Consider the following 72,089-nt stretch of genomic DNA (forward strand, 5'->3'; position numbering starts at 1 on the left):
CAGGAACATCGAAAAAATATTCGGTTTTTTAGATTGAAACAGTAGGAGGGTACTTACCATGCGACCGTCCTCCTTAGGAGTCCACTTTGAGCAACGATCGCACCAACTCCACCTCGTCTGTGCTCTGTGAACTGGTTTGTTAAGAATAAAATCAAGCATAGCATTTTTTTTAATGGATTATTTATTTATTTTTAAACTGCTTCAAAGAACCTTTCACAATTAATTTATAAATTGAACCAGGCTAAAGTTCACTGGGCTGCCCTGTGGAATAGTAAAGAGCTTGAACTATGTAAATGTTCAAAAAGTAGATACAATATCACCATGTACATAAATTAAATTTTGAAAAGTTTCACCAAAAGAGGTAATTGTCAAAACACCACTATTACAAACATAAAAATAAAAGCAAAAACTTTATTTAAGGTTCTCCTTTCTTTAGCATCTTTCTAGATGTCAAATACCCTATCCCATGCCACCATCGATGAATCAAGCCTTGTTAGAGACACCCGCATCAAGGCATCCAATGCAACTAATGATAGCTTTGTTCTTCGGACATCCTTTATTATGTTTTGTCTTGAGAATCCTCTCTCACAAGCAACTGTACTTGCAGGAATAGTAAGTATCGCCTGCCATAATTTTGACATGTGAGAAAAATTTGTATGCAACCCTGTAACATAAAAAATCCTCCATGCATCTTTCATGGATGATCCCTCGCAATTAACAGGAAGAGTGTCAACAAATGGATGCAACTCTTTCAAACAAGCATCAAAATCAAATGTAGTTTTGTTTTCTTCACTTTGATAATAAGGATGTTGCAAGTGTTGAAAAATCTTTTCGAGCCAATGCTTTGAATTTCGTTCTCTGCCATGAACATCCTCTAAATAATGGCGAGGGCTAAACAATCTTGCTAAGTTGAAAAATGCAAGATCAGGGAATCTTGCGTTCAAATTCTCTACGAGAGCTTGAACATAATCTTTTGCAAGTTGTTTGCAACTTTCTATTGAACCCTCAATACACGGTTTCCATGATTGTTTTTGTATATCAACACAATCAACATATGCATGTGGAATTGCTACAAATCGTAATTCATGCTTGTGAACAAGCCCCTCCTTATCACAAATTTCTAGAAAGCCAAATTTAGAAGCATCTATAAATTTAGATAAATAACATGTGCCATCTGCAAATGTGTCCCTTCTTAAAAACCACCTTTCAAAGTGTTTACCGTGACATCTATGGCTGGCCCTAAAGAGCTGACATCAATGTACTCTTCTTGGAATTGCTTGTTCAACTTGTTTAATTCACACATTATATTTGCAAGCATATGTAAACAAAATTGTACTGAAAAGATTCTTGCCTTATCATACCATGAGTCTTTTCTTTCATTTTTCCACAATGTTAATATGGGAGGCATAAGTGCAACAAGTCTTTCAATGACTTGTCCCCTTGAAAGCCATCTAACTCCATGGATTTGAGCTTGAAGAGTTTCAAGTTGCGTAAGTTCCTGTAGAGCAATAAGTTGACTATTTCTTTTCGTAGAATTTTGCAGCCAATAATATACCTTATTTGCTAATTTCTCAACAAATAATAATTCAGGTATTTTTTTTTAAACATCTGATGCAACTAAGGCTTCACGATGAGCAATGCAATGAACACCTACAAGATTAGGTACATCTTTCTTCAAGAAAGTGATAAAACCATTTTCATTACCAACCATTGAAGAAGCGCCATCTGTGGAAAATCCTATCAATCTTTCTGTTGAAAAGCCCCTTGATGCCATTAAATGTTTGATTGCATCATAAGTTGTTTTCCCTCTTCCATCGCAAACATTTATGAGCTTTAAAAACTGTGAAATTGGAGGACCCAATCCTTTTGAGTTTAAAAACATGGCATAAACCACAAGTTGTTTTTCTAAACTACGGTCTGTACTTTCATCTAACATCAATGAAAAAAAAGGGCTATCTAGCATTTTGGAAGTTTGTAGCTCTTCAAGGTACTGAGATATAGCAAAAAGGAATTCTTTTGCAGCGATGTGATTTGTATACGATGTGTACTCTTTGTTCTTTGGCATATTTGCCATGTGTAAAGACACTGTAAGCAAACAAAGAGATTCATATTTTGAAAGTGGTAGATCCTCTTGCACCATCCAATATACTAATTTCATAGTAGTGATGACTCTTTCTTTGTTCATATAATCAATGCATGCAATGTGTTCTGTAATAGACTTCGCCTTCTTCTCATTTCCACATATCCACTTTGCCTGTGAGAGTTTATGAATGCTTGAATTAGCATGAACAATTATAGAATCATGCTGCAATGTAGAGCAACCAGTCCCAATTCCCCATGGCCCCATTGCCTTATGCATTTCACAATATATGCATTTCATAACTGTTTTTCCTTCATGCTTTGCCTCTCTCAACCACTTATACTTAGTTTTCCACTGATCACGAAACTCTCTTTTTACTTTCATTTTTCTTTTCTTTTGGGTGTTAGGTTCTCCGTGGTGAAATTCTTCATCACTTTTTTCATTATGCTCCAAGATATCATATTCTTCATTATGCCCCAAGACATCTAAATCTTCATTTAGATCAAAATCATGATCTTCTTTATCAGACAATGAAGCTTGAGATGTATTAGACCATCCAAAAAAAAAATTGATAGAAAGTTGATTCCCTTTTTTTGAAGACATTTTTGATATATAATACCTATATAATAAAAATAAAGTATTTAGTATATATGAATTTCATTTCATCAACTAAAACCATATTAAAAAAATAATCTTGCACTGGTATGCTGCTAAAAATCCCAAACGCTAAAAATAAATCTAAATAAATCATTTAATAAAATTATAAAAATACCTCTTTAACAAATTCAATTAACTAATCCAACAAATGAAATTTTACAACAAAAATCCAAAACTAAACAATATAACAGAGTTGTTATCAAAAATGATATAACAAACTTTTACATGAATTGATATAAAAAACTTTTACATATACAATTTATTACAGTGAGAATGCTGGTGCGAGTTTATGTTGTTAAAAAAAGCTAACAACCATATTTAGAAAAGCCGTAAAATGAGGAAACACATATTAACATAAAAAAACCATAAAATAAGGAAACACAGATACGAGAAAAAAACCACAAAAGCCATCAGAACTTATTTTTATATTCATAAAACGTGACAAGCGACCTTCATAAAGTTGATTTTGAAAAAAAAAAACCGAAACACTCTAAATATTTTTATTTACCCAAAAATAACTAGTAAAAGTAACACAATATCATTCATTCATATCATCGTACTGAACAGAGAGGCAGGCTACCTTATATGGATGCCAATTTCGCTAATTAAATGATATAAATTTAGAAAAAAACGCGTTTAATATAGACCGTTGCTTTAACGGACGGTTACGATTAACGTGGAGTTCGCACAGAAATCGGATATGATCTGTTGTGACATAAATACAAGCTCTTGTAACTTTCTGGTTTTGATATGGATACATCACCGAAACGTTAAAGTTCATCCAAGGTACCATGTAATTGATTCTAAATCCACTTTACTTGGCAATGAAAAGGGGACTGCGGTAACAATGAATAAATCAAGAGGTGAAATATGGCAGGCCAGGCACGTCACTTTTGCTAACGTCAGTGTTACTCATATTTAAAAAAAAAATATGGGAGTTGTCAATGGATGTATTATAAGTTGTCAATGTATTATACGTTGTATGTATTATAAGAGTTTTGGAGTTTTCGGCGTTTAAACAATTTTTGGTCTAAGCTTTATCTTATTTTTTAATATATTTTTTTAACCTCAAAATGGGATATAAAATTCTTAAAATTATTGTTATTTGAATAAATTTTTTATAAATTTTAAACAAATTTTACCGAATTATAAACAAATTCTACATATGTAAAAACTCTATGGTAAGATATAACATGGTATTCATCAACTTAAAAGTATGAATAGATAACAGAAATTCAAAATCCTTTCATGTAATCCCATATGTCATACTACTACTATTATTATTATTATATAAAATTGTAATTTAATTTCATAAATTAATTTAATCAATATATAAATAAATAAAATAAAAGTGTGAATAGATAACAAAAACTCAAATTTTTTTGACATAATCCCATATGCCATAGTAATGGTACTATATATATATATATATATATATATATATATATATATATTGTAATTTACTTTCATAGATTAATTTTATTAATTTAAAAATAAATAAAATAAATTGTGAATAAAATATAAGTCATGAGGTTTTAGAAAATGAATTTTATTAGGGTTTTGGTCTATGTGTTTAGGATTTACAGACTCACCGAAGCACAGGTATCTTTGTGTTTAGGGAGGGAGTTTTCTATGTTAAAATCTATGCAAATGAAGAGTAAAAGGGGCTTATTTTTCCATATGGAGCCCAAACTTTGCCCAAAGGATTTCGGACAAGCATTATGCCCTAAGTTTTTAGAGGGCCTAATCCAGAATTCTTTGGGGCAATTCTTAAAGGTGGATGAGGAAAGACTCACAAAAATAATTTTTACTTTTTCCAGGATGTGTAGAGGTGGATCTGTGGATGAGGAAAGACTCACAAAAATAATTTTTTTTCTGACATTTACAAATCTTGTATCCTTAGGCAAAGAAATAACCCAAAAGAAAAGGAAAAAAGACATACCCAAAAGCCAAAGGGTGGACAATTATTAGATCCCCATGACGCCAAACTAGACAAGGAAGAAAATCCATATAACACTACAAATATTATTCAACAAAATTACCAAGAAGTCATAGAGAAAATTTTGTATCCTTGGGCAAAGAAAGAACCCAAAAGAAAAAGAAAAAAGACATACCCAAGAAAAAGAAGGGTAGAAAAGTTTAATTTGCCCAAGGAATAAAATGGTGTTCAATAACAACACAGGAATTATCAACTTACATCACCCAATATTAATATGGGGTTGTAAGACTTAACAAAAGACATTCAAAATCAAACGAGTCCAAAACCGCGACAGACATGATCTTGATCGAATATGGGAGCAACATATCGAGTCAATAATCTTCACGGGAATCAGCCCAGAAAATAGGCCCATCACGGATTTTGCCATCATTGTGATTTTAACTAATTCAGAGATGGAGGAAGGCAGCATCGCTAAAACCATTGCAATTCAAAAATGAAAGAAATATATTAGCAAAACAAAAGTAATGTTTTTTCAAATAACAACTTGAATAATGCAAGTTCTTTCTAAAAAATTCTACACATCGTTTAGAACGACAAATGGCATCATCTCCGTAACAAGTTGAAGAATCTTGTTAGCATGCAACTTCCCTATGGCAGACAAAGAAAACCAGTAGATGCATATCAAATTCTTCTTTGGGATTTTGAAAACATGGTACGCATCAATGCTTACCTTCTGATTTGACAAAAGCACAAAATGTAATCCTGGAATGTTTTACTGAATTCCAAGACAAAACACTGGTAAACTAGATATCATAACGAAAATCAATGGTACAGAACCATAACAGCAAAGCAAAACCAATATTAAGGAGTACCTACACTTGTGATGCAGATTATAGATGTTGTTTCTTCTTATCCATCTCTCCTCTATCCCAGTTTTTACATGTAAATATTCATCGTCAGAAGACATGCATACCCCCATTCCATTTTCAAATGAAGATATCCATATTCGGGAGGATACGGGAGGATATGCATAGCAGAACCCAACACAAAATCTTTCAGAAAAATAAAGAGAGTTCCCTACAGCTCCCACTGTTAAGAGCACAGGGACGCTGGAACTCGTAATCAGAAAAAGCAAAACAAAAGAATTCAAAATACCTGATTCACGATGCACAATCTACAGATCAGCGGGGTGCTGGCCGACATCGACGTTCGAAAGACCTATCTACCATAACCCAATTCTCCCACCAATTTACACACAGACAAGCAGTGAAGATGACTCTGAGTCACAACTTACAGGCTACAGCACATCACAGATTCACAACTTACAAGTGATGGGGATTCGGTGGTAAATTGACGATAAAACTTTAAACGATGGATTATTTCCCCGCGGGCCGCGACAGGACTCATTAATGGAATCTTGTACGTATTAAAGTTTACAGGTGGTAAGTTGGTAACTGGTAAGCGGTAAACCCGAAGGGCCCAATGTGAATTGAATGCGAATTGAATGCAAAATCCGCACCGCAGATCTGATACGGTGATAGCCATCAAATCACTCTCACATGGTACACCATATTAAAAATGCCATAGGTTAAATATATATATATAATCTATAAAAAAAAAAAATTAAACTTTTAATTTTTAAAATATGACGGTTTTGAAAATGAATGGCAAGTTGCGCATGACGTGGAGGTTTTAAATTAAAACGTATTTTACGAGGAAAAATGCGAAATACGAGCATACGGGCGTCAAATTTAACCCCTGGGCCCAATGTGAATTGAATGTAAAATCTGCACCGCAGATCTGATACTGTGATAGCCATCCGATCACTGTCAGACGGTACACCATATTAAAAATGCCATAGATTAAATATATATATATATATATATATATATAATTTATAAAAAAGAAAATTAAAACTTTTAATTTTTAAACATGCCGGTCAATATGACGGTTTTGAAAATGAATGGCAAGTTGCGTGTTTTAAATTAAAACGTATTTTACGGGGAAAAATGTGAAATACGGGCATACGGGCGTCAAATTTAACCCCTGCTTGGACTTTTCTGTTGAGTGACTGAAACGTTTCAGATTTCGGAATGTCTGTGGCTTTATTTAACCAGACTCCACAACATGAACGTAGCTTTTGCTTTAAGAGGAGTAAATACCCTTCTGTTTAACTCGCTAATGTTGATGAGCACGTGCGAAATATACACCTATATTTTGCAAGGCAGCGTATTCTACTCACCTTTCCTTTATCACCACCCCTGCCTGCCAATTATTTATTGGCAAGATGTATTTGGTGCATTGATTGATTCAGGAGTATGAGAGCTTTAAGAAACTTGAGTTGCAGCGGAAATTTTGGTGATTTACAGGAAAAAATCAGTTTGCCCGCTATGTCACCAAGTGCATCTGTAGCTTTCGGGTTTGTACGCATTCAGAACGACTCTGAATCAAGCGGACCATGCGTAAATTGCAGTACTAGTTTGCAATTCGGCCCTGGAAAACAACAAGCCAAGCTAAGATGTATGCTTTCTTTTCGAAACGCCTTGAATTTGTCTCACAACTTTATTTTCAGATCGACTGGTGCAATATGCAGTGTTTCCTTAAATTTGTCTTCTATTCTTGTTTTAGCAGACTATTTTGGCTGATTTCCAATTTATTTTGATGGATGTAACAGTGCAAGATCTGTCACGGATAAAACCGCAGATGATGCAAAAGGTGCTTTCGTCAATCAAGTTTTCAGATGACAAGCAAGGCGATTTGGCTCATGTCAATCATCGGGCCAAGGGATTTAGTGGACGCTCTGAGGCATCCAGTCACGCAGAATTGATGGAATTATTTCCCGTATGCATCGGTTTCAGTTCAAACAGTAGAGTTGCAGAAAGAAACATTATTATGCCCTTTGCAATCAGCCAAACTGATCCGGTTCCGAGCTATTTTCATCTCCAGACATTTGTAATTTGGTATATTTACTAATTCTTGATAGTTGAGCGACCTTAAATGTATGATAAGGTTAACTTTGTGTTTTGCACACTATTTGAAGCAGATCAGTGCCAGCAAAAACCCCCAACCAGCAGTCCACAGGTCAATTTGTTATTTTTTATGACGGAATGGTGAATTTTTACAATTTGCCGGCTGAGAAGGTATCATATTGATCTCAGCAACAAATTTAATACTTTCACAACAAATTTCGTATATATTTTTGACGAAACGTTTGCATCTTTAGTCCTCTTCGCATTCTTTAATTTATTGGCAGGCTTAGTTTGTCATTTTCGTGGCAGGCAGAAGCCATTATTAGGCTTGCCGGCTCTATAAGTTTGAGGAAGACAAGAAGACCTCAGATTAATATCAGCAAAATCCAACAGATATTGAAACCGCTGCATCGAACCCTGACAATGAAGATCAGCCTGAAAGACTTCCCGTAGGTTGACAATGAAGATAAGCCTGAAAGACTTCCCGTAGGTAAAACGTGGATCGTAAAATATTTTATATTGACAAATGTGGTTCATAACTTCATACTATTCTACAAAATGTAATAAGTATAAAAAGGTTTTCAAGATTGAAAATTGTGTTTTTACATTGTTTTCAACTTTTTTCGCGCGCACCGTTGGAAATTGTCCCGAAATTATCTGTGCAACACTTTGTCCCGAAATTATCTGTGCAACACTTCCTCCAAAAGCGAAAGGAGAGGTAAATAAACTCAATATCATTTTTAAAAATGATGTATATTCCGAATATTGAATAGCAAATCCAGCATTTAAATCAATTACGATAATTATATTTAGTGTAAATTTAGATGACTGAGTAGGCAAATCATGAGTACTAAAAAGATAAAAAGAAATTGGTACAGAATTAAGAGAGTGTCTCCTTACACCACGATGAAACCAGCGACATTGCCTTGGAAAGCCAGGAAAGATTCAGACAACCAGATCATCCTCTCTTTGGCTTGCTCATCACAATGATTTTCAGATGTCGGTTGATGGTATGGAACATTAATTGCTTCACGCGGCATTTTCTAATCTTTTAACCAAATCGTTTTCATCCACATTAAATTGAGCGAACGAGTACCACCGTGAGCGGAAGCAAGCACAGCCTCCATTCTAACATCGTTCGGGTTGTTTGCTTGGAGCTGGTGAGCAATTTCTTTATTCTTTCATTTATTGTAAAGAGATTATTCATAATTTTATCAAAAAAAAAAAAAAATGATCTCTTGAGGGATCTTATATGTGACGTGAAGAGTAGAAAGTTGGTAATGTACATCGTGTACGTTGGCAATATGTTTACAAGCCCACGAGTATTTAGTTATCTAAGTAATATAGATTGATTTCGTGATTTTCAATAAGGTAAAGTTGTCATCTAGTACAACCGCACTCACATTTTTATTTGGTTTATAATTATGCAACATTAACATATAAGCCCACCTACTTTTTCAATTCGTTTATAATTATGTAATCCAAGTATTCCCTTAAGTATTTATTTTCCAATAAAATAGAGTTATCGTGGACAAAGCTCCATGCTACGTTTATGAGCTTCCTATATAAATAAAATAATATGAAATTCCATATCATAAGTTGCAACATAATAACATTGTTATGCATAGAAATAGATTTCACGTACCTGGCTCTTATAAATTATAAATTCCATGGGAATCTAACGAAATTCGTTATGTAATATAGATTGATGTGGTGATTTCTTTAATAAGGTAAAGTTGTCATGAACTACAACTCTACGCGCATTTTAATTTTGTTTATCATGCAACATTAATTTTTAAGTTCACTTCCCTTTTCATTTATGTAAAATTTAAGAAATCTAAGTATATATTTTATATTTTGGGTTATAATTATGTACCATTAACGTATAAGTCTGATTATTTTTTCAATTCTTTTATAATTATGAAATATTAACGAAATGCAAGTATACATTTTTAAATAAAATAAAGTTATTATAAACAAATCTATAGATCTATTTTTTAAAATATATAACATAGTTAAAAATTATTTTTACTACGATTTATTATTAGGGAAACTAGACCAGTAACCTAGTTGTAGCCTACAAATCCAAGAGACTACAAATCTAAGAAATTACGTACATATTGTAATAGATAAGAGTATGACCAAAGTCATTAGAACATAAAGTATAACAAAAAAACAATTGAGTAACTAGGTTGTTGTAACCCTGCTGAAAGTATATAAGTGCTAAAAGAGAGTTCATTAAAAAATGATGGAACTGTTGTAAGACACAGAGAAACCAATGCCAATCATACTGTAGTAGACACACCAATGGGTGTTATAAGGTCTTTAGGTGGGGCAACCCGATGGGGGGGTTAGAAGTATCTGGAGGAGCCTAGGTGGAGAGGTCTAAAAGAACCATGGAGTTGCATGGGGAGATTGATGGGGAGGAGAAGATGGTTGACTTCGGTCTAGAAAGCTGAAGCTTGTTTTATGAGCATGCTAAGTTGGGTAAATTCTTAGCAGGTTTATTATTAGAGAGAAAAACATGAAGGAGGATGACAGAGCTATTGGAAGCTAGAAGAATGGCTTTGTTGTGAAGGAAATTCTCCAGGCACAAATGTTTGGGTAGCTTGTCAATAGAAGTGTTCGATAAAATTTTCTTGATGGTGGAGATGACTAACGTAGAGTCTCCTTCCACCATGAGCCTATTGAAGCCCTGTTGGTTGGAAATTTACAATCCCACTTCCTATGCATAGAATTCAACTACATTATTGGTGGGGTGGCCTAAAATGCCAACAACCACAAATAATAGATTGTCGTTGTCATCCCTAAGGATGCCTCCATAATTTGTTTGTCCTGGCTTGACTTTGGATTCACTGTCGAATTTGTATTTGATAAATCCAAGAAGAAAGGGGGACCAAGTAAGGGGGGAATTTGGGGATGAGGAGAGAGAGGTGTTGGATGGGTGGATGTTGGTTGAAAAATAAAAGGGTAGAATAGAATGGTGCTTTAGATGGAGAGAACTACTAGTTGTTGGCAGTCCACGAGGAGAGGAGGGTGGTCTCTATTACACTGAATGATACTTTATACCAAACAGAATCAGAAGAGGATGGACTTTACTTGAAAATTTGGCTATTTCTTTCTTTCCAAATCAACCAAAATGTGAATCAAGGGAAGAGAGACCATGCTTTATTAAGGATTTCGATTTTGAAAGGGAAGGGCTTCCAAGCTGAGATTGTTTCCAAGAGTGAGTTGTGTCTATCTTCCTACTTCCTTAAGTAGGAATATAATTTTGTCCAAACTTGATCCACAAATGAACAATCAATGAACAAATGCTCAACACTTTCGAGACTAGCTCTACGCATATAGAAAATAGAGGATCCTTCGTAGTCCCTTTTGATGATTTTATCCCAAGTCAAGGCTCTCTTCCAAGCCAATAGCCATAGGAAGTGAGAAATCTTGGGCCACATGTTAGCATTGGGGGTGTAGATGGTATTAGTGGCCAAGGAGTACGCTTCCATCATAGTGAATATGCTTGTTGATTGATAACCCCAACATAGTGTGTCAATGCCATCTGCAATTAGGATAAGGCATTGCTCAAGATGGCATTGTAGTGTTTGCCATAACCATAAGGGGATTCCTGAAGGCCAATCATATATTGTTTTCTAAGCACACCATGAAGATCTTCTATGTTGAGGCCAACAATACTAATTTACTTGCATGTAACCATTTCCTATCAAGAATATTTTTAGATCATTGAGATGCTCTTGCTGGTCCAATTTAGGCATTTGTTTTCATGAGTCCTGCCACAAGTGCGTGCATATTTCCCAAAAGCTATGGGTCTGTATGAGAGATTTGTTATTTTCAGCAAGAGTCCATATAGAAGATCCTGACATTGAATGATCCAACTTTAGTTTTTGGATTGGAAAGTGGTGAGGTATGCATTTTTCATGCTATAAAATTTTCTACAGATATTGGCCCCTTTGAATCCAACACCACCACAATTTGGCACCCATAACATCCTTACTAAAAGTTTTAGAGTCTCAAACATAAGGCTTCCCCAAGATTTGGGAAGGAAGAGTTTGTCCCGGGCCACAAGGGCCCACTTGCGCTATCTACTCATACACCAACCCCATCACCCCCTCCAAAAGAAAGATTTGTAGATATTTTGAATGGTCCTAAGTGCTCCTTTTGGGGCCACCAAGATTGAGATTCTATAAATGGGTAAAGCTTGGCGAACAAACTTGAGGAGCATGAGATTCCCAATGATTTTTAAATCTCAGAAGGTCCAATTATTGAGCTTATTGGATATTTTATCCAGAAGATATTACCAATGAATTGTTTTAAGTATTTCTTAGTGAGAGGGGCACTAAGGTAGATGATGGGAAGGGAAGATCATTGGAAGATGAGCATTTTGTCCAGATGGGATTGGATTCCTAAATGGATATTGAAGAAGAAAATTTGCAATTTTGAGGGGTTAATGGAAGTTCTAGATGCCCATAAAATCTCATCCAAACTCTGCTTGAGAGATTTAGATTCTTTGAATGAAGGTTGACCCATTTACATTGTGTCTTCAATAAATTGTTGGTGAGTGGGGGATTCATGGAATTACTGAGGCGAATACAGGATAATAAGCCTTTCCTTATACTAGCTTGAAGCACTCTACCAAGACCTTCAACTACAAGGACAAATAGGAAGGGAAATAGGGGGTATCCTTTCCTAATGCCCTTGAAGAGTTGAAGGTTTTGGTGGGAGAATCATTGAGGAGAATTGAGGAGAATGGGGAAGAAAGGTGAGGAGAAGAGAAAACAAATCCAATCAGTTTAGTCTTGAGAGAAGTTGAAAGCTTTGAGGGTGTGATAAAGGTACAACTAACTTAGTTTATCAAATGCTTTGGAGAAGTCGAGATTAATAACCATGCTCACTTTCTCAAGTATTTTCAAGGAGTGGATGAGCTTATGCACAACAATGATGCCATCTAGGATTTGGCACCCTTCTACATAACCTTATTGCTCCTTGAAATGAGTGAGGGTAGAAGGGATTTTAGATGGTTGGCTATTATTATTAAAATAGTTTAATAAAGGACATTACAAAGGGATACAAGCCATAAGCTACATAGTTATGTGACTTGCGGATAAGAGTGAGGAAGGTTGCATTGAGAGTAGGAAGGGCAAATCTCATCTTTCTGAATTCTTTGGCAGCTCTAACATTTATGGGCCTAGGAATGGCCAATAGACTTGAAAGAAGTTTGTAGTAAAGCCATTAGGCTTGGGGACTTTACTTTTAGGAATACTCATGACCACCTCTTCCAAATCTTTAAGGGTGATTTCTATCATGACAACGACATTATGATCATGGGAAACTAGACAATGGATGTGGGAACTATTTTTCTAATGGAAGTTAGCCTATTGGTCGAGGATTCTTTCAAGAGATTACTGTAGAAATTCTTGAGCTCCCCTTCTATGTCCTTGCGTACGTGAATGTTTTTCTAGAGTTTTCTAGAAGGGAAGATATTTGGTTGTGGTTGTGATGCTAGAGCATAAATATGTGGAAGAATCTAGTAATTTTCTCTCCCTCTTATAACAAATTGATTTATGATTTATGTTTCTAGAGTTGTTCTTCATGTTTCCTTCTTTCTTATTATTGCACCAAGATAGATCCTTTCTGTTGAGCAAAGGCTTCAGATCGACACTCTAGGATAATTTGTTACTGTATATATCACATTTGGACTTTTAATTAGTTTTTTTCTTGGAGAATATTTGTAGACTCTTCCTCGGGGCCATCTTTTGATTTGAGCCTTGAGGGATTTTAGTGTAAATTTCTAGAATAAAGGCATTGGGGAATGGATTTGGAGTTCCATTTCCTTCCACCATTCCTTGGATTTATCCACAGAGGAAGGATCCTACAGCCATAAGCCTTCAAATCTAAATGGCTTGTTATTGGGGCCTATTTGATGTCATGCTCAAGGAAAATGGGTCATTAAACTGACCCCATGCTTGGTAAAATAGAAGCTCCCAAGAAAATATCTTTAGCAAGAAAAGATTTAGAGATTAAAAAGAGATTAGACAAACAAGAAATTTGATGTTTACCTCCTATGTTGTTGTTCCAGGTGTGGATTCGATTGTGGATAGGGATTTTCACCATGTTCATCGAGTTAATAATGCTGTGGAAGAGGTGTGAGTTAGTGTCAAGATGGAAAATGCCACCCTTCTTTTCCTTAAGTGATTTTATCAGATCGAAATCACCTCTCACCAGGAAAATGTCATTATGGAAGAGTTTACTTAGATGCAGAAAATAAAATAATCTACATGTATTCGACTCTTTGATTAATTCGAGGAGTATCAGAGCTTTGAGAAAAGGTAGGCTACAACGGAAATTTTGGTGATTTATAGGAACAATTCAATTTGCCCACTATGTCTCCAAGTGCATCTGTAGCTTTCGAGTTTGTACGCGTTTAGAAACACTCTGAATCAAACGGACCAGGCGTAAATTACAGTACTAGTTTGGAATTCGGACCTGGAAAACAACAATCCAAGCCGAGATGCATGCTTTCTTTTCCAAACGCCTTGAATTTGTCTCGCAACTTTATTTTCGAATCGACTGGTGCAATATGCAGTGTTTCCTTAAATTTGTCTTCTGTTGTTGTTTTAGCAAAATGTTTTCGCTGATTTTGTATGTATTTTGATGAATGCAATAGTGCAAGATCTGTCACGGATAAAACCACAGATGATGCAAAGGTGCTTTCGTCAATCGAACTTTCAGAGGAGAAGCAAAGTGATTTGGCTCATGTCAATCACGAGGCCATGGGCTTTACTGGACTCTCTAAGGCATCCAGTCACGCGAAAATGATGGAATTATTTCTCATAAGCAATGGTTTTGGTTCAAACACCAGAGCTACAAAGAGAAATATTACCAGGCCTTTTGCGCTCATCCAAGTTGATTGGTTTCGAGGTATTTTCATGTCCAGACATTTGTAATTTGATATCTTTTCTAATTCTTGATAGCTGAGCGAGCTTAAATGTATGATAAGACTAACTTTGTGATAGTTGAGCGAGCTTAAATCTATTTGGGATTGCTTCTGAGAACATGTCTCGTGGGATTAAATATCTTGGTTTCCACATCAAGCCTTTTAATTAGAGGGTCCTAGACTGGCAGTGGCTTATTGACAGATTTTATAGGAAAATATAGGGCTAGGAATTCCGTTGCCTTTCAATGGGCGGTCAATTCATCCTCATCCTCACTCAGGCCATGATTACCCAGATGGGATGGGTGTGTACTGGGCACATTTATTCCATCTACCAATATCATCCTCACTCAGGTTGTGATTACGCAGATGGGTGTGTACTGGGCACATTTATTCCATCTACCAATATCCATCATCAAGAAACTAAACAGGATTACTGCTCACTTTATTTGGTCTGGTATGCGGCACGGCAAAAATTCCACCTCACTAAACTTGACCATATCTCCATGCCGAAGCGGCAAGGCGGTTGGGGTATTTTGCACTTAAAAAAATTTGGACATGCTCTCTTGCTCAAATAATTATGGCGCGGGATCTTCAGTGATGGCATCTCGAGTCAAATTATCAAACATAAATATCTGAAAGACATAGATTTTTAGGTCTGGTTGCACAGGGGGCACATCCCCTGTGCACATCGGCTGCAACTCTGGTTCGGCGGTGTGGCGCGGTTTTATGAAGATATATCACCTATTTTTCCCTATGCTTTCATGGAGACAAGGCATGGGTCATCACATCGCTATTGGACGGGACTATATCTGGGGACTAGAGGATATCGATGCTCTCTCGGACCCTCTCATTTTCCGTCTAAATGTAGTGAGCATTTACTTATGGAATCAAGTCATTTCGACTTGGCAACATAATTGTCCCATCTGGAAGCCCTCTGCGGCATTGGGTCTGCAGGGATAGGCAGCTGTGGACTGGAATGGAATTCGATTTGTCTGCAACTCCAGTGGTATAGCATCCATAGAGACTCGGCTAGAGACTCGATCATATGGCGCGACAAGATGAAGACTGTCAATATAATGGTGGCGGATACATACAATCGACTACGTTGTTTAGAAACCAACCAGGCTAAGGTATGTTGGTTTTCTAAATTTTGGAGCTCCCATATTCCTATAAAAAAATCTCTTTTTCTCTACTTAGATTGGAGGAATAAAAGGTTGACTTACGGAAAATCTTAAAAAAAAAGGCGCTGGTCTAGACCTGGGTTTTGCGTTTTATGTAGAAAAGAAGAAGTGGACAATCTGCATCCGTTCATAAGCTACCCCAAGGTTACGAAAATTTGGAATACATTGGATGTCTCATTTGGGTTACAGCTCTCACTGTTCTTTGATATTCCACACTGTCTTGAATGGTGGAATTCGTAGCATGGCACCAGGCGCTTCATTCCACTCATTGTTTTTTGGGAGATCTGGAGGTGGAGGAACAATATTATTTTCAATGAGTACCGTGAAAGTTGGGAGGTGGTGATGGAAAAAATTCAAAGCACAATCTCTGCTGAAATACGTACATCCAATAAACTACCCAAAAACCCAAATCTGGCCACAGATCTCCTTCCCTACGGGCTTTTTTGATGGAGCATCACAGTGCAACAATTGTGGATGCGGATTCATTATCCGATATTTGCGAGAGTTAACATATCTGGTACACTAGGGGCAGGAAAGGGCTCCAACACGAAGGCTGAGGCCATGGCATTATGGGGACTCCTTTAGTTCATACATTATCTAGATATTCCTACTATCCACATTTATGGGGACTCAAAGGTCATCATTGATTATGCCTATGGGAACGCTAACATCAACAAATCCTCTCTTCAGTGTTGGCTACAACAGATTTCGACTTTGTGGAACCCTCTCCAACACTCCACCATACAGCAAGGACTCCAACACTCCACCATACAGCAAGGACTTCAATGTAGAAGCTGACGGCTTCTCCAAAAGAGGTATCATGGATTATCTAGATGGACACTACATAGAGATTAAGATGGATAATACTTGGTTGGAGACCGAGATTATGCCTTTACCAAGATAACTACACCCGGACATAGTCTTTTTTTTTAATTGCGGATTAACTACTCTGCATTACATCTTGCTCTTCATGTTTGTGAAAAAATACAGATGTATGCTTAACATATGCTAAAATATGCTATGCTGATTTATCTAGATACAACAAACAACCCAGAATTAGCATAGAAAATCTTTTATGTATCCTGGTCTGGTTATAAGGTTATTTTTATGTATGTATGCAGATTAGCTTGGATATATAATTCTGATATGCTCCTATGACATGCAGAAACCTATGTAATTTCTATACAGAATAAATATATCGCTTTTTTCATCTGAAAAAAGGAAGAAGCAGCTAACTTCGTGTTTTTCGCACTATTTGCAACAGATCAGTTCTTGCAAAATCCCCCGAGCAGCAGTCCACAGGTCAATTTGTTATTTTTTTTATGATGGAATGGTGAATGTTTACAATGTGCGGGCTGAGAAGGTATTATTTTGATCTGAGCAACAAATTTAATACATTCACAACAAATTTCATATTTTTTTTTAACAAAACGTTTGCATCTTTAGTTCTCTCGGCGTTCTTTAATTTATTATTCGCAGGCTTATTTCGTCATTTTCCTGGCAGGCAGAAGCCATTATTAGGCTTGCCGGCTCTATGAGCTCGGGCAAGAAAAGAAGACCTCAGATTAATATCAGCAAAATCCAACAGATATTGAAACCGCTGCATGCCGAACTTGCATCGAACGCTGACAATGAAGATCAGCCTGAAAGACTTCCCTTAGGTAAGACGCAGATCGTATAATATTTTATATTGATAAAAGCGGTTCATACTATTCAACAGAATATGAAGATCAGCCTGAAAGACTTCCCGTAGGTAAGACGCAGATCGTAAAATATTTTATATTGATAAAAGCGGTTCATACTATTCCACAGAATGTGAAAAATTATAAAAAGATTTTCAAGGTTGAAAATTGTGTTTTTAGCATTGTTTTTAACTTGTTTCTCAGGGAGCCCTGCACATTGTTCCGAAATTATCTATGCAACGCTTCCTCCAAAAGCGAAAGGAAAGGTAAAGCAACTCTAGATCATCTTAAAAAAATTATGTATATTCAAAAGATTGAATAGCAATTCCAATATTTAAATCATTTACTCTTAATTATTTTCAGTGTAAGTTTAGATGAGTGAGTTTAAATGAAATGAAATTTTTTGGTACAGAATCAACATAGTGGCTCCTTACAGCGCGATGAAGCCGACGACAACGTGGAAAGCAGGGAAAGATTCTGACGACCAGATCAACCTCTCGTTGGTTTGCCAATCACAATGGCATCACGCGACATTTTTTAATCTTTTAACCAAATCGTTTTGGTCGACTTTAGATTGAGCGAACGAACGCGTTTTCTGGCAGAGTACACCCTGACAAGCGAAGCTTATAGGCAGCAGAAGCAAGCAGAGCTTGCAGAGAAGCTTCCACTCTCACATCGTTGGGTTTGGTAGCTTGAAGCTACTAAGAAATTTCTTTATTTAGCACCATTCATATGGTACATAAATATTTATTTTTGTCAAATTTATTTAAGCTTTTATTGTGGACCCATAAGATTAGATCGTAAAATTAATTATTAAATAGGTATCCATTCATTCTTTTTTGGTAGAAATATTATTCAATAATTTTTTTATTCAAAAAAAAAGTATCTCTTGATTTAAGAGGGTTGTGACTTTAAAGTAGAAAGTCAGTAAGAGGGGTTGTGACCTGTAGAAAGTCAGTAATGTACTTCATGTACGTTGGGATTATGTCTACATGTCCAACCGTATCTAGCTAATTTATAATAAATATATAAATTCCATGAGAATCTCTGTAACTATATTTCTTATGTTATATGGATTGATTTAGTGATCTCTTTAAAAGGTAAAGTTTAATAAGGTAAAGTTGTCATCAACTACAATTGCACCCACATTGTAATTTGGTTTATAATTATGTAACATTAACGGGTAAGTCCACCTAATTTTTCAATTCGTTTATTATTATGCACTATCAAGGAAATCCAAGTATATATTTTTCAATAAAATAGAGTTAGCGTGAACAAAGCGCTATGCTGTGTTGATGAGCTTCACCTACTAATAAAAAAATATCAAATTCCATATTATAAGTTGCAAGATTATAACATTTTTATGCATAGAAATAGATTTCACGTATTTTACTCTTATAAATTATAAATCCTAAATCTAACGAAATTTGTTATGTGATATGGTGATTTCTTAATAAGGTAAAGGTGTTATCATCTCCGCTCAAAGTTCAATTTTGTTTATAATCGGGCAACATTAACGTATACACCCACGTACCTTCTCAATTCGATTATACTTATGTAATATAAAGGAAATGTAAGTACATATTTTTATGGTTTGGTTTATAATTATGTTAAACCACATAAATTGAATATATCAGATGTAAAAGATAAATGGGAATTACATTTTATTAACAAAATTTATATATTTATATATATATTTTTTGTGATTTTTGGTCTTCATATATCAAATGGGCTCTTGACTTCGGTGACTATTCACATTCCACACCAATCTTTAGTAGATTAGGTGTCCAACATTTCTCCCCTTGATTTGAAGGGGTATATAAGAGTCCAAGAAGAGAGTTGTAATACAAAATGTGCAAAAATGCATGGCAGCAAAAGGTTGAACGAGCTCTCTGAAATGAAGGTATAAGGTGGGAGAACTCAAGGTCTCAACCGGTAGTGGTTTAAGGATGACTACCAACACTGGAACGCTTAGTGCAATTCTTGAAACTTTTCCACATCTCGCAAGAAGTTGAAGTCTTCTGCTAAAGGAAGTGCTCCTTAATGCTTTGAAGAGGGAGACCATCAACTTAGAAAATGGAGATCTTCAACCTGCGGTGGTTTAAGGAAGGTCACTAACCAAAGGCATGCTTAGAGACTTCTGTGTCTATAGCTACAACTTTGAATCTGGGTATGGTTGTCTCTGGCTGTAGACTTAGGTAGCTAGTTCAGGTTGTGGGTAAGGCTCGCTTGATGTGGCTTTCAAGATTGTATATAACTATCAATTCCCTCGCCCCATGTCAAATACAAGGTGAGAAGATGAAGAAATATCAACTACAAGACCTATTAATATTCGTGAACAAATTTTGTGGTATGCTTTAAATATCTTCTTGGTTGTTGAAGCCCATTGCCAAGAAGCGATGCATCCAAGGTGAATCTTTGTTCTTGTAGGAGGCTTGTTTTTGACGCATATGCTTGAAGAATGAGTGTGTTGACCACAATGTTTTCACAGGTGATGATTAAAAGGTTGATGTTTCACATGGCCAACTTTGTCACAATGTTGGAATTTCATAATCTACTATGAATGTGGAGGAAGAGCAGAAATAGGTGAGGAATCGTCGTGAAGAAATCTAACACTGTTAAATTCAATGGGATTTGAGTAGTGTGGAATATGAAAATATGTCTCCTTATCATATCCAAAACTTGTTATGTGCTTGTTGCTGACAAGCTCTTCCCAAGGTCTGATGATAGACTTCGGAAGTGTAGATTGAACTTCTACATCTGCATGAAAATCTAATTTAGAACTGGGCATTGAATCAACTTCAACTTCATATTCTTGTTGTTGATGGGTGTTTATCTCAATCTCCACCAAAGGATTGTTCTGAATAGAAAACAATTTAGAATGACAACTCCTATATTGAATCTCATCTCATTGTCGTTGTGAATCAAGCTACAAAAAATCAATCTTTTCTTCTGCATTTTGCAGAAAGGTTTTAATGTCAAAAAAAGTGTTTTTTCTTATTTCTACCATTTCGTCAAGAATGAAATGAATTAAGATATTCAACACTTCTAATGCATCATCAAATCTGGCAATTTTTTTGTAAGCTCAATGATGAAGGAAAAAATACCCACTTGTAATCTCAACACATCAAAAAAAAATAAGAGATGATTCCAGGGCTATGACAAGCCCACCGCACAATGAATGTAGTCACTAGTGCAAACTTTGATTTGTAACAAACATAGGTGGTTTGAACTTCAAATGACAATGTTATAACCTGTCAATATGATCCGTTCCACAATGTCGAATTTGTAGGCTATATTTTGGCCAGTAGGTGAGGATATGGCATTTTATAAGTCAAATTCTAAAAATATTTCATCATATGACGTCTCTACTTTTGTGCATACATGGACAACGTACACCATCACTTCCTTCAATATGTTTTACATACCATTTATATTGCTTCAATAAATTTGAATGGAGCCACGACTTCAACGACGTACACCATCACTTCATTCAATATGTTTTACATACCATTTATATTGCTTCAATAAATTTGAATGGAGCCACGACTTCAACGCTATATCAACACTTGTGTATATAAACTCACTGACACACATATATAAAGATACTAGAATTTGGTGTAAACAACACTGTGTAAAAATTTTATGAGCCCAACGCATTAGCCAATTCAATGCGTACAAGGAAATTGCACATATAACACACACATAAGGCACCAACATACATACAATAGTCAACGCAACATATAAGGCACAATTTTCAACAGAGTTTAAGGCACCTCCAAAAGTTCAACACTTCACTCATGGTGAACCATTGCACATATATGAACAACTAAAGGGAAGTTTGTTTCCTCTTGAAGGTATTAACAACAGACTTTCAAATCGACAGAGCCTAGGGGAAAATTTTGGACTACAGGAATTTAACACACATACTTCAACACATTTAGGATTCAACGCTCAATGGTAGGGCTCAACGCTCCACTGAATCATGTTCAATGCATTCATAACCAACATTATTCAATACACAATACAACGGCTTCAATGTACATACCAATGCTTCATTCACTAATATAGTGCCAATGTTTTCCTTACTAGCGTTAGGAAGCAATGTTCTAAACCAAATTTCAGAACCAACGTTCAACGATATTTGACCACAGTACAGATTAATAATAGATTATAATGGTATGTATCCCTCCAATCTATCTCTCTATATATATTGTGAATGATACCATTACCAAATCTACCATTACAACATGGAAAAGGTCAAAGCCACACAATGTAACCATTTAAAGGCTAGGCTCCACCAAAATAAGCACTGCATAGGGTTGAAATTGACTGAGACAAAGCGGTTGCAATTGTTCCCAAACAAGTCGTGACTCGAACTTGGAAGCGAAGTAATCACGCAGTGATGGCAGGAGTCAAGCAGAAATTAGATAAAATGACGTGACTTTGGTTAACTACGGGCAAAAAATCAGGTGGTGAAGGTGTATAGACGGGTCATCAACCTCCTATATCGCCAGTTTGTTTACCTTGTTGATCTGCCAATCCAGCACATAAATGGAATGGAATTTCGTGAAAAGAACTTTCGACCATTAAACAACTTACACTAGTTGAAAACGCAAAATAACAAGAGAGTTATTGTAAGATTTTTGAGATACTGATCAGTTGATGATAACAGGAATCATTGACACGGGCATGAGCTCTTGCCAGTTGCCATAAGGCTCCTTCTTCTGTTCCATCCTCACCAGGAGTGTAGACGCTTCTAACAGCTTTGCCATCAGCAGTGGGAGGCAAACACAATTCGATGGCGACAGGCTTCAGCTCTCCATCGTCTGTGAGGAAGAAAAGTGTGCGACTGGCATATGATTTAATCTCGTCTGAAATCTTATTGATGCGCTCAGCATAGAGCATGTATGGATCGTAGTAGTCCATGATAAAAAGCCTTTTGGATGCTACAGCCTGTGAGAGTGAGAGGTCATCCAAAAAAAATTTGATGTGTTGTTCTGTGATCGTGCTCTTCTGCGGACCGTAAACATTTGGGTCCAAGCTGCTGGATGGAGGAAATGTCTCTAAGCACTGAATGACCATAGGGTTCACCCCCGCAAGCGCCTAGCGTGCAAATTCTCGATCTGTCTTCCACGCGAGTTCATTGACCGCCAGGACTTCTGGTTTCAAAAAGTTGATCAGTGGATTGTCTTCAGTGGCTTCCACTATTCCCTGCACAATCTGAAGGGGACTCGGCTTCTCGCCAAGGTTCTTCCTGGAATTAAAAGGACTTTTGAAGCCCCGAACGTAGAGGTGTTCGATTTGTTCGAACGTTTCGAACGCTGATTCAAATAAATCCTCAATGGTAGGGGCAATCATATTGGCAAAAGCCATGACGGTGTGAGCTCCGAAATCCGAGAAATCTGTATGAGGAAACCTCTCGTCCGGTGGAATCTCGTCGGGCGGCGCCACCATATCTTGTTTCTTGGAAGCTTCGCTGGCCGGTGGAGCCTTAACATGCACCAGCACTGTAAAATTCTCCGAAGCTTTAGTGGCCGCAGGAGGTTCTTCGGCCAGCGTGGGCTCATCTTCCTTGACAGGTATTTCATCACTTTTGGGCTCCTCGGGAGCCTTTGCAGCTTCATCTTCAGGCTTCTTATCCTCCACAGCTTCAGCCTCTGCCCCTGGTTTTTCTGTCTCAGTAGGTATGATCCATTCTTGTGTTGCAGAATGAAGAGGTTCGTCGTCGTCGTACACGGCCGGTTCTAAGCTAAAGCTTTCATGACGATTTCTATAGGCTGCGATCGAATCTTCTATCATTCTAATCATTTCATCTTCTTTTCCAAACAATTCTTCCAAAATTTTCCATATTTCATTTGGAGTTGAACATGATTCAACATGAAATAGCAGTTCCGGAAAAATAGATAAACCTAGGATGCCGAAAGCATCGTCCATGCGATTGAAATATCTTGTTTTCTCCATTGCCGATGTTGGTTCAACTTCCGTTTCCATGGTTATTCGAAATAAGCCTCTACTTCTGAGATGAAGTTGAATCTTTGGCTTCCATTCGAAATAATTATATGGAGTGAGAATTGCCGATTGTGGAAACTCCAATTTAGACTCCATTCTTTGTTGTTGCTTCAATCTTTTGAACCTACAAATAAAATTGCTTGTACACTGATTACAAATCCCTGTGCTCCGATACCATGTAAGATTTTCTTGAGATACAGAGATAGATCTAGATCTTCAAAACAATAACAAGCTTGCAAGAGAAGGAATGAAGCGAGCAAGAATTGAGAAAAGAATGAAAGTGATTCTACAATATTAGTTTTAGAATAAATACATAAAAGCAACTAAGTTAAGCTTAGTTGTATATGCAATAACTAAAGCTAAGTGTGTTTTATCTTATGTTAATGTGTACATGTGCCACATGCAAGCAATAAGTTAACTAGAGCTAATCTAGGTATATGTACACCAACACAACTAGTCAAAGTGCATGTACAACAACAATTATTGACGTATTTCAATATTTTCACCATAGGTACACCCAACTAATTATGGCACCTGCACCTGCCAATATGACATGGACGAAAGGATGCTGAGCAAATCTAGTAGGAATTTTTGCCATCAATGGGTTGAGTAAAGTCACAAAATTTTTGGAGGAAGCGATGAAATTCAATGCAAAATTTATATTCATATTTCTAACGCATAAAATTCCTAGTCCCTTATGCACGAGAGAGAAAGGCCCCTCAACGTAATGTTTCAGGGCGAATGCAAGTTGTAGAAAAACCAATGGAGAGAGTAGTCGGAATAGGAGCGTGGGGCAGAGGAGAAGGCATTTGTGTACACTGAACCATAGCATGGTTCGAGTTTCTGGTTGGCAAAAGTGTAGTCACCTAGAATAACATTTTGCACTGAAAACTAAAACGTTCACTGAGTATCTCAGAATCAATGCATCTTGTGAGAATGCTGGGTGTAAAATCTCACAAATTTAGAGAAGGTCTAGTGTACGTCTGCAGCCTAACAAACAAGGAAGGAAGTATTTTCATAGAGGTTACAAAACAAATTTTAATTTGATTATTCTGATACCATTTTAAATAATACAAATGAAATAGACCAAATGCTAAAGATAAACATGAATTATATTCTATTAACAAAATTTACATATTTATGTATTTCCTTCTAACTATTGATCTTTATATACTAAATGGTGTCGTCAGCTCTAATGACATTTTACACCAACTCCTTTTAATAGAATAAGTGTCCAACATTAACATATAAATCCATTTACCTTTTCAATTCAATTGATTAATAATTATGCAATATTAAGAAAATCCAAGTTTATATTTTTCACTAGAATAAAGTTATCGTGAACAAAGAGCAATGCTATGTTAATGACCTTCCTATATCAACTAAAAAAAAATCAAATTCCATATTACAAGTTGCAAGATAATAATATTTTTATGCGTAGAAATAGATTTCATGTACCTTACTCTTATAAATTATAAATTCCATAGGAATCTAACAAAATTTGCTATTTAATATAGATTAATTTGGTGATTTGTTTAATAAAGTAAAGTTGTCATGAACTACAACTCCACCGACATTTTAATTTCGTTTATAATCATGCAACATTAACGTATATGTCCATGTACCTTTTCAATTTGTTTATAATTATGCAATATTAAGGAAATGCAAGTATATATTTTTCAATAAAATAGAGTTATCGTGAGCAAAGCTCAATGCTATGTTCTATGTTGATGAGATTCCTATATTAATCACAAAAATATCAAATTCCGTATTATAGGTTGCAAGATAATAACATTTTATGCGAATTTAACGAAATTTGTTATCCAATATAGATTGATTTGATGATTTCTTTAACAAGGTAAAATTGTTATTAATTTCGTTTATAATCATGCAACATTAACGTATTAACTTACCTTTTCAATTCCTTTATAATTATGCAATGTTAAGAAAAGCCAATCATATATTTTATAAGTTGGTTTATAATTATGCAACATTAACCTATAAGGTCATCTATATTTTCAATTCCTTTACCATTATGAAATATTAATGAAATTCAAGTATATATTTTTAAATAAAATAAAGTTAAAATAAAGCTATTGCAAAGTGGAATGTTATATTGATGAGTTTTTTTATATCGAACCATTTACATATTTTTTTAAGTTAAGTAGATTTTATTGTTAATTAGGAAAAACATATGACAATATAGTCAAAACTATTTATGTTGTGGTCTGTTAATAGGGAAACTAGACCAACGACAGAAACGTAGAGTGCGAGTTCAAAAAATTACATATATGGTGTAATAGATAAAAGTATGACCAAAGTCATCCGAACATGAAGTATACAAAAAAAACTGGTAACTAGGTTGTCATTATCCACTAAAAGTATATAAGCACTAAAAGGGACTTCATTAAAAAAAGGATGGAAGTGTTGTAAGCCACAAAGAAACTATTGTTGATCATACTGAGTAGACACCTCAATGGGTGTTGCATGGTCTTTGAGAGGGTAACCTTGATCGGGGGGTGCGGCGTCGGGGTTAGATGAGTCTTGTCGGGATGTAGAAAAATTTTGGAATTTTTTTGGTATACGCAGGACCGTGCAGTAGGAGTAGGGAGCGCGAAAAGCGTACGGTAGTGTGCAACAGAGGGCTGGAACAAGAAGCAGAAGCGTTGCAGAGGTTTGACACAAGGATTGGGGCACGACGAAGGTGGACATCACACAATAACAGTAGGACAACTACGAATAAACTAAGAAGGTGTGTGCAAAGGATAATGGTCATTAAGAATTTATAGGTCAAGGATCCAACCAAGGAGTGTTACACGTCATTTTGTAGGATTAGGAAAATGACCATCAGTTTGGATCTCTTGATATCCACAAATGTCTCTTGAAGCATTCCCGTGCAAAGTTTGAATCTAAATCATCCCAAAGAAAGTGGAATTCTTGTATCCATAGTACAGAAACTTGATTTTGGCTACCTGCGTAGTTCCCTAATTGATTTATGTGCATACGCAAAGAAGACCATTAATAGTTGCACATAAGTACGCACTATCTTCCACTTTGACCTACAAAGATTACTTAAAGTATGTAAAAATAAAAAGTGAAGTCTAGAAGTATTGTTGATAGCATCTACCCATCCAACAAGCTTCAAATAGGTGCCTATTCAATATTGATCCCTCCCATCGTGGAGTATCTCCCCTTCCTTTGTGGAACCTCTATACCACTAATAATGGATCTCATCCTTTGGAGAATGGATCCAAAACTTCCCATTCCTGGCCTATAAATCTCTTATAGGTATGAGAATTGGGAGAGGATTGTTGGAAGTAGGGTATGCTATTGAGATTAGGTTGGAGGGATTTTCTTGCAAGGGAGAGGGTTAGAGATTATAGAAAGGACCTGCAACATCAAGGCTATATGGTTGTAAGGCTTTTCTCCAGTTTTATGAATATAAAAGCAATTTTTCTTTCTCAATTACATCTTCATTGATTTAATTTGTAGGATTCCTTGATCACCTACATGGAATTTTGGTTACACATTGATCAGTTTATGATATATAATTGGTTAATTAGTCCATTTATCTCTTTGGTTATATGCTGCGTGCTTTGATCTCTTGTTTGTCTTTGTCTTTGCAGATCTCTTTCAAGATAGTATAGATAAGCTATCAGGAGCAACTATAGGACATCTAGAGTATCGAGGAGTGAATGGTCGAAAGCTTTGAGGGAATTCATCAAAAATTTTCGTTAAATCGATAAGAGGCCTCTATCATTCTATTTTCTTTCATACAATCAGATTCTAGAGAAAGGTAACGGTTCTTGTTTGTTTGTTACTAGGGTTATTTGAAGTCTAGGGAGATCACTCTTGTTCGCAAGAGGGATAAGTCCACATAACAAATTGGAAACTTCGCTGGGGAATCGTTTCAATATCCATTAGTTTTCCTTATTTGACCTTTTCAACCTGCTGCACAAGCCTTCTTAGAGTGTCTAGAAATTTTAGAAATTTGGATTGTGGGTTGGATTTGATTTTTTCCCCATTGTGCACACTTTTACTTTTGTGCATTTTCCTTTTAGAAATAGAGCATATTTTCACTAGTTTACTCAGAGCCTGTGCACATGCCTCGAACTTTTGAAAAACTCAGTTATATCCTCTTTGAATCCAAACTTTTTGTTTTTTCCTATTGTTTTGCACTTGTTTGAACCTCTTGCGAGTGATTTTTAGTTTGGCTAAGTGTTATGAAGATTTTTTCATGTGATTATCTTCTTTTTTTCAAATAAGGGTAAGGTCTTATCCGGTTAATGGTCGCTTTATCAAAAGAGAGGTCTGTTAGTCTTGTCTTCTTAATTTTCTATCTTTATTCTGTCGATTACATCAGATTTTGAGTCTGGTTTGCTCTTTTACGAAAGTTTGATTTGTGTGTCAAAATCAATGATTTGCAATATTATGTATTATTTGTGAAAAATACTTCTTGTGTTAGTTTCGAAATGAAAATGATTGTTCTTTTGCTACTAAAGTTTTCATTTAGCGTACTTTTGCGGCAAGTGAATTCATAACATCCCATTAAAGAAAAATCATTTTTAGTTATTATTTGCTTCTTGTTGCATTTTTTGAATTTCTGAGTGATTGTATGAAAAGAGAGATTTCTTATTTACTTGTGTTATTAGGCAAAGTGAAAATTTGAAATTTCTTTCAATATTCAGAGGATTTGAAATTGGATATTTACATTTTAGGAAAATGGTCATAGTGGGGTTTAGAGTTTTTGTTTACATTTCAGTAGAAAAAAGTGAAAGACTCTTTCCTTGCTCTAGATAGACTTTCATTGTAACAAAAGATTATATCATCATTTTCGATTGCATTAGGATTGCATAAAATCATAATTTCATCAAGTTTCACATCCATTACCTTTGTGTAAATAACAACTATTAAAATCAATCTAGAAATTTTTATTCTTATGGCTCTTTTCCATCTAGAGTAGATTAAGCTGTAGGGATTTGGAATAAGGAAGTGAGTAAACTTTCCAAAGCTGCCGAAAAACACTAGAATCTTGCGATAGGGAGATAAATCAATTATTTCATTTTTTCTCTGGGAATCTTCCCTTATAAAGGAATCAAGCATGAGATCATATTAGACATGGTTAATTGATCATACCTACTTCATTGGCTATGGTACAGTGATTTACACGTATTACAATGGTGTCTAAAGATACTTGGGGTCACTTGAAAGTAAACTTTCAGTTAACCATGTTGAGGAGCTTTCAAGGGGATTGAGATTTGTTACTTTGCCCTTGTGTGTACGTCTGATCTGTGACTATCCTCCCCAGGATTAGTTGGTAACCTTAGTGACCATAATCCAAGGGGTATTACCTAAGGTGACGACAGAGGGAAGGTCTTGTTGTACCTAGAACAGATGTTGACTAGACTCACTTGGACTTTTTGGAGGATAATCTTCGCTTAAGATGGCATAAGTGAAGTTACTTGCACCATATTGTTTCATTAAGCAAGCTGTCAATGTAATTAGTTCCACTCACTCTATCTACAACCACTTCTCACTTTGATTTTTGCGATGTTGGATTTTATTACCAACTAGTGATTTCATTGTAAAAATCTTGTTTGCATGGTTTGAATCCTTATATTTTTTAGCAATTGTTGATTGTTTTTTTTTTTAACTTTTTAGAGACCTTAGGATTGGATTGTAACTATTGTTTGATTTGCTGATAAATTTTCATCCTGGCTGAATCACCAAGGCAGTGATGTAGAATGCAAGGTAAACCTATTGAATACACACCTAGTCAATTGGAAAAGATAATAGCTAAAAGGTCAAAGTCGAAAGGATCAAAAGCCTCAAAAGAACCTGAAACATTAACAATTTTACAATATGAGATAGTAGAAATCGAAGTGAATCCAATGCAAGAAGTAGAATCAGGCTTAGCTTACTCTGGTCTAGAGATTATCGAAGTAGTTCACATATAATCTGACACTAGTGAAGTTTCATATACTGAACAAACTGAACCAGGCGTAGAACATCATGAGTCTGAAGTTTCTCAACCCGAATCACCTTCGATTGTTTTACCTCCTACTCCTGAGCCACCTTCACTTGGAAGGAAGCTGATAGTTACAACTAAATTACCTCCTCGGTTAATTAGCATTGAAGACGTTACCAAAGAGATATAAACACCTCATTCTCCATTTACTGGTAGTGAAAATTTAGACCAAAGAGTTCCTCTCCCTCCTTTTCGACTTGACCCTTGGTATTCTACCACTTTGAGTTTTTTAGGTCAAAATTTGTCACTGCCACGCATTCCTTTTTATTCACCAGAACGAACTATGTCAGAAATTCCTATTGGGAGTGAAGCTATTGATTCATTTATGTTTACTAGCTCTCCGGAATCATTATTTTGTGATGGTCCATTAGTTCCTCCTAAATACCAGTCACTTACTGAGACCTTTTAAGGAGCTTCTTCTTATCCCCAACCTTGTACTTGGTCATCTGGTTTATCGACATCTATTATTCAGAGCATGACTTCCATGCTTTAAGCGCTTACGACATCAGATCAACAAATTTACATGGTTTCTGGTAATTCAAGTAACCCTCAAGTAACCCCACTGGTGTTTATTATTAGCCTAGGGGTTTAACAACCTTATCCTCCACCTGAAGGACAACTTATTGCTGGCGGTCAACCGTTTACTAGAACGTATGATTAGATACCTCAACCCGGCCTAGGTCAACCTGTTGTAAATCAACCTTTACTTGGTACTCCTTATCCCGGGATGAACACTATTTGGAATCCTGCTTTTACTCAACATTATGGTCCAGTTGCTCCATAAGTGACATGTTATCAACCTGTTTAGCCTACTAGACAAACTATTCCTCAAATACCTATTCCGAGTATTTCCGTACCTGTCCAGCAACCTGTTCAGGGGATTCCTCATATAATTGTCCAAAAACCTATCCAAGGAATTCCTCAAATACTTGTTCATCATCCAATTCAATGACCTGTTCAGAGTTCACCATAGACCCTTGTTCAAATTCTGGTTTTGTAGCTGGTTCCAAGTTCTCACTAAAAGAAAAAAAGGACATTGGTGAGAGTCAAAAAATGTCACCATAAGCTCATTGGTGATGGTCAAAAGAGTCTTTATCACCAAAAAATGAATGTCACCAAAGGTGGCATCGCCAAAAGTATAGGTGTTGTGGTGACATTCAAGGTCCGTCACCAATAATGATTTATAATGATGGATAGTAACCATCACCATTTCATATGAACAATGGTGATGAACCTTAGCCTCTGTGACCAAAAAATTGAATGCCACCAAGGTGGCATCAACAAAGTTATAAGTGTTGTGGTGACACTCAAGGTCCGTAAAAAATAATGATTATAATGATGGATAGTGTTCGTCACCATTTCATATGAACAACAACGATTTATTGTGATGGACCTTTCATGGCCGTCAGTGTCGTTGACCATCACCATTTCATATTTTGTTGAGGGTCAAAAAATGTCACCATAAGCTCATTAGTGATGGTCAAAAGATCCATTGTCACAAAAAATTGAAGGTCACCAAAGGCCACATCGCCAAAATTGTGGTGTTGTGGTGACATTCAAGTTTTGTCACGAATAATGATTATAATGGTAGATAGTGACTGTCACCATTTGATATGAACAACAATGATTTATGGTGATGGACCTTTCATAACCATCACTATTGATACATATATATATGGCGACGTGCATTGACCATCACCATTTCATATTTTGGTGAGGGTTGAAAAACGTCACCATAAGCTCATTGGTGACGCTCAAAAGAGCCTCCAACAAAAATTGATCTTCACCATTCCATATGAATATCAGGGCATGATGGAATCGAACCACCAACCTCCTACTTGTAAAGCAGGTGATCTTCTATTGAGATAGCATCCTTTAAGGAATTAGACTTTAAAACTTTATAAATTGTAAATTCTACAACTTTCAATAAATTATAAAACTATGTAAAGTCTTCGCAAATATTTTACTAAACAAGCAAAATAACTTTGAAGTTGCAGGTCCCTACTTGATTGTCATGGAAGTTATGAAAAGTGGGTGCAGAGAAAAATAGTTAAGTATATGATACTCAATATGTTTAGTTGAATACTCAATTAGAAGTGAAACTTTAAAGACATTTATAACCTATAAATGACCTATAATTATCAAACCTAAAATCTGCAATTACACCATAGATTGATTTCTGAGTTTGTGAATCATGTAAGTTTGTTGTGATAGCATAAAAATATGCCTCTAGAAAACTGATTTTCATGCCAAAAAGTTAAAAATAAATGAATATATATGATTCAATTATGAATAATGAGCTACATGCTTGATTCCTACCAGATATGGGGTATATAAAACTAATTGAGAGTGCTCGTTATTAATTAATTCAAGATATAAAAATACAACGATCAATAACAATGATTTTGAAATGTAACCACTAAATAGATGTTAAAATTGCAAGCATAAAGTTTGGCTAATATCTGTTACACCAACAAAATATCCAAGGGGCATTCAAAACCTTACAAATCCACACTAAGCACGAGTATCCAAAGATGAAATTGCATGGATACAAGGAAAGTACTCTCTACCTCTCAATGATAACTCTGTCCTCCCACAAGTACTTCAACTAGCAAAGGGGTGTGAAGACAAGAACCTCAAAAAAAAAAAAGAACTACACAATACAAGCATACACTTCATCCCCCCTCCACCTTTATAAAATAGATCTAGGAGGATAACAAAAAGATCCATAGAGAATAGGATTAAAGTGGGAAAAATAAATATGAAAATAAAAAAATGACCAACAAACACATATTTCATTAAAATTGGAAAAGTTTTATTACAAGGACATCACTAGAATTGGGTTTTTTTGTTACTTTGAAATTCTAGATTTAATGAAATATGTGTTAACAACGAAATCTACTAATTTGAACATGTGTCCACATGTACTCAAAGATTAGAGGAAACAAAAGATCCCAACATGATTGATTATGCACTTGATAAAATGGCATTTACATCTTTAGTAAAAATGAAGAAAACCTTAGCCTATTTTCTATTGCCCTTTGGAATAAATCCTCTATGTATGGCATTGGGGTTTTGTGCTACACTCTATGCTTACTCTCCAACATAAAAACAAGATGAGTTACGAAGCATCAAGTCCATGCCAATGAGATTGGCAAAGATTTTTCCAAATTTAGAAGCCTAGTTTTTTTCCTTTTGGTAGAGATTCAGCCAAATTTAAAGGCCTAATTTTTTTCATGTTGGCAGAGATTTTGCCAAATTTGGAAGTCTAGTTTTTTTCATGTGCTTAAAATGTAAGTAGAAGAAGATTATAAACCAGGTCACATTTTCTGTAGATCAATAAAAAAAAGTTTGAATGCATATTAAACAAATAAATAAGTTGGCTGAGTTAATCAAATATTTTATAATAATGGTCTCCACTATGAATCCCCCAATCCAAATGACAAGAGTTTCCTGCATATCCACCTTGCATAATTGGAGGGTCAGCAACCTAACCTGTATAACATTAGCCATCAATATACCAAAATCATCAGGTATATTGTTCAAAAGATTATAGATTCCCATTTACCCTAATGTTGTCCACATAAACTTCATATTGAAATCACAAGTACAAACACTTTGATAAAAATATTGATTGTAGTAAAAGGTGGGAATCCAAATCATATCAGTATTATTGGTGTGGTAACAAGAAAGAACAAATAGGTAGAAGAGACAACTTTGCTACACATGTACCTATTTGTACATACAACCTACACAAATAACCATGTGATTGAGAAAACAAAGTACTTAATCCTTATAAATTCACTCACATGAATGTTTGATGCAGGTGCGGGGCAATGAGTCTAAATCATCTCCTTAGAAAATCCTACTTCAAAAATTGGAACAACATCAACATCTCTTTAGTGTATCCAAGCTCATCAAGATGGCTTTCCATTTCTTTATTCATTGGTGGAGGATCACATCTCAAGATCTCCAATTGAACACACATTCAAACTTTGCTACACATGTTCCTACTTGTACATACAACATACGCAAATAAGCATGTGATTGATAAAACAAAGCACTCAAGGCTTATAAATTCACTCACATGAATGTTTGATGCATGTGCAGGGCAATGAGTCTGAATCATCTCCCTAGTAAATCCTACTCCACTTGTCCATCCTTCAGGTGGTTTCCAAAATTTCATACAACAAACTAAGAGGAAAGGAAATACATTACAAGGAAATAACAAAATTTGTTCAAAAAAGGCAACAAATTATTAAAAACAAAATTCCAAAGAAGTATCTATACCTGATTAAAAACATGGTGGCGGTGGAAAGTGAAGATCTGTTGAGGTGAGTATAAATGCTAGACAATGGGGTCAATAGACCTCTCCAACTTTGAGGGAGAATCTCAAAATATGCATGTTTAGCATAAAGAACAATTGAGCCAACCCTTGAGTCTAACTCTTACATCTATCTATTGCAACTCTAGAGCGTACTTGAATTTTGAAGTAGTATAAGCTACAATTTTTGAAAAAGAACAAAATTTGTTCACACTTTGAAATGTTATACATATCCAATATAGAATGGGGACTTTTAAAAGTTTTTTTTTTTTTTGAATTTTATTACGAGTGCTTATTGATGTAGTTGTAACAACTTGGATTTCTTCTAGGTTATTACATCATCATTATCGGTCTTAATTATCTTCTTCTTCATCTTTTTCTCATAGTGCAAAAGGAAAGCTTCCATAACATATCCTCAATATTTCCTAGAACTTTTCCTTGGGAATTTCCGAACAAGCTTTGACTATAAACCACTTTTAGCGAGAAAATGTGCTTTGGCTATTTGATAGTCACCTTGAAACTCATTGCAAACTACACTTGTTCAAAAAAGGCAACAACAACGATGGGTGTGGAAGGTGGGTGGGGTGAATCAGTATTCCTTAGCAATTAGCACTTTTAAATATTTTCATAGCATTAGTTAATTTTCAATTATCATTAATGTTTATGCAGTAACAACAGTGAATAAAAGAACAAAAGAGGCACAAAAATTTTATCTGGAAAATGCCCTACGGGTCAAAAACTACCGAACACTTTTCTAATAATTCTTTAATCTTCAAATCCAATTGAAGAGAAAGATCCAACTTCCTAGAATCTAGAAAATCATTCTTCTTCAGCTCCCACTAGATGGACACTCCAACGCCTGAGATTATTTAGTGGTCAACTGAACGGATGCCCCAACACCCAATGAGCTACAACTCACGCTAGCACCACCCTACCACCCCGAAGTTTTCATAGGCTTGAACTTGTTGGTGACTTCATGCACCAGCCTAGCACCACCCTACCACCCTATAGAAGAATAGAGGAAGAATGGACTCCCGTACCAAGGAAAATGATCCACTTTACAATGATATTGAATGATGTAGAAGAAGAAGACACACTAGACCATAACCCTAACTATGACAGAACCACCTAATAATGATCCTAGACCTCCCGACACTGCCTCTTCAACTCTTGGTAGATAGATAATTTTACAACTTTTACAATGATGCTTTTACAATGACTATATACAATGATTATATGCAGTGCTTCCCACTTGAAGACTTCAAATGGTGAACTTCTCATTGTTGTTCTGCACCTTGGTTGTTGCATGCTACCCTTTCTCACTCTTCAGAACATTAGATTATGCATTGAGTCTTCTCTTAATGAATATATAATACCTACAAAAAGTCTTCAAGGAAATACCCATGACATGATAATAGAAAAACTTACCTCATCCTCTAGAGCATATGTTAGTGCTAAACAAAAACAACAAATTAGAATACAAAGAACCTGATGCAATTAAGAAATGAACATGCATATACAGAAGATAATTACTTGTAGCTTACCTCTGTTGCATCATTTTGCTGCACCTTGCTCTTTGCTGCCCTAGAAAGTCTGGTCATTTGCACCCCTTCACAACACTTGATCTAGTTTTTCTTAACTTCTAGGAGCACGATATTTAATCTGATGTATCTCTGTGATTTTAGATCCCCAATATGTGATCTTCGATCATGTAGTATCCCTCTGATTCTTCTTTCCAATGCCATAGGTCTGATTCGATTTGGACTCTTCAAGACAAAGTTATGCCCAATCTCTCACAATGACCTAATTATGGACTAGTTTAGTAGAGAGAACTTGTACAGCATGCCACGTGTCACTGTTTCCTCCTTCGGCTCTGAAATTGATATACAGAAAACTAAAGTTCGCGCACTATTTGCCACTTTTTACAAAATTCCAATCCTCTTCTCAAAGAGAGAGTTATGAGGGTTTTCCCAATGTAACTTCTTTGAGATGAAATTCGGGAGCCTGCAAAAGCCCTAGCTTTCACAGATCATATCTCCGAAAATATAGTGAACCAAGATCTGGAATTCATTCACGATGTTCATCAGGATTGTAAATCAAATGGGTTTTCATTTCGGAATCTAAGACTTCGCATAAATGAAGTTGTAGCGAAAATGTCACAATCACTACATTTGGAGGATATATGAGATTTCTTTTTATAAAGTTGAGAGGGGCTTCTATAGAGAATTTTGGAGGGATTTTAGGAGCTTAAAAAATTATTAATTAATGATTATTCAATTACCAAAACCAATTATGAGTGCCATGCCACAACCCCATAGGGTTTTAGCCCACTAACTGGGGTTACTAACTTCAAACATGAATATCTCTCAAACCGTGAAGAATCACCTGGCGTGCCATATATCACTGCAAACATCTCAACGAGTAGAATCTATCTAGAAGATCCTTGACTCAAAATAGAGTAATTTGTCAATTCAAAATTCCCTTGCAAGATCAGGGTAGCCCCTAGTGTTGCTTGGGTTGACATAATTGACAACCTTAGATCATCTTTAGATCAACACTCTGTCTCTATTTCTATCAACCAACACATTTGGTTTCCCTTGTGGCACACCAAGGTTGATATACTTTATGCAAATGATCTATCAATGATGTATCTTGAATTTTCAAGGTAATACAAAGAAATAGATATGAGATTTATAAGTTAATAGATATGGGATTTCAAGTTGCTAGTTATGAATATATGCATGTCTATTTTGGATTAGGGTTTCTAGTATTTTAACTTAATTATCAACAATCATTATGTGTATGTTAAAGATTTAACCTCCCCAAAATATTCTCAAATATTCGTAATAGTATTCACAGATCAAAGTTTGAGATTTATCTCAAAAGTAGTGATGTTCTTTTTATCCTTTTAATAAAATTAATTAATTTTAAAAAATAATGTCAACAACTGGAAATTTCAACCTAAAAGTGGCACGTTAAAGAAAAATAATAATATAATAGTTAAAATAATAATATAAAAGTTGAATATTGGAGGAAAAAGAAGAAAACTAATTTCTTTAATAGTACTTTTGGCTTATCTCCTTATATGTTTACTCAAATTTTAAGTGTAGACACTCGTTGATGCAGAATTAAATTATGCATCCAACGAATACTCATTATACATGCTTTTGAGAAGACCCACATTGATAAAATTGAAAATAAATTAAAAAGTGTGTGAGACATGTTTTTTAATGTATCTCCAATTTTATCAATGCGAGTCTTCTCAGAAGTATGTATAATGGGTAGTTGTTGGATGTGGAATTTACTTCGCATTTAGCGAGTGTCTACACTTGCAATTTGAGTAAACTTATAAAGAGATAAGTCAAAAATATAATAAAAAAATTAGTTGTTATTCTTTTCCGTCCAAAATATTTACGTGTACCTCATGTTAAATTTAAAATATTTTAGTTGATTTATATATTATGACATGGAAATTACATGAAAATTCCATGGGCACTTTTACACTGAAATCTCATCTAATAATTATGGTTTTATAGACATGTGGTATTGATAAGTCATGATATTGGTCCATGGTACTATAACAAAGCTCCTTATATGCTAAGGATTTTCATGGTAAAATTGAAATTACATATTTTTTTAATTAATAATAAAAATAATTTAAAATAAAGTTATAATTTAGTTAATTTTATGAAATAAGTATTTTGATGTTTATCATTGATTATGATGTTTATTCTTCATTAATATCAATCAATATTTACCAACCATTTAACTTATATGCCTAAATTAATTTAACGAATATTTAATTTAATTTAATTTCAAAGTTCAAGTATAATCAATCATGGTAATCATTATTCCTAGTAAACATTAAACTTTATGAATTATTTGTTTTGACATAGCCTAATTTATAAACGATATCACAATTTTCATGACTAATCAAACTCTCACAAAATATTTAAAAACTTGAATTTAAACTGTAAATATTTAAAAACTTGAATTTAAACTGTTTAATGTGTATAATGACTAATCAAACTCTCGCAAAATATTTAAAAACTTGAATTTAAACTGTTTAACGTGTATAATTATTCATTCGAGAGCCCGAAGGGTTTTTCAAGGTGTTAAAGGCATTTATGCATTCAAAAATATATTTTAAATAACAAAAAATTGCATTCTTTGTTTGAAATTGTATCACTATAATAAAATTCTTAAAAACAATAAAATTAAGATGATATCAGCAAAACAAGAACACCTCAGATTGATATCAGCAAAATCCAACAGATCTTGAAACCGCTGCATCATAACCCTGCATGGGACGCTGACAACGAAGATCAGCCTGAAAGACTTCCCGTAGGTAAGACGCAGATCGTAAAATATTTTATATTGACAAATGTGGTTCATACTATTCCACAGAATGTGAAAAGCTATAAAGAAAGGTTTTCAAGATTGAAAACGGGCAGGCCTGCAAATTGTCCCGAAATTATCTGTGCAACGTTTCCTCCAAAAGCGAAAGGAGAGGTATATAAACTCTATATGATTTTTAAAAATTATGTATATTCAGAAAATTGAATAGCAAATCCAGCATTTAAATCAATTACGATAATTATATTTAGTGTAAATTTAGATGACTGAGTAGGCAAATGTGTATTAAAAGGATGAATTTTTTTTGGTACAGAATTAACAGAGTGTCTCCTTACACCACGATGAAGCCAGCGACATTGCCTCGGAAAGCCAGGAAAGATTCAGAAGACCAGGTCATCCTCTCGTTGGCGTGCTCATCACAATGATTTTCAGATGTCGGTGGATGGTGTTGACCATTAATGGCATCACACCGCATTTTCTAATCTTTTAACCAAATTGTTTCCATCGACATTAATTTGAGCGACCGAACGCGTTTTCTCTCGAGTACCACTGTGAGCAGAAGCAAGCACCGCCTCCACTCTCAAATCGTTGGGGTGGTTAGCCTGAAGCTGCTGAGAAATTTCTTTATTTAGCACCATTCGTTCTGCACAGCCAATATCATAAATATTTATTTTTATTAAACTTAGTTACACTTTTATTGTGGATGGTAAGATTACCATCGTGAAGAAGTTGTGTTCAACTTCATTTCGGACAAAACCCAACAGTCTAATGCTATTTACTGCACAAACCGTTGTTGAAAGTCCAGTGCAATTTTTTACAACAAATACAAAACAAAGCTCATTTTTTTACATAACCCACTACTTAGAATTCAGCTGGTTTAATATCCCACTAAAGGAAAATGGATTCAATGCATCAAGCTCTACTGAAATTTCAAACATATAGAAGACTTACTGCGCAAAATTCATGGGTGTAAACCCCTTACTCAGAATTCAATCACAACAAAATCCTGTGATACCCACTTTCCAATGCAAAACTCAATACTCAAACATTCATTCAATGTGAAACCCAACAATCAAATATATGGACAGAACTTGGACCGGACTGCACAGAGGGCAGTCAAATTTTAAGTCACTGTTATAACTGGTGAATTTGTTGATTCTCCCACACTCCTAAATTGAATAGAATGAAGTGCCCACTAAGGAGTGTGGCGGTAGTTAATAGCATAGAACCTTGACAGAAATGCAGGAACATAGAAAAAATATTCGGTTTCTGAGATTGAAACAGTAGGAGGGTACTTACCATGCGACCGTCCTCCTTAGGTGTCCACTTTGAGCAACGATCGCACCAACTCCACCTCGTCTGTGCTCTGTGAACTGGTTTGTTAAGAATAAAATCAAGCATAGCATATTTTTTTAATGGATTATTTATTTATTTTTAAACTGCTTCAAAGAACCTTTCACAATTAATTTATAAATTGAACCAGGCTAAAGTTGACTGGGCTGCCCCGTGGAATAGTAAAGAGCTTGAACTATGTAAATGTTCAAAAAGTAGATACAATATCACCATGTACAGAAATTAAATTTTGGAAAGTTTCACCAAAAGAGGTAATTGTCAAAACACCACTATTACAAACATAAAAATAAAAGCAAAAACTTTACATATTTAAGGTTCTCCTTTCTTTATCATCTTTTTAGATGTCAAATACCCTATCCCATGCCACCATCAATGAATCAAGCCCTATTAGAGACACCCGCATCAAGGCATCCAATGCAACTAATGATAGCTTTGTTCTTCGGACATCCTTTATTATGTTTTGTCTTGAGAATCCTCTCTCACAAGCAACTGTACTTGCAGGAATAGTAAGTATCGCCTGCCATAATTTTTACATGTGAGGAAAATTTGTATGCAACCCTGCAATATAAAAAATCCTCCATGCATCTTTCATGGATGATCCCTCGCAATTAACAGGAAGAGTGTCAACAAATGGATGCAACTCTTTCAAACAAGCATCAAAATCAAATGTAGTTTTGTTTTCTTCACTTTGATAATAAGGATGTTGCAAGTGTTGAAAAATATTTTCGAGCCAATGCTTTGAATTTCATTCTCTGCCATGAACATCCTCTAAATAATGGCAAGGGTTAAACAATCTTGCTAAGTTGAAAAATGCAAGATCAGGGAATCTTGCGTTCAAATTCTCTACGAGAGCTTGAACATAATCTTTTGCAAGTTGTTTGCAACTTTCTATTGAACCCTCAATACACGGTTTCCATGATTGTTTTTGTATATCAATACAATCAACATATGCATGTGGAATTGCTACAAATCGTAATTCATGCTTGTGAACAAGCCCCTCCTTATCACAAATTTCTAGAAAGCCAAATTTAGAAGCATCTATAAATTTAGATAAATAACATGTGCCATCTGCAAATGTGTCGCTTCTTAAAAACCACCTTTTCAAAGTGTTTACCGTGACATCTATGGCTGCCCCTAAAGAGTTGACATCAATGTACTCTTCTTGGAATTGCTTGTTCAACTTGTTTAATTCACACATTATATCTGCAAGCATATGTAAACAAAATTGTACTGAAACAATTCTTGCCTTATCATACCATGAGCCTTTTCTTTCATTTTTCCACAATGTTAATATGGGAGGCATAAGTGCAACAAGTCTTTCAATGACTTGTCCCCTTGAAAGCCATCTAACTCCATGGATTTGAGCTTGAAGAGTTTCAAGTTGCATAAGTTCCTGTAGAGAAATAAGTTGGCTATTTCTTTTCGTAGAATTTTGCAGCCAAGAATATACCTTATTTGCTAATTTCTCAACAAATAATAATTCAGGTATTTTTTTTGAAACATCTGATGCAGCTAAGGCTTCACGATGAGCAATGCAATGAACACCTACAAGATTAGGTACATCTTTCTTCAAGAAAGTGATAAAACCATTTTCATTACCAACCATTGAAGAAGCGCCATCTGTGGAAACTCCTATCAATCTTTCTGTTGAAAGGCCCCTTGATGCCATTAAATGTTTGATTGCATCATAATTTGTTTTCCCTCTTCCATCGCAAACATTTATGAGCTTTAAAAACTGTTAAATTGGAGGACCCAATCCTTTTGAGTTTAAAAACGTGGCATAAACCACAAGTTGTTTTTCTAAACTACGGTCTGTACTTTCATCTAACATCAATGAAAAAAAGGGCTATCTAGCATTTTGGAAGTTTGTAGCTCTTCAAGGTACTGAGATATAGCAAAAAGGAATTCTTTTGCAGCGATGTGATTTGTATACGATGTGTACTCTTTGTTCTTTGGCATATTTGCCATGTGTAAAGACATTGTAAGAAAATAAAGAGATTCATATTTTGAAAGTGGTAGATCCTCTTGCACCATCCAATATACTAATTTCATAGTAGTGATGACTCTTTCTTTGTTCATATCATCAATGCATGCAATGTGTTCTGTAATAGACTTCGCCTTCTTCTCATTTCCACATATCCACTTTCCCTGTGAGAGTTTAAGAATGCTTGAATTAGCATGAACAATTATAGAACCATGTTGCAATGTAGAGCAACCAGTCCCAATTCCCCATGGCCCCATTGCCTTATGCATTTCACAATATATGCATTTCATAACTGTTTTTCCTTCATGCTTTGCCTCTCTCAACCACTTATACTTAGTTTTCCACTGATCACGAAACTCTCTTTTTACTTTCATTTTTCTTTTCTTTTGGGTGTTAGGTTCTCCGTGGTGAAATTCTTCATCACTTTTTTCATTATGCTCCAAGATATCATATTCTTCATTATGCCCCAAGACATCTAAATCTTCATTTAGATCAAAATCATGATCTTCTTTGTCAGGCAATGAAGCTTGTGATGTATTAGACCATCCAAAAAAAAATTTGATAGAAAGTTGATTCCCTTTTTTTGAAGACATTTTTGATATATAATACCTATATAATAAAAATAAAGTATTTAGTATATATGAATTTCATTTCATCAACTAAAACCATATTAAAAAAATAATCTTGCACTGGTATGCTGCTAAAAATCCCATACGCTAAAAATAAATCTAAATAAATCATTTAATAAAATTATAAAAATACATCTTTAACAAATTCAATTAACTAATCCAACAAATGAAATTTTACAACAAAAATCCAAAACTAAACAATATAACAGAGCTGTTATCAAATATGATATAACAAACTTTTACATGAATTGATATAAAAAACTTTTACATATACAATTTATTACAGTGAGAACGCTGGTGCGAGTTTATGTTGTTAAAAAAAGCTAACAACCATATTTAGAAAAGTCGTAAAACAAGGAAACACATATTAACAGAAAAAAATCCATAAAATAAGGAAACACAGATACGAGAAAAAACCACAAAAGCCATCATAACTTATTTTTATATTCATAAAATGTGACAAGCAACCTTCATAAAGTTGATTTTGAAAAAAAAAACCGAAACACTCTAAATATTTTTATTTACCCAAAAATAACTAGTAAAAGTAACACAATATCATTCATTCATATCATCATACTGAAGAGAGAGGCAGACTACCTTATATGGATGCCAATTTCGCTAATTAAATGATATAAATTTAGAAAAAAACGCGTTTAATATAGACCGTTGCTTTAACAGACGGTTACGATTAACGTGGAGTTCGCACAGAGATCGGATATGATCTGTTGTGACATAAATACAAGCACTTGTAACTTTCTGGTTTTGATATGGATACATCACCGAAACGCCAAAGTTCATCCAAGGTACCATGTAATTGATTCTGAATCCACTTTACTTGGCAATGAAAAGGGGACTGCGGTAACAATGAGTAAATCAAGAGGTGAAATATGGCAGGCCAGGCACGTCAGTGTTGCTAACGTCAGTGTTACTCATATTTCAAAAAAAAATATGGGAGTTGTCAATGGATGTATTATAAGTTGTCAATGTATTATAAGCTGTATGTATTATAAGAGTTTTGGAGTTTTTGGCGTTTAAACAATTTTTAGTCTAAGCTTTATTTTATTTTTTAATATATTTTTTTAACCTCAAAATGAGATATAAAATTCTTAAAATTCTTGTTATTTGAATAAATTTTTAATAAATTTTAAACAAATTTTACCGAATTATAAACAAATTCTACATAAATATGTAAAAACTCTATGGTAAGAGATAACATGGTATTCATCAACTTAAAAGTATGAATAGATAATAGAAATTCAAAATCCTTTCATGTAATCCCATATGTCATACTACTACTATTATTATTATTATATAAAATTGTAATTTAATTTCATAAATTAATTTAATCAATATATAAATAAATAAAATAAAAGTGTGAATAGATAACAAAAACTCAAACTTTTTTGACATAATCCCATATGCCATAGTTATGGTACATTATTTTATATATATATATATATATATATATATAATTGTAATTTATATAATTGTAATTTACTTTCATAGATTAATTTTATTAATTTAAAAATAAATAAAATAAATTGTGAATAAAATATAAGTCATGAGATTTTAGAAGATGAATTTTATTAGGGTTTTGGTCTATGTGTTTAGGATTTACAGACTCACCGAAGCACAGGTATCTTTGTGTTTAGGGAGGGAGTTTTCTATGTTAAAATCTATGCAAATGAAGAGTAAAAGGGGCTTATTTTTCCATATGGAGCCCAAACTTTGCCCAAAGGATTTCGGACAAGCATTATGCCCTAAGTTTTTAGAGGGCCTAATCCAGAATTCTTTGGGGCAGTTCTTAAAGGTGGATGAGGAAAGACTCACAAAAATAATTTTTACTTTTTCCAGGATGTGTAGAGGTGGATTTGTGGATGAGGAAAGACTCACAAATTTTTTATTTTTTTTTCTAACATTTACAAATCTTGTATCCTTAGGCAAAGAAATAACCCAAAAGAAAAGGAAAAAAAGACATACCCAAAAGCCAAAGGGTGGACAATTATTAGATCCCCATGACGCCAAACTAGACAAGGAAGAAAACCCATATAACACTACAAATATTATTCAACAAAATTACCAAGAAGTCATAGAGAAAATTTTGTATCCTTGGGCAAAGAAAGAACCCAAAAGAAAAAGAAAAAAGACATACCCAAGAAAAAGAAGGGTAGAAAAGTAGGGTAGAAAAGAAGGGTAGAAAAGTTTAATTTGCCCAAGGAATAAAATGGTGTTCAAAAACAACACAGGAATTATCAACTTACATCACCCAATATTAATATGGGGTTGTAAGACTTAACAAAAGACATTCGAAATCAAACGAGTCCAAAACCGCGAAGACATGATCTTGATCGAATATGGGAGCAACATATCAAGTCAATAATCTTCACGGGAATCATCCCAGAAAATAGGCCCATCACAGATTTTGCCATCATTGTGATTTTAACTAATTCAAAAATGGAGGAAGGCAACATCGCTAAAACCATTGCAATTCAAAAATGAAAGAAATATACTAGCAAAACAAAAGTAATGTTTTTTCAAATAACAACTTGAATAATGCAAGTTCTTTCTAAAAAATTCTACGCATCGTTTAGAACGACAAATAGCATCATCTCCGTAACAAGTTGAAGAATCTTGTTAGCATGCAACTTCCCTATGGCAGACAAAGAAAACCAGTAGATGCATATCAAATTCTTCTTTGGGATTTTGAAAACATGGTACGCATCAATGCTTACCTTCTGATTTGACAAAAGCACAAAATGTAATCCTGGAATGTTTTACTGAATTCCAAGACAAAACACTGGTAAACTAGATATCATAACGAAAATCAATGGTACAGAACCATAACAGCAAAGCAAAACCAATATTAAGGAGTACCTACACTTGTGATGCAAATTATAGATGTTGTTTCTTCTTATCCATCTCTCCTCTATCCCAGTTTTTACATGTAAATATTCATCGTCAGAAGACATGCATACCCCCATTCCATTTTCAAATGAAGATATCCATATTCGGGAGGATATACATAGCAGAACCCAACACAAAATCTTTCAGAAAAATAAAGAGAGTTCCCTACAGCTCCCACTGTTAAGAGCACACGGACGTTGGAACTCGTAATCAGAAAAAGCAAAACAAAAGAATGCAAAATACTTGATTCACAATGCACAGTCTACAAATCAACGGGGTGATGGCCGACATCGACTTTCGAAAGGCCTATCTACCATAACCCAATTCTCCCACCAATTTACACAGAGACAAGCAGTGAAGATGACTCTGAGTCACAACTTACAGGCTACAGCACATCACAGATTCACAACTTACAAGTGATGGGGATTTGGTGGTAAATTGACGATAAAACTTTAAACGATGGATTATTTCCCCGCAGGTCGCGACAGGACTCATTAATGGAATCTTGTACGTATTAAAATTTACAGGTGGTAAGTTGGTAACTGGTAAGCGGTAAACCCGAAGGGCCCAATGTGAATTGAATGACTGCAATTTTATCTGCCTGTGTTTCCTTTAAATTCAATAGCAAGCGATAACCCCGCCATGTTGACAGGCACATTTAGCACACCGCTGAAACCCGTTCGTCCAGCTTATATACTTGGATTTTACTGTTGTGTGACGGAAACGTTCCATATTTCGGAATGTCTGTGGCTTTATTTAACCAGACTTCACAACATGAACGTAGCTTTTGCTTTAAGAGGAGTAAATACCCTTTTGTTTAGCTCGCTAATGGTGATGAGCACGTGCGAAATATACACCTATATCTTGCAAGGTAGCGTATTCTACTCACCTTTCCTTTATCACCACCCCTGCCTGCCAATTATTTGTTAGCAACATGTATTTGGCGCTTTGATTGATTCAGGAGTATCAGAGCTTTGAGAAACTTAAGTTGCAGCGGAAATTTTGGTGATTTATAGGAAAAATTCAGTTTGCCCGCTATGTCGCCAAGTGCATCTATAGCTTTCGGGTTTGTACGCGTTCAGAACGACTCTGAATCAAGCGGACCATGCGTAAATTGCAGTACTAGTTTGCAATTCGGCCTTGGAAAACAACAAGCCAAGCCGAGATGTATGCTTTCTTTTCCAAACGCCTTGAATTTGTCTCGCAACTTTATTTTCAGATCGACTGGTGCAATATGCAGTCTTTCCTTAAATTTGTCTTTTATTCTTGTTTTAGCAGAATGTTTTGGCTGATTTCGTATTTATTTGGATGAATGTAACAGTGCAAGATCTGTCACGGATAAAACCGCAGATGATGCAAAAGGTGCTTTCGTCAATCAAGCTTTCGGATGACAAGCAAGGCGATTTGGCTCATGTCAATCATCGGGCCAAGGGACTTAGTGGACGCTCTGAGGCATCCAGTCATGCGGAATTCATGGAATTATTTCCCGTATGCACCGGTTTCAGTTCAAACAGTAGAGTTGCAGAAAGAAACATTATTATGCCCTTTGCAATCAGCCACACTGATCCGGTTTCGAGGTATTTTCATCTCCAGAAATTTGTAATTTGATATATTTACTAATTCTTGATAGTTGAGCGAGCTTAAATGTATGATAAGGTTAACTTTGTGTTTTGTGCACTATTTGAAGCAGATCGGTTCCAGCAAAAACCCCCGCGCAACAGTCCACAAGTCAATTTGTTATTTTTTATAGCGGAATGGTGAATTTTTACAATGTTCCCGCTGAGAAGGTATTATATTGATCTCAGCAACAAATTTTATACTTTCACAACAAATTTCGTATATATTTTTGACGAAACGTTTGCATCTTTAGTCCTCTTCGCGTTCTTTAATTTATTCGCAGGCTTATTTCGTCATTTTCGTGACAGGCAAAAGCCATTATTAAGCCATTATTAGGTTTGCCGGCTCTATAAGTTTGAGGAAGACAAGAAGACCTCAGATTAATATCAGCAAAATCCAACAGATATTGAAACCGCTGCATCATAACCCTGCATCGAACGTTGACAATGAAGATCAGCGTGAAAGACTTCCCGTAGGTAAGACGTGGATCGTAAAATATTTTATAGTGACAAATGTGGTTCATAACTTCATACTATTCTACAGAATGTAAAAAGTATAAAAAGGCTTTCAAGATTGAAAATTGTGTTTTTACATTGTTTTCAACTTTTTTCGCGCGCAGGCCTGGAAATTGTCCCGAAATTATCTGTGAAACACTTCCTCCAAAAACGAAAGGAGAGGTAAATAAACTCTATATCATTTTTAAAAAGTATGTATATTCAAAAGATTGAATAGAAAATCCAGCATTTAAATCAATTACGATAATTATATTTAGTGTAAATTTAGATGACTGAGTAGGCAAATCATGAGTACTAAAAAGATAAAAAAAAATTGGTACAGAATTAAGAGAGTGTCTCCTTACACCACGATGAAACCAGCGACATTGCCTTGGAAAGCCAGGAAAGATTCAGACAACCAGATCATCCTCTCGTTGGCTTGCTCATCACAGTGATTTTCAGATGTTGGTGGATGGTATGGACCCTTAATGGCATCACGCGGCATTTTCTAATCTTTTAACCAAATCGTTTTCATCCACATTAAATTGAGCGAACGAACGTTTTCTCTCGAGTACCACCGTGAGCAGAAGCAAGCACCGCCTCCATTCTCACATCGTTCGGGTTGTTAGCCTGGAGCTGCTGAGAAATTTCTTTATTCTTTCATTTATTGTAAAGAGATTATTCATAATTTTATCAAAATGAAAATAGATTATTCATAATTTTATAGAAAAAAAAAAAAAAGAGAAGTGTATCTCTTGAGGGATCTTATATGTGACGTGAAGAGTAGAAAGTTGGTAATGTACATCATGTACGTTGGCAATATGTTTACAAGTCCACGAGTATTTAGTTATTTTCTAACTATATAAATTTCATGGGAATCTCGGTAACGAAATTTGTTAAGTAATATAGATTGATTTGGTGATTTTTAATGAGGTAAAGTTGTCATCTAGTACAACTGCACTCACATTTTTATTTGGTTTAGAATTATGCAACATTAACATATAAGTCCAACTAATTTTTCAATTCGTTTATAATTATGTAATCCAAGTATTTCCTTAAGTATTTAATTTTCAATAAAATAGAGTTATCGTGGACAAAACTCCATGGTACGTTTATGAGCTTCGTATATAAATAAAATAATATCAAATTCCATATTATAAGTTGCAACATAATAACATTGTTATGCATAGAAATAAATTTCACGTACCTAACTCTTATAAATTATAAATTCCATGGGAATCTAACGAAATTTGTTATGTAATATAGATTGATGTGGTGAATTCTTTAATAAGGTGAAGTTGTCATCAACTACAACTCTACTCGCATTTTAATTTTGTTTATTATGCAACATTAATTTTTAAGTTCACTTCCCTTTTCAATTATGTAAAATTCAAGAAATCTAAGTATATATTTTATATTTTGGTTTATAATTATGTACCATTAAGTAGCAGAGTCTAAATAGCAACATGGCAGTTGCCACGCTATGATTGAGTCTAAATAGCAACAGGGCAGTTGCCACGCTATGACTACCCTTAACTTGATTTCACTGCCTTCATCCTAGTAGATGGGATGGAGTGCTGCCCAACCTCTTCTGAATATAAATCAAATCAGTAGAGTACGACACGGGTGAAACGAGAGACATTGAAGGAGGATTGCTCACCCAATAAGGACGAGTAATCCTTAGCAAGTAGTGGAGAAAGGCACGGATATGAGCCAGCTAGGACCGCTGCACTCCCTCAAGAAGAAGGATGGTTCTGATTATCTTTTCAATTCTTTTATAATTATGCCATATTAACGTAATCCAAGTATACATTTTTAAATAAAATAAAGTTATTATAAACCAATTTATCCATCTATTTTGAAAATAAAAAATATACAACATGGTTAAATTTATTTTTACTACGATTTATTATTAGAGAAATTAGACCAGAAACCAAAATGTAGACTACAAATCCAAGAGGCTACAACTCTAAGAAATTACATACATATTGTAATAGATAAGAGTATGACCAAAGTCATTAGAACATAAAGTATAACAAAAAAACAATTGAGTAACTAGGTTGTTGTAACCCTGGTGAAAGTATATAAGTGCTAAAAGAGACTTCATTAAAAAATGATGGAACTGTTGTAAGACACAAAGAAACCAATGCCAATCATATTGTAGTAGACACACCGATGGATGTTGTAAGGTCTTTAGGCGAGGCAACCCAATGGGGGGGTCAGAAGTATCTGAAGGAGCCTAGGTGGAGAGGTCTGAAAGAACCATGGAGTTGCATGGGGAGATTGATGGGGAGGAGGAGATGGTTGACTTGGGTCTAGAAAGCTTAAGCTTGTGTTTATGAGCATGCTAAGTTGGGTAAATTCTTAGCAAGTTTATTATTAGAGAGAAAAACATGGAGGATGACAGAGCTATTGGAAGATAAAAGAATGGCTTTGTTGTGAAGGAAATTCCCCAGGCACAAACTTTTGGGTAGCTTGTCAATAGAAGTGTTCGATAAAATTTTCTTGATGGTGGAGATGACTAACATAGAGTCTCCTTCCACCATGAGCCTAATGAAACCCTGCTGGTTGGCAATTTACAATCCCACTTCCTATGAGAATTCAACTACATTATTGGTGGGGTGGCCTAAAATGCCAACAACCACAAATAATAGATTGTTGTTGTCATCCCTAAGGATACCTCCATAACTTGTTTGTCTTGGGTTGACTTTGGATGCACTGTCGAATTTGTATTTGATAAAGCCGAGAAGAAAGGGGGCCCAAGTAAGGGGGGAGGGGGGGATGAGGAGAGAGAGAGGTTGGGTGGGTGGATGTTGGTTGAAAAATTAAAAGGTAGAATAAAATGGTGCTTTAGATAGAGAGATCTACTAGTTGTTGGCAGTCCGCGAGGAGAGGAGGGTGGTCTCTATTACACTAAATGATACTTTATACCAAACAGAATAAGAAGAGGATGGACTTTACTTGAAAATCTGGTTATTTCTTTCCTTCCAAATCAACCAAAATATGAATCAAGGGAAGAGAGACCATGCTTTATTAAGGATTTTGCTTTTGAAAGGGAAGGGCTTCCAAGCTGAGATTGTTTCCAAGAGTGAGTTGTGTCTATCTTCCTACTTCCTTAAGTAGGAATATAATTTTGTCCAAACTTGATCCACAAATGAAAAAATGCTCAACACTTTCGAGACCAGCTCTACACATATAGAAAATAGAGGATCCTTCGTAGTCCTTTTTGATGATTTTATCCCATGTCAGGGCTCTCTTCCAAGCCAATAGCCATAAGAAGTGAGAAATATTGGGCCACATGTTAGCATTAGGGGCATAGATGGTATTAGTGGCCAAGGATACGCTTCCATCATAGTGAATATGCCTGTTGATCGATAACCCCAACATAGTGTGTCAATGCCATCTGCGACTAGGATAAGGCATTGCTCAAGATGACGTTGTAGTGTTTTCCATAACCATAAGGGAATTCTCGAAGGCCAGTCATATATTGTTTTCTGAGCACACCATGAAGATCTTCTGTGTTGAGGCCAACAATGTTGATTTACTTGCATGTAACCATTGCCTACCAAGAATATTTTTAGATAATTGAGATTCTCTTGTTGGTCCAATTTAGGCATTTGTTTTCATGAGTCCTGCCACAAGTGCGTGCATATTTCCCAAAAGCTATGGGTTTGTATGAGAGATTTGTTATTTTCAGCAAGAGTCCATATAGAAGATCCTGACATTGAATGATCCAACTTTAGTTTTTGGATAAGAGAGTGGTGAGGTATGCATTTTTCATGCCATAAAATTTTCCAGAGATATTGGCCCTTTTGAATCCAACACCACCACAATTTGGCACCCATAACATCCTTACTGAAAGTTTCGAAGTCTCAAACATAAGGCTGCCCCAAGATTTGGGAAGGAAGAGTTTGTCCCAGGCCACAAGGGCCCACTTGGGTTATCTACTCATACGTCGACCCCATCGCCCCCTCCAAAAGAAAGATTTGTAGATATTTTGAATGGTTCTAAGTGCTCCTTTTAAGGCCACCAAGATTGAGATTCTATAAATGGGTAAAGCTTGGAGAACAAACTTGAGGAGTGTGAGGTTCCCAATGATGTTTAAATCTCAGAAGGTCCAATTATTGAGCTTATTGGATATTTTATCAAGAAGATATTACCAATGAATTGTTTTAAGGATTTGCCAGTGAGAGGGGCACTAAGGTAGATGATGGGAAGGGAAGATCATTGGAAGATGAACATTCTCTCCAGATGGGATTGGATTCCTAAATGGATATTGAAGAAGAAAATTTGCAATTTGGAGGGGTTAGTGGAAGTTCTAGATGCCCATAAAATCTCATCCAAACTCTGCTTGAGAGATTTAGATTCTTTGAATGAAGGCTGAACCATTAACATTGTGTCTTTAATAAATTGTTGGTGAGTGGGGGATTCATGGAATTACTAAGGTGAATACAGGATAATAAGCCTTTCCTTCTACTAGCTTGAAGCACTCTACCAAGACATTCAACTACAAGGACAAATAGGAAGGGAAATAGGGGGTATCCTTTCCTAATGCCCCTTGAAGAGTTGAAGGTTTTGGTGGGAGAACCATTGAGGAGAATTGAGGAGAATGAAGAAGAAAGGTGAGGAGAAGAGAAAACAAATCCAATCAGTTTAATCTTGAGAGAAGTTGAAAGCTGTGAGGGTGTGATAAAGGTACGAGTAGCTTAGTTTATCAAATGCCTTAGAGAAGTCAAGATTAATAACCATTCTCACTTTCTTGAGTATTTTCAAGGAGTGGATGAGCTTATGGGTAACAATGATGCCATCTAGGATTTGGCACCCTTCTGCATAACCTTATTGCTCCTTGAAATGAGTGAGGGTAGAAGGGATTTTAGATGGTTGGCTATTATTTTTGAAATAGTTTAATAAAGGACATTACAAAGGGATACAGGCCGTAAGCTACATAGTTATGTGACTTGTGGATAAGAGTGAGGAAGGTTGCATTGAGAGTAGGAAGGGCAAATCTCATCTTTCTGAATTCTTTGGCACCTCTAAAATTTATAGGCCTAGGAATGGCCAACAGACTTGAAAGAAGTTTATGGTAAAGCCATTAGGCTTGGGGGCTTTACTTTTAGGAATACTCATGACCACCTCTTCCAGATCTTTAAGGGTGGTTTCTATCATGACAACGACATTATGATCATGGGAAACTAGACAATGGATGTGGGAACTATTTTTCTAATGGAAGTTAGCCTATTGGTCGAGGGTTCTTTTAAGAGATTACTGTAGAAATTCCTGAGCTCCCCTTACAGGTCCTTGCATATGTGAGTTTTTTTCTAGATTTTTCTAGAAGGGAAAATATTTGGTTGTGGTGGTGATGCTAGAGCATAAATATGTGGAAGAATCTAGTAATTTTCTCTTCCTGTTTTAACAAATTGATTTATGATTTATGTTTCTAGAGTTGTTCTTCATGTTTCCTTCTTTCTTATTATTGCACCAAGATAGATCCTTTCTGTTGAGATAAGGCTTCAGATCAACACTATAGGATAAGTTGTTATTGTATGTATCCCATTTGGACTTTTAATTAGTTTTTTTCTTGGAGAATATTCATAAACTCTTCCTCGGGGCCATCTTTTGATTTGAGCCTTGAGGGCTTTTAGTGTTTTCTAGAATATGGGCATTGGGGAATGGATTTGGAGTTCCATTTCCTTCCACCATTCCTTGGATTTATCCACAGAGGAAGGATCCTACAGCCATAAGCCTTCAAATCTAGATGGTCTGTTATTGGGGCCTATTTGATGTCAAGCTCAAGGAAAATGGGTGATTAAACTGACCCCATGCTTGTTAAAATAGAAGCTCCCAAGAAAATATCTTTAGCAAGAAAAGATTTAGAGATTAAAAAGAGATTAAACAAACAAGAAATTTGATGTTTACCTCCTTTGTTGTTGTTCCAGGTGTGGATTCGATCGCGGATAGGGACTTCCACCATGTTCATCGAGTTAATAATGTTGTGGAAGAGGTGTGAGTTACTGTCAAGATGGAAAATGCCACCCTTCTTTTCCTCAAGTGATTTTATCAGATCAAAATCACCTCTCACCAGGAAAATATCATTATGGAAGAGTTTACTTAGAAATAAAATAATCTACATGTATTCGACTCCTTGATTAATTCCAGGAGTATCAGAGCTTTGAGAAAAGGAAGGCTGCAACGGAAATTTTGGTGATTTATAGGAACAATTCAGTTTGCCCGCTATGTCTCCAAGTGCATCTGTAGCTTTCGAGTTTGTGCACATTTAGAAAGACTTTGAATCAAGCGGACCAGGCCTAAATTACAGTACTAGTTTGGAATTCGAACCTGGAAAACAACAAGCCAAGCCGAGACGTATGCTTTCTTTTCCAAACGCCTTGAGTTTGTCTCGCAACTTTATTTTCGAACCGACTGGTGCAATATGCAGTCTTTCCTTAAATTTGTCTTCTGTTCTTGTTTTAGCAAAATGTTTTTGTTGATTTTGTATGTATTTTGATGAATGCAATAACTTGCAAGCTCTGTCACGGATAAAACAACAGATGATGCAAAAGGTGCTTTCATAAATCGGACTTTCAGAGGAGAAGCAAGGTGATTTGGCTCATGTTAATCACGAGGCCAAGGGATTTACGAGACTCTCTAAGGCATCCAGTCACGTGAAAATGATGGAATTATTTCCCATAAGCAATGGTTTTGGTTCAAACACCAGAGTTACAAAGAGAAATATTACCAGACCTTTTGCACTCAGCCAAGTTGATCTGGTTTCGAGGTATTTTCATGTCCAGATATTTGTAATTTGATATATTTTCTAATTCTTGATAGCTGAACGAGCTTAAATCTATTTGGGATTGCTTCTGAGAACATGTTTGGTGGGATTAAATATCTTGGTTTCCTCATCAAGCCTTGTAATTAGAGGGTCCTAGACTGGCAGTGGCTTATTGACATATTTTATAGGAAAATATAGGGTTGGGAATTCCGTTTCCTTTCAATGGGTGGCCGATTCATCCTCACTCAGGCTGTGATTACCCAGATGAGTGTGTACTGGGCACATTTATTCCATCTACCAATTTCATCCTCACTGTGATTACCCAGATGGGTGTGTATTGCGCACATTTATTCCATCTACCAATATCCATCATCAAGAAACTAAACAAGATTATTTCTCACTTTATCTGGTCTGGTATGCAGCAGCGGAAAAAATTCCACCTCACTAAACTTGACCATATCTCCATGCTGAAGCGGCAAGCCGGTTGAGGTATTTTGCACTAAAAAATATTTGGACATGCTCTCTTGCTCAAATCATTATGGCGCGGGATCTTTGGTGATGGCATCTGAAGTCAAATTATCAAACATAAATATCTGAAAGACGTAGATTTTTAGGTTTGGTTGCGCAAGAGGCACATCGGCTGCAACTCCAGTTCGGTGGTGTGGCGCAGTTTTATGAAGATATATCGCCTAATTTTCCCTATGCTTTCATGGAGACAAGGCACGGTTCATCACATCGCTATTGGACGGGACTATATTTGCGGACTAGGGGATATCAATGCTCTCTCAGACCCTCTCGTTTTTCGTCTAAATGTAGTGGTCATTTACTTATGGAATCAAGTCATTTCGACTTGGCAACATAATTGCCCCATCTGGAAGCCCTCTGCAGCACTGGGTCTGCAGGGATAGGCAGCTCTGTGCTAGAATTTGATTTTTCTGCAACTCCAACGGTATAGCATCCATAGAGACTCGGCTAGAGACTCGATCATATGGCGCGGCAAGATGAAGGTTGACAATATAATGGTGGCGGATACATACAATCGACTATGTTGTTTAGAAACCAACCAGGCTGAGGTATGTCGGTTTTCTAAATTTTGGAGCTCCCATATTCCAACCAAAAAATCTCTTTTTCTCTGGTTAGCTTGGAGGAACAAAAACTTGACTTGGGAATATCTACAAAAAAGGGCGTTGGTCTGGACCTGGGTTTTGAGTTTTATGTAGAAAAGCGGAAGTGGACGATCTGCATCTGTTCATAAGCTACCCCGAGGTTACAAAAATTTGGAATAACTTGGATGTCTCATTTGGGTTACAGCTCCCACTCTTCTCTAATATTCTAGACTACCTTGAATGGTGGAGTTCGTAGCATGGCACCAGGCACTCCATTCCACTCATTGTTTTTTGGGAGATCTGGAGGTGGAAGAACAATATTATTTTCAGTGAGTACCGTGAAAGCTGGGCAGCGGTGATGGAAAAAATTCAAAGCATAATCTCAGTTGAAATACATGCTGGTACATCCAATAAACTGCCCAAAAACCCCAAATCTGGCCGCAGATCTCCTTCCCTACGGGCTTTTTTGACGGACCATCACAGTGTAACAGTTGTGGATGCAGATACATTATCCGATATTTGCCAGAGTTAACATATTTAGTACACAAGGGGGTAGGAAAGGGTCCCAACACCAAGGCTGAGGTCATGGCATTATGGGACTCCTCTAGTTCAAACATTATCTGAATATTCTTACTATCCACATTTATGAGAACTCAAAGGTCATCATTGATTATGTCTGTGGGAATGCCAACATCAACAAATCCTCTCTTCAGCCAACAGATCTCTACTCCATGAAACCCTCTCCAACACTCCACCATACAGCAAGGACTTCAATGTAGAAGCGGACTGCCTCTCCAAAAAAGGCATCATGGAATATCTGGATGGGCTCCACATAGAGATTAAGATGGATGAGACTTGGTTGGAGACGGAAATTATGCCTTTACCAAGATAACTACACCCGGACATAATCTTTTTTTATTGCGGATTAACTACTCTGCATTACATCTTGCTCTTCATGTTTGTGAAAAAATACAGATGCATGCCTAACCTATGCTAGAATATGCTATGCTGATTTATCTTACTACAACAAACAACCCAGAATTATCATAGAAAATCTTTTATTTATCCTGGTCTGGTTATAAGGTTCATTTTTATGCATGTTTGCAGATTAGCTATCTTGGATATATAATTATGATAGGCTCCTATGAGATGCAGACTTTGAAACATATGTAATTTCTATACAGAATAAATATATCGCTTTTTTCATCTGAAAAAAAAGAAGCAGCCATCTTCTTGTTTTTCGCACTATCTGCAACAGATCAGTTCTTGCAAAATCCCCCGACCAAGAGTCAATTTGTTATTTTTTTTAACAGAATGGTGAATGTTTACAATGTGCTGGGGTGAATGTTTACAATGTGGGGGCTGAGAAGGTATTATTTTGATCTGATCAACAAATTTAATACATTCACAACAAATTTCGTATTTTTTTTTTTACAAAACGTTTGCATATTTAGTTCTCTTGGCTTTCTTTAACTTATTATTCGCAGGTTTATTTCGTCATTTTCCTGGCAGGCAGAAGCCATTATTAGGCTTGCCGGCTCTATGAGCTCGAGCAAGTAAAGAAGACAATGAAGATCAGCCTGAAAGACTTCCCATAGGTAAGACGCAGATCGTAAAATATTTTATACTGACAAATGTGGTTCATACTATTCAACAGAATGTGAAAATTATAAAAAGATTTTCAAGGTTGAAAATTGTGTCTTTAGTATTGTTTTTAACTTTTTTTCGCGGGCAGGCCTGCAAATTGTTCCGAAATTATCTGTGTAACGCTTCCTCCAAAAGAGAAAGGAGAGGTAAAGCAACTCTAGATAATCTAAAAAAATTTTATGTATATTCAAAAGATTGAATAGCAATTCCAATATTTAAATCATTTATTGGTAACTATTTGCAGTGTGAGTTTAGATGACTGAGTAGGCAAATGTGTATTTTCGAATGAAATGAAATTTTTTGGTACAGAATCAACATAGTGGCTACTTACAGCACGATGAAGCCGGCGACAACGTGGAAAGCAGCGAAAGATTCTGACCACCGTATCAACCTCTCGTTGGCTTGCCATCACAATGATTTTAAAATATCGGTGGATGTCATTTACTATTGATGGCATCAAGCGACATTTTTTAATCTTTTAACCAAATCATTTTGGTCGACTTTAGATTGAGCGAACGAACGCGTTTTCTGGCAGAGTACCCTGGCTTTGGTAACTTGAAAGCTACTAAGCAATTTCTTTATTTAGCACCATTCATATGGTACATAAATATTTATTTTTGTCAAATTTATTTACGCTTTTATTGTGTACATTAATTATTAAATAGGGATCCATTCATTTTTTTTTGTAGAAAGACTATTCAATAATTTTTTATATAAAAAAAATATATCTCTTGACTTAAGAGGGGTTGTGACCTAGTCAGTAATGTACTTCATGTACGTTGGGATTATGTCTACATGTCCAACCGTATTTAGCTAATCTATAATAAATATATAAATTCCATGAAAATCTCTGTAACTATATTTGTTATGTTATATGGATTGATTTAGTGATTTCTTTAAAAGGTAAAGTTGTCATCAACTACAACTGCACCCACATTGTAATTTGGTTTATAATTATGTAACATTAACGGGTAAGTCCACCTAATTTTTCAATTCGTTTATTATTATGCACTATCAAGGAAATCCAAGTATATATTTTTCAATAAAATAGAGTTACCGTGAACAAAGCGCAATGCTGTGTTGATGAGCTTCACCTACTAAAAAAAATATCAAATTCCATATTATAAGTTGCAAGATTATAACATTTTTATGCATAGAAATAGATTTAACGTATTTTACTCTTATAAATTATAAATCCTAAATCTAACGAAATTTGTTATGTGATATGGTGATTTCTTAAGGTAAAGGTGTTATCATCTCCGCTCAAAGTTCAATTTTGTTTATAATCGCGCAACATTAACGTATAAACCCACCTACCTTTTCAATTCGATTATAATTATGTAATATTAAGGAAATGTAAGTATATATTTTTATAATTAGGTTTATCAGACGTAAAAGATAAATGTGAATTACATATATATATTTTGTGATTTTTGGTTTCATATACCAAGTGGGTTTTTGGATTTCGGTGACTATTCACATTCCACACCAACTTTTAGTAGATTAGGTGTCCAACATTTCACCCTTTTAGTAGATTAGGTGTCCAACATTTCACCCCTTCATCTGAAAGGGTATATAAGAGTACAAGAAGAGAGTTGTAATACAAAATGTGCAAAAATGCATGGCAAAAAAAGGTTGAATGAGCTCTCTGAAATGAAGGTATAAGGTGGGAGAACTCAAGGTGTCAACCGGTAGTGGTTTAAGGATGACCACCAACACTGGAATGCTTAGTGCAATTCCAAAAACTCTTCCACATCTGGCAAGAAGTTGAAGTCTTCTGCTAGAGGAAGTGCTCCTTAATGCTTTGAAGAGGGAGACCATCAACTTAGAAAAGGGAGCTCTTCAACCTGCGGTGGCTTAAGGAAGGTCACTAACTGAAGGCATGCTTAGAGACTTCTGTGTCTATAGCTACAACTTTGAATTTGGGTATGGTTGTCTCTGGCTGTAGGCTTAGGTAGCTATTGAGGTTGTGGGTAAGGCTCGCTTGATATGGCTTTGAAGATTGTATATGACTATCAAATCCCTCGCCCCATGTCGAATACAAGGTGAGAAGATGAAGAAATATCAACTACAAGACCTATTAATATTCGTGAACAAATTTTGTGGTATGCTTTAAATATCTTCTTAGTTGTTGAAGCTCATTGCCAAGAAGCGATCCATCCAAGGTGAATCTTTGTTCTTGCAGGAGGCTTGTTTTTTAAGCATATGCTTGAAGAATGAGTGTGTTGACCACAATGTTTTTACAGGTGATGATTAAAAGGGTGATGTTTCACATGGCCAACTTTGTCACAATGTTGGCATTTCATAATCTGTTGTGAATGTGGAGGAAGAGCAGAAATAGGTCAGGAATCGTCGTGAAGAAATCCAACACTCTTAAATTCAATGGGATTTGAGTAGTCTGGAATATGAAAATATGTCTCCTTATCATATCCAAGACTTGTTATGTGCTTGTTGCTGACAAGCTCTTCCCAAGGTCTGATGATAGACTTCGGAAGTGTAGATTGAACTTCTACATCTGCATACAAATCTAATTTAGAACTGGGCATTGAATCAACCTTCAACTTCATATTCTTGTTGTTGATGGGTGTTTATCTCAATCTCCAACAAAGGATTGTTCTGAACAGAAAACAGTTTAGAATGACAACTCCTCTATTGAATCTCATCTCGTTGTCGCTGTGAATCAAGCTACAAAAAATCAATCTTTTCTTGTACATTTTGCAAAAAAATTTTAATGTCAAAAAGAGTATTTTTTCTTATTTCTACCATTTCTTAACAGTGAAATGAATTAAGATATTCAACACTTCTAATGCATCATCATCAAGTCCAGCAATTTTTTTTTAACCTCAAGAAATGACAAAATGATGAAGGAAAAAATACCCACTTGTAATCTCAACACATTAAAAAAAATAAGAGAAGATTCCAAGGCTATGACAAGCCCACCGCACAATGAATGTAGTCACCAGTGCAAACTTTGATTTGTAACAAACATAGGTGGTTTGAACTTCAAATGGCATCTCAACACATTAAAAAAAATAAGAGAAGATTCCAAGGCTATGACAAGCCCACCGCACAATGAATGTAGTCACCAGTGCAAACTTTGATTTGTAACAAACATAGGTGGTTTGAACTTCAAATGGCAATGTTATAACCTGTCAATATGATCCGTTCCACAATGTCGAATTTGTAGGCTATATTTTGGCCAGCAGGTGAGGATATGGCATTTTATAAGTCAAATTCTAAAAATATCTCATCATATGACGTCTCTACTTTTGTGCATACATGGACAACGTACACCATCACTTCCTTCAATATGTTTTACATACCATTTATATTGCTTCAATAAATTTGAATGGAGCCACGACTTCAACGACGTACACCATCACTTCATTCAATATGTTTTACATACCATTTATATTGCTTCAATAAATTTGAATGGAGCCACGACTTCAACGCTATATCAACACCTGTGTATATAAACTCACTGACACACATATATAAAGATACTAGAATTTGGTGTAAACAACACTGTAAATTTTTTATGATCCCAACGCATAAGCCAATTCAATGCGTATAAGGAAATTCAACGCACATATAACACACACATAAGGCACCAACATACATACAATACTCAACGCAACATATAAGGCACAATTTTCAACAGAGTTTAAGGCACCTCCAAAAGTTCAACACTCCACTCACGGTGAACCATTGCAAATATATGAACAACTAAAGGGAAGGTTGTTTCCTCTTGAAGGTATTAACAACAGACTTTCCAATCGACAGAGTCTAGGGGCAAATTTTGGACTACAGGACTTTAACACACATACTTCAACGCATTTAGGATTCAACGCTCAATGGTAGGGCTCAACGCTCCACTGAATCATGTTCAATGCATTCATAACCAACATTATTCAATACACAATACAGCGGGTTCAATGTACATACCAATGCTTCATTCACTAATATAGTGCCAATGTTTTCCTTACTAGCGTTAGGAAGCAATGTTCTAAACCAAATTTCAGAACCAACGTTCAACGATATTTGACCACAGTACAGATTAATAATAGATTATAATGGTATGTATCCCTCCAATCTATCTCTCTATATATATTGTGAATGATACCATTACCAAATCTACCATTACAACATGGAAAAGGTCAAAGCCACACAATGTAACCATTTAAAGGCTAGGCTCCACCAAAATAAGCACTGCATATGGTTGAAATTGACTGAGACAAAGCGGTTGCAATTGTTCCCAAACAAGTCGTGACTCGAACTTGGAAGCGAAGTAATCACGCAGTGATGGCAGGAGTCAAGCAGAAATTAGATAAAATGACGTGACTTTGGTTAACTACGGGCAAAAATTCAGGCGGTGAAGGTGTATAGACGGGTCATCAACCTCCTATATCGCCAGTTTGTTTACCTTGTTGATCTGCCAATCCAGCACATAAATGGAATGGAATTTCGTGAAAAGAACTTTCGACCATTAAACAATTTACACTAGTTGAAAACGCAAAATAACAAGAGAGTTATTGACGTATTTCAATATTTTCACCGTAGGTACACCCAACTAACTATGGCACCTGCACCTGCCGATATGACATGGACGAAAGGATGCTGAGCAAATCTAGTAGGAATTTTTGCCATCAATGGGCTGAGTAAAGTCACAAAATTTTTGGAGGAAGCGATGAAATTCAATGCAGAATTTATATTCTTATTTCTAACGCATAAAATTCCTAGTCCCTTATGCACGAGAGAGAAAGGCTCCTCAACGTAATGTTTCAGGCCGAATGCAAGTTGTAGAAAAACCAATGGAGAGAGTAGTCGGAATAGGAGCGTGGGGCAGAGGAGAAGGCATTTGTGTACACTGAACAATTGCATGGTTCGAGTTTCTGGTTGGCAAAAGTGTAGTCGCCTAGAATAACATTTTGCACTGAAAACTAAAACGTTCACTGAGTATCTCAGAATCAATGCATCTTGTGAGAATGCTGGGTGTAGAATCTCACAAATTTAGAGAAGGTCTAGTGTACGTCTGCAGCCTGACAAACAAGGAAGGAAGTATTTGCATAGAGGTCGCAAAACAAATTTTAATTTGATTATTCTGATACCATTTTAAATAATACAAATGAAATAGACCAAATGCTAAAGATAAACATGAATTATATTCTATTAACAAAATTTACATATTTATGTATTTCCTTCTAACTATTGATCTTTATATACTAAATTGTGTCTTGAGCTCTAATGACATTTTACACCAACTCCTCTTAATAGAATAAGTGTCCAACATTAACATATAAATCCATTTACCTTTTCAATTCAATTGATTCATAATTATGCAATATTAAGAAAATCCAAGTTTATATTTTTCACTAGAATAAAGTTATCGTGAACAAAGAGCAATGCTATGTTAATGAGCTTCCTATATCAATAAAAAAAATCAAATTCCATATTACAAGCTGCAAGATAATAATATTTTTATGCGTAGAAATATATTTCATGTACCTTACTCTTATAAATTATAAATTCCATAGGAATCTAACAAAATTTGCTATTTAATATAGATTAATTTGGTGATTTGTTTAATAAAGTAAAGTTGTCATGAACTACAACTCCACCGACATTTTAATTTCGTTTATAATCATGCAACATTAACGTATATGTCCATCTACCTTTTCAATTCGTTTATAATTATGCAATATTAAGGAAATGCAAGTATATATTTTTCAATAAAATAGAGTTATCGTGAGCAAAGCTCAATGCTATGTTCTATGTTGATGAGATTCCTATATTAATCACAAAAATATCAAATTCCGTATTATAAGTTGCAAGATAATAACATTTTATAGGAACTTAACGAAATTTGTTATCCAATATAGATTTATTTGGTGATTTCTTTAACCAGGTAAAATTGTTATTAATTTCGTTTATAATCATGCAACATTAACGTATAATTATGCAACATTAACGTATTAACTTACCTTTTCAATTCCTTTATAATTATGCAATATTAAGAAAAGCCAAACATATATTTTATAAGTTGGTTTATAATTATGCAACATTAACCTATAAGGTCATCTATATTTTCAATTCCTTTAGAATTATGAAATATTAATGAAATTCAAGTATATATTTTTAAATAAAATAAAGTTAAAATAAAGCTATTGCAAAGTGCAATGTTATGTTGATGAGTTTTTTATATCGAACCATTTACACATATTTTTTTAAGTTAAGTAGATTTTATTGTTAATTAGGGAAAACATATAACAATATAGTCAAAACTATTTATGTTGTGCTCTGTTAATAGGGAAACTAGACCAACGACAGAAACATAGAGTGCGAGTTCAAAAAATTACATACCTGGTGTAATAGATAAAAGTACGACCAAAGTCATCCAAACATGAAGTATACAAAAAAAACTGGTAACTAGGTTGTCGTTATCCACTAAAAGTATATAACCGCTAAAAGAGAATTCATCAAAAAATGATGAAGTGATGTAAGCCACAAAGAAACCAATGTTGATCATACTGAAGTAGACACCTCAATGGGTGTTGCATGGTCTTTGAGAGGGTAACCTTGATCGGGGGGAGGGGGGGCGTAGGGGGGGTTACGGGATTAGATGAGTCTTGTCGGGATGTAGAAAAATTTTGGAATTTTTTTGGTATACGCAGGACCGTGCAGTAGGAGTAGGGAGCGTGAAAAGGGTACGGTAGTGTGCAACAGAGGGCTGGAACAAGAAGCAGAAGCGTTGCAGAGGTTTGACACAAGGATTGGGGCACGACGAAGGTGGACATCACACAATAGCAGTAGGACAACTACGAATAAAATAAGAAGGTGTGTGCAAAGGATAATGGTCATTAAGAATTTATAGGTCAAGGATCCAACCAAGGAGTGTTACACGTCATTTTGTAGGATTAGGAAAATGACCATCAGTTTGGATCTCTTGCTATCCACAAATGTCTCTTGGAGCATTCTCATGCAAAGTTTGAATCTAAATCATCCCAAAGAAAGTGGAATTCTTGTATCCATAGTACAAAAACATGATTTTGCTACCTGCGTAGTTCCCTAATTGATTTATGTGCATACGCAAAGAAGACCATTAATAGTTGCGCATAAGTACGCACTATCTTCCACTTTGACCTGCAAAGATGACTTAAAGTATGTAAAAGTAAAAAGTGAAGCCTAGAAGTATTGTTGATAGCATCTACCCATCTAACAAGCTTCAAATAGGTTCCTATTCAATATTGATCCCTCCCATCATGGAGTATCTCCCCTTCCTTTGTGGAACCTCTATACCACTAATAATGGATCTCATCCCTTGGAGAATGGATCCAAAACTTCCCATTCTTGGCCTATAAATATCTTATAGGTATGAGAATTGGGAGAGGATTGTTGGAAGTAGGGTATGCTATTGAGATTAGGTTGGAGGGATTTTCTTGCAAGGGAGAGGCTTAGAGATTATAGAAGGGGCCTGCAACATCAAGGCTATATGGTTGTAAGGCGTTTCTCCTGTTTTATGAATATAAAAGCAATTTTTCTTTCTCAATTACATCTTCATTGATTTAATTTGTAGGATTCCTTGATCACCTACATGGAATTTTGGTTACATATTGATCAGTTTATGATATATAATTGGTTAATTAGTCCATTTATCTCTTTGGTTATATGTTGCGTGCTTTGATCTCTTGTTTTTCTTTGTCTTTGCAGATCTCTTTCAAGATGGTATAGAGAAGCTATCAGGAGCAACTATAGGACATCTAGAGTATCGAGGAGTGAATGGTCGAAAGCTTTGAGGGAATTCATTAATAATTTCGTTAAATCGGTAAGAGGCTTCTATCATTCTATTTTCTTTCATACAATCAGAGTCTAGAGAAAGGTAACGGTTCTTGTTTGTTTGTTACTAGGGTTATTTGAAGTCTAGGGAGATCACTCTTGTTCGCAAGAGGGATAAGTCCACATAAAAAATTGGCAACTCCGCTGGGGAATCATTTCAATATCCATTAGTTTTCCTTATTTGACCTTTTCAACTTGCTGCACAAGCCTTCTTAGAGTGTCTGGAAATTTTAGAAATTTGGATTGTGGGTTGTATTTGATTTTTTCCCCATTGTGCGCACTTTTACTTTTGTGCATTTTCCTTTTAGAAATAGAGCATATTTTCACTAGTTTACTCAGAGCCTGTGCACATGCCTCAAACTTTTGAAAAACTCAGTTATATCCTCTTTGAATCCAAACTTTTTGTTTTTTCCTATTGTTTTGCACTTGTTTGAACCTCTTGCGAGTGATTTTCAGTTTGGCTAAGTGTTATGAAGATTTTTTCATGTGATTATCTTCTTTTTTCAAATAAGGGTAAGGTCTTATCGAGTTAATGGTCGATTTATCAAAAGAGAGGTCTGTTAGTCTTGTCTTCTTAATTTTCTATCTTTCTTCTGTCGGTTACATCATATTTTGAGTCTGGTTTGCTCTTTTACAAAAGTTTGATTTGTGTGTCAAAATCAATTATTTGCAATATTATGTATTATCTGTGAAAAATACTTCTTGTGTTAGTTTCGAAATGAAAATGATTGTTCTTTCTGCTACTAAAGTTTTCATTTAGCGTACTTTTGCGGCAAGTGAATTCATAACATCGCATTAAAGAAAAATCATTTTTAGTTATTATTGGCTTCTTGTTGCATTTTTTGAATTTCTAAGTGATTGTATGAAAAGAGAGATTTCTTATTTACTTGTGTTATTAGGCAAAGTGAAAATTTGAAATTGTTTCAATATTCAGAGGATTTGAAATTGGATATTTAGATTTTAGGAAAATGGTCATAGTGGGGTTTAGAGTTTTTGTTTACATTTCAGTAGAAAAAAGTGAAAGACTCTTTCCTTGCTCTAGATAGACTTTCATTGTAACAAAAGATTATATCATCATTTTCGATTGCATTAGGATTGCATAAAATCATAATTTCATCAAGTTTCACATCCATTACCTTTGTTTAAATAACAACTATTAAAATCAATCTAGAAAGTTTTATTCTTAGGGCTCTTTTCCACCTACAGTAGATTAAGTTGTAGGGATTTGGAATAAGGAAGTGAGTAAACTTTCCAAAGTTGCCGAAAAACACTAGAATCTTGCGATAGGGAGATAAATCAATTATTTCATTTTTTCTCTGGGAAGCTCCCCTTACAAAGGAATCAAGCATGAGATCATATCAGACATGGTTAATTGATCATACCTACTTCATTGGCTATGGTACAGTGATTTACACGTATTACAATGGTTTCTAAAGATACTTGGGGTCACTTGAAAGTAAACTTTCAATTAACCATGTTGAGGAGCTTTCAAGGGGATTGAGATTTGTTACTTTGCCCTTGTGTGTACGTCTGATCTGTGACTATCCTCCCCAGGATTAGTTGGTAACCTTAGTGACCATAATCCTAGCGGTATTACCTGAGGTGACAACAGAGGGAAGGTCTTGTTGTACCTAGAACAGATGTTGACTAGACTCACTTGGACTTTTGGAGGGTAATCTTCGCTTAAGATGGCATAAGTGAAGTTACTTGCACCATATTGTTTCATTAAGTAGGCTGTCAATGTAATTAGTTCCACTCACTCTATCTACAACCACTTCTCACTTTGATTTTTGCGATGTTGGATTTTATTACCAACTAGTGATTTCATTGTAAAAATCTTGTTTGCATGCTTTGAATCCTTAGATTTTTTAGCATGTGTTGATTGTTTTTTTTTTTTTTTACTTTTTAGAGACCTTAGGATTGGATTGTGACTATTGTTTGATTTTCTAATAAATTTTCATCCTGGCTGAATCACCAAGGCAGTCATGTAGAATGCAAGGTAAACCTCCTGAATACACACCTAGTCAATTGGAAAAGATAAAAATTGAAAGGTCAAAGTCGACAGGATCAAAAGCCTCAAAAGAACCTGAAACATCAACAATTTTACAATCTGAGATAGTAGAAATCGAAGTGAATCCAATGCAAGAAGTAGAATCAGGCTTAGTTTACTCTGGTCTAGAGATTATCGAAGTAGTTCACATAGAATCTAACACTGGTGAAGTTTCAGATACTGAACTAACTGAACCAGACGTAGAACATCCTGAGTCTGAAGTTTCTCAACCTGAATCACCTTCGGTTGTTTTAGCTCCTACTCCTGAGCCACCTTCACTTGGAAGGAAGCTGATAGTTACAACTGAATTACCTCCTCGGTTAATTAGCATTGAAGACGTTACCAAAGAGATATAAACACCTCATTCTCCATTTACTGGTAGTGAAAATTTAGACCAAAGAGTTCCTCTCCCTCCTTTTCGACTTGACCCTTGGTATTCTACCACTTTGAGTTTTTTAGGTCAAAATTTGTCACTGCCACGCATTCCTTTTTATTCACCAGAACGAACTATGTCAGAAATTCCTATTGGGAGTGAAGCTATTGATTCGTTTATGTTTACTAGCTCTTCCGAATCATTATTTTGTGATGGTCCATTAGTTCCTCCTAAATACCAGTCACTTACTGGGACCTTTTAAGGAGCTTCTTCTTATCCCCACCCTTGTACTTGGTCATTTGGTTTATCTACATCTACTATTCAGAGAATGACTTCCATGCTTGAAGCGCTTACGACATCAGATCAACAAATTTACATGGTTTCTGGTAATTCAAGTAACCCTCAAGTAACCCCACTGGTGTTTATTATTAGCCTGGGGGTTTAACCACCTTATCCTCCACCTGAAGGAAAACTTATTGCTGGCGGTCAACCTTTTACTAGAACGTATGATCAGATACCTCAACCTGGCCTAGGTCAACCTGTTGTAAATTCGACCTTTACCTAGTACTCCTTATCCCGAGATGAACACTATTTGGAATCCTGCTTTTACTCAACATTATGGTCCAGTTGCTCCACAAGTGACACTTTATCAACCTGTTCAACCTACTGGACAAACTATTCCTCAAATACCTATTCCGGGTATTTCCGTACTTGTCCAGCAACCTGTTCAGGGGATTCCTCATTTAATTGTCCAAAAACCTATCCAAGGAATTCCTCAAACACTTGTTCATCATCCAATTCAATGATCTGTTCAGAGTTCACCACAGACCCCTGTTAAAATTCTTGTTTTGTAGTTGGTTCCAAGTTCTCACTAAAAGAAAAAAAGGACATTGGTGAGGGTCAAAAAATGTCACCATAAGCTCATTGGTGATGGTCAAAAGAGTCTTTGTCACCAAAAAAAGAACATCACCAAAGGTGGCATCGCCAAAAGTATAGGTGTTGTGGTGACATTCAAGGTCCATCACCAATAATGATTTATAATGATGGATAGTAACCATCACCATTTCATATGAACAATGGTGATGAACCTTAGCCTCTGTGACCAAAAACTTGAATGCCACCAAAAGTGGCATCAACAAAGTTATAAGTGTTGTGGTGACACTCAAGGTCTGTAAAAAATAATGATTATAATGATGGATAGTGACCGTCACCATTTCATATGAACAACAACGATTTATTGTGATGGACCTTTCATGGCCGTCAGTGTCGTTGACCATCACCATTTCATATTTTGGTGAGGGTCAAAAAATGTCACCATAAGCTCATTGGTGACGGTCAAAAGATCCATTGTCATAGAAAATTGAAGGTCACCAAAGGCCACATCGCCAAAATTGTGGTGTTGTGGTGACATTCAAGTTTTGTCACGAATAATGATTATAATGGCAGATAGTGACTGTCACCATTTCATATGAACAACAATGATTTATGGTGATGGACCTTTCATAACCATCACTATTGATACATATATATGGCGACGTCCATTGACCATCACCATTTCATATTTTGGTGAGGGTCAAAAAACGTCACCATAAGCTCATTGGTGATGCTCAAAAGAGCCTCCAGCAAAAATTGATCATCGCCATTCCATATGAATATCAGGGCATGATGGAATCGAACCACAAACCTCCTACTTGTAAAGCAGGTGCTCTTCTATTGAGATAGCACCCTTTATGGAATTAGACTTTAAAACTTTATAAATTGTAAATTCTACAACTTTCAATAAATTATAAAACTATGTAAAGTCTTCGCAAATATTTTACTAAACAAGCAAAATAGCTTTGAAGTTGCTGGTCCCTACTTGATTGTCATGGAAGTTATGAAAAGTGGGTGCAGAGAAAAATAGTTATGTATATGATACTCAATATGTTCAGTTGAATACTCAATTAGAAGTGAAACTTTAAAGACATTTATCACCTATAAATGACCTATAATTATCAAACCTAAAATCTGCAATTACACCATAGATTGATTTCTGAGTTTGTGAATCATGTAAGTTTGTTGTGATAGCATAAAAATATGCCTCTAGAAAATTGATTTTCATGCCAAAAAGTTAAAAACAATGAATATATATGATTCAATTATGAATAATGAGCTATATGCTTGAATCCTACTAGATATGGGGTCTAGAAAACTAATTGAGAGTGCTCGTTATTAATTAATTCAAGATATCAAAATACAACGATCAATAACAATGATTTTGAAATGTAACCACTAAATAGATGTTAAAATTGCAAGCATAAAGTTTGGCTGATATCTGTTACACCAACAAAATATCCAAGGGGCATTCAAAAACTTACAAATCCACACTAAGCACGAGTATCCAAAGATGAAATTGCATGGATACAAGGAAAGTACTCTCTACCTCTCAATGATAACTCTGTCCTCCCACAAGTACTTCAACTAGCAAAGGGGTGTGAAGACAAGAACCTCAAAAAAAAAAGAACTACACAGTACAAGCATACACTTCATCCCCCCTCCACCTTTATAAAATAGATCTAGGAGGATAACAAAAAGATCCATAGAGAATAGGATTAAAGTGGGAAAAATAAATATGATAATAAAAAAATAACCAACAAACACATATTTCATTAAAATTGGAAAAGTTTTATTACAAGGACATCACTAGAATTGGGTTTTTTTGTTACTTTGAATTCTAGATTTAATGAAATATGTGTTAACAACAAAATCTACTAATTTGAACATGTGTCCACATGTACTCAAAGATTAGAGGAAACAAAAGATCCCAACATGATTGATTATGCACTTGATAAAATGGCATTTACATCTTTAGTAAAAATGAAGAAAACCTCAGCCTATTTTCTATTGCCCTTTGGAATAAATCCTCTATGTATGGCATTGGGGTTTTGTGCTACACTCTATGCTTACTCTCCAACATAAAAACAAGATGCGTTACGAAGCATCAAGTCCATGCCAATGAGATTGGCAGAGATTTTGCCAAATTTAGAAGCCTAGTTTTTTTCATGTGCCTAAAATGTAAGTAGAAGAAGATTATAAACCAGGTCACCTTTTCTGCAGATCAATAAAAAAAAGTTTGAATGCATATTAAACAAATAAATAAGTTGGCTAACTTAATCAAATATTTTATAATAATGGTCTCCACTATGAATCCCCCAATCCAAATGACAAGAGTTTCCTGCATATCCACCTTGCATAATTGGAGGGTCACCAACCTAACCTGTATAACATTATCCATCAATATACCAAAATCATCAGGTATATTGTTCAAAAGATTATAGATTCCCATTTACCCTAATGCTGTCCACATAAACTTCATATTGAAATCACAAGTACGAACACTTTGATAAAAATATTGATCGTAGTAAAAGGTGGGAATCCAAATAATATTAGTATTGTTGGTGTGGTAACAAGAAAGAACAAATAGGTAGAAGAGACAACTTTGCTACACATGTACCTATTTGTACATACAACATACACAAATAAGCATGTGATTGAGAAAAGAAAGTACTTAATCCTTATAAATTCACTCACATGAATGTTTGATGCAGGTGCGGGGCAATGAGTCTAAATCATCTCCTTAGAAAATCCTACTACAAAAATTGGAACTACATCTCTTTAGTGTATCCAAGCTCATCAAGATGGCTTTCCATTTCTTTATTCATTGGTGGTGGATCGCATCTCAAGATCTCTAATTGAACACACATTCAAACTTTTCTACACATGTTCCTACTTGTACATACAACATACGCAAATAAGCATGTAATTGAGAAAACAAAGCACTCAAGGCTTATAAATTCACTCACATGAATGTTTAATGCAGGTGCAGGGCAATGAGTCTGAATCATCTCCCTAGTAAATCCTACTCCACTTGTCCATCCTTTAGGTGGTTTCCAAAATTTCATACAACAAACTAAGAGGAAAGGAAATACATTACAAGGAAATAACAAAATTTGTTCAAAAAAGGCAACAAATTATTAAAAACAAAATTCCAAAGAAGTATCTATACCTGATTAAAAACATGGTGGCGGTGGAAAGTGAAGATCTGTTGAGGTGAGTATAAATGCTAGGCAATGGGGTCAGCAAACCTCTCCGACTTTGAGGGAGAATCTTGAAATATGCATGTTTAGCATAAAGAACAATTGAGCCAACCCTTGAGTCTAACTCTTACATCTATCTATTGCAACTCTAGAGCGTATTTGAATTTTGAAGTAGTATAAGCTACAATTTTTGAAAAAGAACAAAATTTGTTCACACTTTGAAATGCTATACATATCAAATATAGAATGGGGACTTTTAAAAGTTTTTTTTTTTTTTGAATTTTATTACGAGTGCTTATTGATGTAGTTGTTACAATTTGGATTTCTTCTAGGTTATTACATCATCATTCTCGGTCTTAATTATCTTCTTCTTCATCTTTTTCTCATAGTGCAAAAGGAAATCTTTCATAACATATCCTCAATATTTCCTAGAACTTTTCCTTGGGAATTTCCGAACAAGCTTTGACTATAAACCACTTTTAGCGAGAAAATGTGCTTTGGCTCTTTGATAGTCACCTTGAAACTCATTGCAAACTACACTTGTTCAAAAAAGGCAACAACAACGATGGGTGTGGCAGGTGGGTGGGGTGAATCAGTATTCCTTAGCAATTAACACTTTTAAATATTTTCATAGCATTAGTTAATTTTCAATTATCATTAATGTTTATGCAGTAACAACAGTGAATAAAAGAACAAAAGAGGCACAAAAATTTTACGTGGAAAACGCCCTACGGGTCAAAAACTACCGAACACTTTTCTAATAATTCTTTAATCTTCAACTCCAATTGAAAAGAAAGATCCAACTTCCTAGAATCTAGAAAATCATTCTTCTCCAGCTCCCACTAGATGGACACTCCAACGCCTGAGATTATTTAGTAGTCAACTGAACGGATGCCCCAACACCCAATGAGCTACAACTCATGCTAGCACCACCCTACCACCCCGAAGTTTTCATAGGCTTGAACTTGTTGGTGACTTCATGCACCAACCTAGCACCACCCTACCACCCTATAGAAGAATAGAGGAATAATGGACTCCCGTACCAAGGAAAATGACCCACTTTACAATGATATAGAA

At 35.4% G+C, this 72,089-nt stretch overlaps 3 pseudogenes; all 3 read left to right on the forward strand.

Annotated features, from left to right (window-relative positions):
- Nucleotides 1-7,066: 7,066 nt before the first annotated feature.
- On the forward strand, nt 7,067-8,635 carry LOC149203104 (uncharacterized; annotated as a pseudogene).
- Nucleotides 8,636-14,037: 5,402 nt separating this feature from the next.
- LOC149203105 (uncharacterized) lies at nt 14,038-38,599 on the forward strand (annotated as a pseudogene).
- A 7,482-nt stretch (nt 38,600-46,081) lies between these two features.
- On the forward strand, nt 46,082-47,610 carry LOC149203106 (uncharacterized; annotated as a pseudogene).
- Nucleotides 47,611-72,089: the final 24,479 nt, after the last annotated feature.

This window comes from Pinus tabuliformis, chromosome 2_1 (assembly GCF_031772625.1).
Source record: "Pinus tabuliformis cultivar Carrire ecotype Pingquan chromosome 2_1, CPIR1, whole genome shotgun sequence".
NCBI classification, from domain to species: Eukaryota; Viridiplantae; Streptophyta; class Pinopsida; order Pinales; family Pinaceae; genus Pinus; species Pinus tabuliformis.